A 72,089-nucleotide genomic window follows, 5' to 3' on the forward strand; every position below is an offset into this window, starting at 1 on the left:
ATGACGGATCTGCTGCGAGGTAGTTTAGGCTCCTTATAATTAGCAACGCTTATTCTTTGATTCTAAGCTTGCATTGCAGCCAGTTGCTTTCCTTTTGGGTAAGCAAAGTTCATTTTGACTCAATTATGTAATAATTTAACATTTCACGACTGTATTTCGCAGAATAAATTATGTGTTATGTAACTTTGCATTATCCAGGGGTGATTGTGAGTTTATCAAAAATACCTGAAAGTTTCAAAGCGAGAACGGGGTGGTAGGGGGGGGGGTAATCTTAAAATATTGTGTGTACATTTGATTAAATTTTTAATGGGTTACAAAGTTACTTTTGAGCTGGTGTTATACAAATTATCTTAACATTTGTCCATCTTAAGGGATAGGTGTCCACTTAAGGCTCTTGCAGGTATATTTGATGAGTACTACATAAATAAAAAAAAAAATGCGGAGATAGGGAGATAAAAGCATAACAAAAAAAAAAAAAAAACATAATTCCGGCATTTTCGGACATAAAAATACCGGAAATACGTCCGAAAATACCGGAAATTCGGTAAAATACCGGAACACAATCACCCCTGTTAAATTATCGTCCTCTTTTTTGGAACTAAAACAGTAATAAGTTCCCCCCAAATAATAGATTTTATTTTAACAAATTCAAATTTTTATGGGGGTCCGACTCTCAATTATTGAGGGGTCCGGACCCCTCGGACCCCCCCCCCCGGCCACGACGCCCATGGTAGATGATAGCACTCACCCATCTGCATTCCCTGACAATCACTGGAGTACTTGCAGTCAGTAGCATGGAGAGTGCTCAAGGAAAACGGTTTTTTGAGTCTGGAAGTACTTTTTCTTTCCGTTGTTATTTTTCTATTTCTGGCGAAGCCGTTGCAGATAACGAATTTATTTATATACCACGTGATAGCCTACATTTTTAGGTAAGTGCTAACATATTTAAAAGTTTTGTACAAAGATATAATACCAGTAATATGTGCCAAGAACTTAAGTGGCGTCATATGGGGCAAGTTGTTACAATTTTTATGGGGTTAGTTGTTAGAAGTAACAACTTGCCCCATGCAAGTTTTAATTTTATATTATGTTTTTTCTTTTTAAATGTGATACGGCGGGGGACGACAGGGGCAAAACACCTAAAGAAACATACCTGGATGTGGCTAAAAAAGTAACTGCAGGTAGTTCATTACGAAAGGCAGCCGATGAATTTCATGACACTAGAGAGATTCTGCAGTAAGATGAAAAAAAGCTAGTGGTGGTAAGTAGTATTTCTGATCTGTGTTATTGCATGACTTAATTCATATAAAGTAATGTAGTTGGATCACGATAGTAATAATAATTCTGATCTCTTTCATTCTATTATTAATTTGTTGTTAATATGTATGGTTGAATAAATAATAATAATAATTACAACAATGATAATAATAATAAATAATGTATTATTCGAATGTATAGGTCTTTCTCCAATACTGCAGAAGTGAAGACGGTTCGCAAGCGGAAACCGTAGGTCGACGCCACTTTAACATACACCAGTAAAAAATGTTTTGCAAGCCGAAGCTGGGAAACAAAAATCTGTGAAAAGGAAATAGTGTCTAACAGAGAAGAAATCAACAGACACAAAGGCAAAAAAAAAAAAAAGTGCAAGAAGGTTCGTCCAAACAGTGCATCCTTCGGATGAAGATGATGAAGACAGGTTCTGCATAGAGTGCTCTAAATCGTACTCAGAATCCAAAAAACCAACTAAACGCCTTCAATGTCGTAATTGTGACAAATGGGTACATGACCGATAGGCTAAGTTTGATAAATTATATTCTTGTGAAAATTGTAATTCGGACACTGATAATGATGATGATAGCTTATTAGAATAAGTCATTAATGACGTAAATATGTAAAGTAAAAAAGTTTTTAATAGATAGAGATAGCGATTCCCTATACTTTCTTCGGCAATTTAATACCTTCACTCCCTAAACCTACAGTCCCTCAGAAGAGCTTACCTTACTTAAAAGACAGACTCTGTAATTCTTTTGTAGGAAAAAGTTTACACTTGCACATAAAAAGTCTAACTACTACATTTGAAAAAAAAAAAAAAAAAACAGATGTAGTGAAGCAGCGAAAGTCGAAGCGGGAAGTAGCGAGGGACGACTGTATTCCTTTTTTTCTGATAGTTGTTCTTCATTTCTAAATCTGTTAAGCATCAGTAAAAATCTAAAAAATTCCAAGTCATTGAAAAATGAAATGCTAAGGGTGTTTCAAACATTAGGTCCTGGACTTCGATTTCAAAAAAAAAAAAATGTTTCTGATGAAGTTTTTAGAGGATTTAACAAATGCAAACATTTCTTTGGTGGATGTTTTGTAACACTGGCTATTTAACAAGATTTTCACATTCATAGTTCTTTTTTTTTCTCTTTCTTTTTAAAGAATGCAACTATGATAATTCTAACCAATGTCTGGGTAACTGTTCATTTAAAAGCAAAAAGCAACAAATTTTTCTTTTTTTCTTTTTTTTTTGAAAAATTTTCATATAATATCATGTGCAAATAATTATAAATGGAGTTTTGTATAAAAAAATTAGATTTAACTTTAATAGTTAATGTTTTAGTGGCAATTACTATAAAATTAAGCTTGTTTCTACACATCAAAAAATTTCTATATATCGAATTCCTCCCCCCCCCCCCCGCAAGTTGCTACTTCAATATATGGAGGTTCAACTGTTTTTATTTATTTTTTTAAATTATTATTATTATTTTATTCGAAAAGGTCTGTGCTATGCCAATGACATACACACACACAAACTAAATAAATAAATGAAATAAAATATAAACAGAACAAAATAAAATAAAATAAATAATTTAATTTAACAATAAATCAGTAAATACATTTGAATAAATAAAATAAAAAATTAACTCCCTCCCCCCCACAAAAAAATTTGATGTCGCAACTTGCGCTATAATCCCTCCTGTGGGCATCCCTGTGATCCATAATGGCTCCTTACATACAAATGCAGGAAAGTTAAAACCCAAATTTTAAAATTCAGGGGATAAAGTGCAAATGTACAGGTACAAAAGGATTGAGCATTGTTAACTTCAGTCTCCAACTATAAAAACAGTAAGTTATTCACAAAGAAACAGGACGTCAAAATTAATAAATCAATAACAAAAATGTTTAATAAACTGTTCCATGGTAAAAAAATATTTGGGACATTGAAACAGAAATACCCTTACAAATATATCACAGTAATCAGCATTTTTTGAGATCTCTAAGAGTTTTAGAACAGTTCTTTGTATTTTGAATTCAGTTTCCTGAAAATTTATGTTTATTTTTCAAGCAAAAGCAAGCTAAATAGGCAACAGGATCAGAGGGCCTGAAAAGAAAGGAAAGGAAATTTTCAATACACAAACTATTAACAACTTGACAATATTTTTTTGATTACTGTTTAATTTATATTCAGAGAACACTTATAAAAATGTATTACAATTTCAGAACTACAGATTGTTCAAAAAAAAAAAAAAAAGGCAATTCCATTTTAATAGATTTATCAGTTGTTGCATTAAAACGGGAGTGGGCAATGTCGTTCTTTTTAATGACATTAAAACATGTCTGACATGTCTTTTTAATGTTCATTCTTTTGATCCCTTCAGTTAACTCGTTCATTTGAATGACTTTCAGTTTAAAAAGTTGCAGGTGATCTTTTTGCACGACATACTCATGTACATTTGAAATGATTCATTACATCAGTAATTTTCTTTGAAGAAAAATGACTAAAATTATCTAAAAGTAAGGAAATATGCCTATGAAAAATCAGGGTGGTGACAGAAACTGTGAAAAAAAAGTTCCCTTACTTTTCCCTGATTTCCCTGACTAAGTTCACCAAATTTCCTTGATTTATGTTGCCAATGATAATAGTTTCTTTACCTTGCCCTACTTGAAAACCATTGCATATTAAATAAAATGCAGTGTTTTAAAATGTTTTAAGCTATTAATTAAAAAACGTATTTCAAAGAAATGCTCCTTTTTTTTATTAAAAATAGTATATTAAATTATCTACAGGGAAATGTTATAGGAAATCTAAAACAATTATACTTTACTTTCAGTAACTAGTTAACATAAGAATTCTACAAAAATATTACAAACACTCTTAAAGAAATATCTAATCATGATAAAACTAAAAAGTTTATATAGAAATAATTTTGAACAAAATTTTCAAGCGGTATAATTATTGCTGCAAGAATAATTTTAAAAAATACTTATGTACACAAAGTAACTCAATTTCGAATGATTTTCTCATTTGTTGGGGGAAAAAATCTTAGATTACTTTTGTAACAAACAATATTGAAATGCAAAAGAACAATCAATTAATTTCAAAATATATTTATATGTATATATAACTTGGTTTTAAAATAAAAGAATTTTATAGTCTGAAAAAAAAAACCCTACGAATAATATGAGGTGACAGCGAATAATACGATGGCAAAAAACAAAGTTCATTCTCATTCAACATTCAATTATAGCAATTAAATTAAAAACGTGATGAAGTAATAATTTTTAAGCTTTTATCTGTAGTAAGTTAAAAAACAAAGATTTTATCTTGAAATCGTGATTACAGTACGCTAATTACTTCAAGACAATGAGTAAAGGCAAGGGAGCTAAGGAATTAATGACGACTTCCTCTTTGCCTGTAGGGTTGTTTATGTTATGTAGCATGGAACTCGTGAAAGGTAAATTCAAGCTACATAAAATAAACAACTCTACAGACACAGAAGCAATCATGGGAAGTTCATCCTATATTTAATAAGTTAAAATTCAATACTTTGACGTTGAGAAAAAAAGATGCACAAATATGGTGCAGTGTATAATCGCACTTCATTAATTTTACTTTTTTCTCAACAGATAATTGGCAGAAGACTCGTAGGAAATTAGGGTACTTAATTTTGCAAAGAAAAAAAAATTTCTCCATTTAATCAAATTTTTTTTGAATTTTTGTTATTTTTTCAAAATTCCCTGATATTTTTCCCTGATTAATAAAGTTCCTTGACTTTTCCCTGATCTCCCTGATTTCCCCGATCTGTCGCCACCCCGAAAATGAATCAAAAAACTTTATTCAGGTTTGGATGTATAAAGCAATTATAGTTCAATTTGGAAGCTATTTCTCAGCTACCAAATACTAAGATATGTTTACCATTCCAAAAATCGCAGGTTCCATGTCAGCATGTCAAAAAATTAAGTTATTAAAATTTTCCAGATACAGCACTGTATATATAATTAAAGTATTACCAATAGACCATGTATAATGAAAAAAGTAACAACAAATATATCGGTAGCTCAGCCGGAGTATCGGATAACTTAATTTGAAAAAAGACGTGCCTAAAAATACTAGGGACCTTCAAAACTATTCCACACTACCGATGAGAACAGAAAGAAAAAACGCAACACTTGTTTAAATCCGGAAAAAAGTTAAATAATAATAATCAGTAAAAATTCGATTTTATCACAAATGTATCAATATAATTTTCGAAACTGCTCACCGTTCAAAAGAACGGTCGTTCACTTTTCAGGTAAACGAACGGATTTGTTCATTTTAAGGATTCGTTCTTTTTGACCCGTTCGTTCATGAATGACACATCCTAATTAAAATATCCTACAAAGACTTCAAATATTTTAGGTTAGAATGTTGTTTCATTGCATGAAATTTATAAAGGACTTAAATTTTACATCTATATAACACAGATGGAGTGGTGTAGTGGTTAGACACTGGGCTCTTGGCCGAAAGGCACAGGTTCAAACCTGGCTTCAGGCGGTGGATTTTCATGATGCAGAAAAATTGACAGCACCCATGCCATATGATTTGAGTGGCATGCCAAAGATCCCTTGAATACTCATTGGGCTTGGAGGACTCTAGGTAAAATTAAATTTCTAGTGCAGTTTTGCATCCAAAAGCCCAGGGGTCTCCATCTAGTAGGAAAACTGGGAGTCAAAATTCATTTGGTAAAAGCCTCCACCGATAGTAGTGACACATGAAAGAATGGATGTTATATTGGGGTATTGGGATGTTATATTGGGGGACTAGGTCTGAAAAAGGAACAAGGCCTCCTCTAGGTCAAAAAACTGGGGGAGGGGGGGAGGGTACACACTTGCGGCCCCTAAATTTTTTCAAACACATGTTCCAATATGCAGAGAGAAGATTTAGCTTCTGGTTTAGCCGGGATAGTCATATTACTAGACCTTAGTATTAGCAATATAAATTTAATCATACGGATAATATTGAATCAGAAACAGGAGGTCTCAGAGGGCCACCTCCTCACATTTTTTTCCGATATTGAAGAATTGAAGATATAAAAACGCAGTTTTAGACTATATTTTAAGTTGGGAGGAAGGGGAGAGGAGGTCCAGGATAGCCTCTTTCGATAATTTTTCCAAATTCAAGTTCCCAAAACACAATCCTACTTAATATTTGATTACATTAAGGAGAGTGAGGGGGTCTGGGAGCTCTCCCCGGGGAATTTTTCAAGATTTTTATTTGAAAAACACAGTTTTAGACGATCTATGATGATGCAATGGGAGGAACCGACTCAGGGTCATCCCCCGATAATATTTCAACACTGAAACTCCAAGCATGCAATTGTGAATTATTTCTGATTAACAGGTGATGAAGGGTTTGGCTGGCTCGCCCCTGGGAAATATTTGAAAATTGCAGACATTCTCTCGAAAAATTTTCGATCTGTAGAAAACGCAATTTTAGAAGAGTTTTAGTAATGTTAATGAGTGGAGAGATTCAGAGTCCTCCTCTGGCAAATTTTAAAATTGAAACTCAATTAACGCAATCGCAGGCAATTTTCAATACTGTTAGAGGACTAGGGGGGTTGGGAGATCTCCCCAGAAAAATTTTCTGAATTAATGTCTTAACATTGAAATTTTTGAGGATCTTTGGTAATATTAAGAGGAGGACAGGTTCGGGAGACCTCAGGGAGTTTTTTTTAATTAAAGTCCAAATGACGAAATTTATTCGACCTTGAATGATGATGGTTTATAATTTGAGAGGTCATTTCATGAGGATTGCGTTGGGAGCACTCTCATGGTTTATAGAAATTGCAGTCCTAAATACTCATGTGTAGGAAATCTGTAATGATGCTAGGGCAAAGTGTGGGGTTTGAGAACATTTTCTCGGAATTTTTTCAAAACCTAAGTCTTAAAAACTCATTTTCAGGCCAGTTTTGGAGACGTAAAAAGCACAGTTTGGAGTTACTCACTCTTCCTTCAATTCGGCTACGTCCCTATCTTCATTTTAACTTTTAATTATTTGTAAACATATTGTAAACATTTGTAAACATATATATAAACTTCCAATTGCAAAAATGTGCAAAATTAGATGCAGAGATAAGATAATGAAAGTTTGAAGCAAAAATAAAAATAAGTCAAAAAATACAAAATTTAACTTTTTATATGGGCCCCAGGTCCCCTAACTTATGTTTAGGGAAATCATCTCCATTGAAAAATAATTCCAACACAAAAAGTTTGAAATTAGTACGACTAATAATCACGAAGATATGAAACGCAGCGTTTTGTGACTTATACCACTTTCATTCGCCATCATGACACCTTTTGAAAGAAAATATAGCAATTAACAAATGCTTAAAATTATATGTGTGCATTGAGTGTGGTTTTTCAACTTCTTCAAAGTTTTGAAGTGTGTTTTTGTGTGTCACGGCATAACATTTGCATTTATTTTTAATAGCAATGAAAAATATTAATACCTTGTTTTTCTTACTCAGACAACCTGTCATTCTTCTGAAAGGGTGATAAATTCCAATCTTATCTTCTGTATGGTCCCTTAAAACTTGGAACTGGAATATGTAATTGAGTTTTGGTCGCACAGTTGTCAAGTTTTTTGTGTCAGGAATAGTTTTCAATGGAGATTATTTCTCTAAATATTAGTTAGGAGACCTAGGGCCTGTATAAGAAGTTAAATTTTGTATTTTTTGACTCATTTTTGTTTTTGCTTCAGACTTTCAATATCTTAACTCTGCATCTGATTTGGAACATTTTTGCACTTGGAAGTATACATCTAGGACTAACGGTTGAGAAAATAAAGGTCTTGCAGGTTAAAACGGAACACCCTGTATATGCAAATCACCACAGAAATTGCATATAAGTAATGTAATTTAACAAATTACAAAATCTGAAGAATAAATTAGAATTAATAAGTAATAACAATACATTAATGAGTCAGATATCAAGATTGCTACTGAGCAAAGAAATTTATTTAAATGTTGTTTATGGGAATTTTCTAGATTCAATTGCATCAAATAGATGCAGAGTCTATGTTCTTTATAAAGTTGATGCGATAAAACAAGAATCTAACTTATTTGAAGTCTTTGTAGTGTCTTTCGTGAAACAAACTATATGTCTGATACCGAATTTCCAGTTACTAACTCTTAACTAAATATTAAAACATTTGTGAGTTACATACGATACGATGAAATATTCACGCTTTAGTGTCAGCAAAGAAGTATTGCAAGCAAGGTTAAAGCAAAGGATGAATACCAAGTACAGAATTTCTTATACAGTAGAACCTCCATTAAGGGACATCTCCGAATAAGGGACGCCTCTATTTAAGGGACATTTTTTCTGGTCCCAGTCCTTTGAATAGGGACTTCCATGTATTTACCTCTAATTAAGGGACACTCTGTTTAAGGGACATTTTTTCTGGTCCCAGTCCCTTTGAATAGGGACTTCAATGTATTTACCTCTAATTAAGGGACACTCTGTTTAAGGGACATTTTTTTCTGGCCCCAGTCCCTTTGAATGGGGACTTCCATGTATTTACCTCTAATTAAGGGACACTCTGTTTTTAAGGGACAGTCACAAAAAAAAAAAATGCAAGAAATTATGTATAAGCACATAAGAAATAGTGAATTTACAGGAATTCAACTTTCACTTTTCCTCTAAAAATTAATTGAGGTAAGTTTGACATAAACATATGTGAAGGAAACAAGTAATGTATTGTAAAAAAAAAACTTGCTGAAATGAACATGCATAATTTGCCCTCTCAACAATTTATTCCACAAGTAGGTTCAGGGCCGACAAAGACTGCACAGCAACCAATTAGCATTGTATATGAAACTTTAAAAATTTGAACATTAATTGTAATCCACATAGTATTACATTGTAAATTACATAACATAAAGCAAATACATGTTATGAATAATTTCAAAATTATTTCTGTACGCTACAAAACTTTGCCATTACAAAATTTTTATTGAATTTTAATTAATAAAATATAAACTTAGAAATTTGAATAATTATGATTTTTTTAACATAATGAGACATTTTCAGTATTTAATCTTACGTGTTATTAGTTAATGCTTATTGTGATATTATACTACTTAGTACACAGCATGAATCAATCCATCCACGTTCGAATAAGGGACACCTCTATTTAAGAGACAAAATGTCTGGTCCCCTTAGTGTCCCTTATTGAGAGGTTCTACTGTAGATTCTTTAATCAATTTCTGTACACTTGCTGCTTTCTTCAGCAGCTGAATTTTGAGTGTCAAAATATTTGTTCCCGTAAGAGGACTAATCAGGCAAAAATTTAATTTTAAAATATTTGAGTGCAAATATAAAACAAAACAGATTAATAAATATGAATGAATAACTAGCACCAACTAATTGCAGAAATATATAAATTGCAATGACATTGCCAACAGCTTAACTGCTTTACTACTGTCTGACTTTCATGAGAAAAGCTCCCGCCATCAAGTCTGAGCCCGTCTATTGCCATAGAAACAGACTTCGTCCATTTTCTGTAAGGGTTATCAGAAAGGCATTTTGGCGGCATTTTGGCACCATTTTGCCACTCGTCTGCTCGCCATTGTGCAGTCGTACAGGCAGGGCCGATCCTAGCAGGTGTGCAGAGTGTGTGCCGCACAAGGGCGGCCAAAGCAAGGGGCGGCCGCAGGCCGCATCATATAGTTCCCATGATCAAGCAAAATTCCTCAGGAATTTCTCACAAGTTAACTTATTATAAGTAGAATAAATGTGTTGATTTTTAAATGTTCAATTGTCAAAGTATGTGTCGATTTCCCGGCAGCATAGCATAGTTTAAGAAAAATAGAATGTTAGGGAATATTGTGTTGGTTTATTGTCCATTAATATCTACTCTTAACACACATGCTTCATTTGGTTGCAAAGTTTGTGACAGAACTGGTAATCAGGCATGGATACAGGGGAGGGGAAAGGCCCCCTTCTGAAGCATGAAATGGTGCCGTCTAAAAGGAGCACCGAGGGCTTCCACTAATGTTTACCCCCCCCCCCCCAAGCTTTTACAGACCTAAACAGTGAAGACATATTTTATTTATTAAAAAAAAGCTATACTGATTAGATACTTTCGCAAGCATTTCAAACAACAAACTATGTAACAAACTCTGTGTTTAACAATCGTGGATGCGTGGGGAGAAAGTGGAAAATTGCGACTCCCTTGAGAGTAACATATATGAATGACGAACTAAAATATTGTACTTTTCCCCCTTTACGACAATTTTTCTGATTAAAATCTTGAATGAACTGCCCGGTTTCAGATCAGGTAGGAGGAAAGGGCCTTTGCCTCGGGAAGCAAATTTAAATGTAACTCCGAAACGAAGATCCAAAAGGATGCCACGACCTCCTTGACGAAACTATAGAAGGCTTAAAATTGCGTTTCTGGGACTTTACTTTCGGAAGATTTTGCTGGTTGAACCATCGATCTTAAGGACCCAATTAAGTCTCTGATTCACATCTTCCACCTTAACTTAATCAAACATAGCCTAAAAATTTCGTTTTTAGACGGTTCCGTGGAGCCATAGCTTCTTGCCTAAACTAGCCTGAAATTGACTTCAGTTTCAAAAACACAGTTCGTGAGGGCACACTGAACCCCCGCCCGCTGTTAATCCAATCGTTATCAAACAATGCTTAAAATACGATTTTGGGACTTATATTTCTAAAGAATTCAGGAGGAGAACTGCCAGGCTTATGTAATTTTTTACGGCGCATAGGGCATATCCATCAATCGTCGAGGTGAGGTGGACAAAAGTCTATAGTTATATTTTTCAGATATTAATGTTGAAATATATCCGAAAGATCCGTAGAAGCTACCCAGTTTTGTTAACGTCACCAAAGATAATATAAAATTGCGATTTTAGAAATATCCGCTTAAGTGCCCCAAAATCCTTCCTCCTCAAAAATAGCCTGTAATGGATTTCAGTTCCGAAAAATATTTTGGTTCGGAATATTTTCACGTTTCCCCTATTGTTTTCAAATCTAGTCAAAAACGAGTTTTTGAAAAAATAGTGCCTGGAAATTGTCGGAGGATAGCCGCCAGATCCCCGACCCTCACCAAAGACGGCCTAAATTTGCGTTTTAAACTTATATTTCGAAATCTTCCGATGGGAGACGATTGAATCTCCCTCCCTCTTGCAACGTCAACAAAGGTAACCCAAAATTGAGGGTTTAAAATTTCAATTTCGGAGATTTTTCGGGAAGAACGCCGATCCTTCCTAAGCTACGGTCTTAAAAAATAGCTTCAAATTGAATTCAATTTTGAAAGAATTTTAGGAAAGAACTGCAACATTACTTTCACCTAAAGTCTCGAAAAAGTTCCTAAAATTGCGATATTTGACGTCAATTTCGAAAATTTCTCCATGCACCTTGAATATACTTGACTCTTTTGTCCTTGCAACCAAACACAGTTCGTGAGGGCACACTGAACCCCCGCCCGCTCTTAGTCCCATCGTTATCAAACAATGCTTAAAATACGATTTTGGGACTTATATTTCTAAAGAATTCCGGAGGAGAACTGCTAGGTTTATGTATGGATTTATGTAATATGTAGGTGCTAGGGCATATCCATCAATCGTCGAGGTGAGGTGGACAAAAGTCTATAGTTATATTTTTAAGATATTAATGTTGAAAAACATCCGAAAGATCCGTAGAAGCTTCCCAGTTTTGTTAACGTCACCAAAGATAATATAAAATTGCGATTTTAGAAATATACGCTTAAGAGCTGCAAAATCCTTCCTTCCCAAAAATAGCCTATAATGGCTTTCAGTTCCGAAAAATATTTTGGTTCGGATATTTTCACGTTTCATATATTGTTTTCAAATCTAGCCACAAACGGGTTTTTGAAAAAATAGTGCCGAGAAATTATAGGAGGATAGCCGCCAGATCCCCTACGGTCAACAAAGACGGCCTAAATTTGCGTTTTAAACTTATATTTCGAAATCTTTCGATGGGAGACGATTGAATCTCCCTCCCCTTTGCAACGTCAACAAAGGTAACCCAAAATTGCGGGTTTAAAATTTCAGTTTCGGAGATTTTTCTGGAAGAACGCCGATCCTTCCTAAGCTACGGTCTTAAAAAACATCTTGAAATTGATTTCAATTTTGAAAGAATTATAGGAAAGAACTGCAACATTACTTTCACCTAAAGTCTCGAAAAGTTCCTAAAATTGCGATATTTGACGTCAATTACGAAAATTTCTCCATGCACTTTGAATATACTTGACTCTTTTGTCCTTGTAACCAAACACAACTAAAGTTTAACTAAAAATATTTTTCATACGCCAATTTCGATAGTTTTCTTGGAGCAATCCTCCTCCCCTGAACCCCTGACGCATCTCCCCACGCTTCCCCTTCTTCCGTCCCTTCTCTGATGTCATCGAAGAAAGACTATAAAATGCGTTTTTACGACTAGTAAACCTTGGTATCTATTACTTTCTTCAAAGATATAAATTGTACCTAAGGAGCTTATTATAAAAAAATTCTTCCTTTTTATAAGATCATTCTCCTCCCCCCCCCCCTTTTTTAAATTCGCACTAGGCATAGAAATTTAAAGAAAAATTTATATAGACGTTAAAGATTAGTCAAAATATGCAAATTACTCTTGAGGGGCGGCACATTAGGTCTTTGCACATGGGCGGCCGACACCCTAGGATCGGCCCTGCGTACAGGTTTTTCCAACATAAAGCTTCCCTTGGAAAAATGAGACGCTCCTCGTTACTATAGCAGTAGACAGGCACAGACATTTCAGCGGAGGCTTTTCTCATGATGGTGGGACAGTAGTAGGAGCTACAAGAACTGCCAAAGATCAACTTACAGTGTATGAACAGGACTGGGTCTACGCACCCCCATAGTGGTGGGGGGGGGGCATGTCCTTTAAAGCACAACGGACCAAGGTACTGGGGGAAAAAAACTAACACTAAGACTTATTAACGTTGCAAATATACCTTGCTGGTCTCTGGAGAGGGGCCCTACAGATTTTGCTGAAGGGGGGTCCAAAATTTATAGATCCGGACCTGTGTACGGACAAACAGGGATGTCACCTAGACATGATATGATGTGTTCAATATTGAAACAAAACTTTAGTTATGTACCTGCATTTTTTTTTTTTATAAATTTGATTCATAAATTGGACTTGACGTTCAAAAATACTAGTCCTTCAAAAAAGGATAGTGCTGATTGGTTCAAGTGTTTACAGAAAGGATAAGTGACTTAATAAGTGTGTGTTTTATATGTTTCTCATGTTACTTCATAAAAATTGTGATTTTACTTTCAATTTAAAGGAGGAAGTCTACTGTGGCCATCTGTACTAAATTTTAGAGGAGGTTATTTAAACTTGCAATCCACTTTGGAGGGGGGGCCGGTAGGACTCGACCGATGCATCCGCCTGGCCGATGCATCGGCGCCGATGGTTCAACAATTTAGCCATCGGCATCAGCGGCCGATGCTAACTTGGAGGAAACATCGGCCCATCAGCCTTAAAAACATCGAAAAGCCGATGGATTGGCCGATGTTTTCGAAATTGCTGTTTTACTTTTTAATGAAGAGTAAAGGGAGTTATTGTTTTCATATAAAATTGTTTACTTAAACTTCAGTATGAATTTCTATTTTAGTTACCCCTGAAAGAGGGTTTTTAATACTGTATTCAGGTACCAAACGAGTTAATTATTGCGTTGTTTTTTGCGGCTGGATGTACGTATGTCTCTCTCATAAATCATAACTAAAAAATGGTAAGCTGTAGAAGGTTAAAATTTCGCATGTGGGGTGTGCATACGTTCCAGTTGTGCACTTCCCTTTTTGTTTTCGATCGGATGTTCTAAAAAGCCTATTTACTCAATTTTTGGGGCTATTAATTACTTAATTCAATAAAAAACTAATATAGCGTCTCAGACTGACGATCAGTTGGTGATATATTGCCGAATTGGAGACCATGGAAACAAACATGAGATGGCGAAACTGGTTTTTGTGTCATTTTGTTAGATTCCCGTTGAACCGACGGTAATTTTTAGAACACTTGCATGCCATCCTCCCCCTCCCTGTATTTCTGAAATTAAACTCTAGTTTGCACTTCCGAGTTGTTTAAAACTAACACCATTCATAAAATTAGAGATTTTTTTTTTGAAACTTAATCTATTGTTTAGAAAGAATTTAGAGCATTAATGTAAGAAATTGATTAAAGACGTTTTGAATGCTGACATAATTCGGAAGCCAAAGGGACTTTTGAATTTTTTTCTTCAGAAGTGACTCAGAAACTCTTCCGAGGCGTTGGTGGTAGTGTTTCTTTACTAAACAAATGACGCCGAAGTTGGGAACGAAGTTGAATGTTGTGAGTTACTCCTAAATCAGCGGGTGACCAACCCCCCCCCCTCGTCGTTTCAAGCATTTCTTAAATATTTAGCGATTATTTATTTTGCTCAAGAAATGTCATTTTGCTTATTTCTCGATGTTGTTTTACCTTTATTTTGTAATGCGCCATCTTTTTTGCATCATTTATAAGGATCGATTTTTTACTATTGTAAGTAACTATTTTCATGCATTTTTATAAAATCAATGAACGAGTTATTTTCGTTTTCATCATATGTTTAATAATATGTTATAGAAAAGTTTCAAGGATTTTCTATTAAGCAATTTTTTCAAGTTCAGCAAATTATTGTTAAATTGAAAAATTTTATTTGAACTTCTTTGTAGTGCTTCATAAAAGATTTTAAACAATCAAATTGTTCAATATTATGTGTGCAGATCAAGTAGTATATGTATTCAGTTATTATTAACTTGGAGTAAATATTGAGTTTGCTTATTGTAGCTGCGTTTTAAGAGTCTCACTCTTTTGATGGCTATTTCTTTTTTCAGAAAAAATTATGTCACTGTTATAGCTTTTATGAAAAATGCAAATTTTTCTATTCATAAATTTTAAATAAGTATAAAAATATTCCTATTGTGATTTAATATTGTAATTTATCTGTTACCTTTTTTGTTTAATTTCATGACTAAAAAATATCTACGTGCAATCTTTCCACTTTAATTGCGTAATTTGTTGACGGTTTCATACTTTTGTTCTTATTTTTTTTTTAATGATTAAACAACATAATTTAAAGTTTTTCAACTATATATAGTGTACATAATCCATGCATTATTACAATATTGTTGAAATCTTAGTTATATGTTCAATTTAAAAAAAAAACAAACAAATCAGTTGATTATTAAACAGTGTCTTTGTTTTTCTTCCTTTTTTTTTCTTTCTTTTTTTTTGGCTGTAGTTCTTTTTCTATCATCATACAACAGTCAAAAAAGAGAAGCATAACTACATCCTACATAGGTTGTACGTAGTACGATCCAAAAGTTCGGGGGACAAGCTATATAAAACCTTCTACAGAATAGTTCACATTACCGAAGCACATCTGCCTTCAAAGGGTCACCTTGAGGGACTATGTACTTCTGCCAGTGTTCATATAACTTTTGGAAACACTCCTGGAAGCATTTTTCGCAACATACTATGATACAGCTTTACCTTCTCCTGACGGAAGAAAGCGGCGTCCATGCAAATGTTTTTTTTTTTTGCTGGGAACAGGTAAGAGTCACACGAAGCTGAGTCCGACGAAAGGTTATGTTATTTGTTTGTCATATCAGAGCATTTATCAATCAAACCGTGCATCCTCAATATGAAAGTCGTCTTCTTCCCCACGATGATGTTAAAGCAGCAGCGGAAGAGGCCTTACAGGAGGTTGCGAAAAATGGCTGCCAGAAGTGCTTCTAAAATGTATATGAACGTTGGCAAAAGTGCATAGTCGTTCAAGATGATTATTTTGTAGATTGATGTGCTCAGTAATGTGAACTATTCAGGGTAAAGTTTTATACTGCTTGTCCTCAAACTTTTAGATCATACTACGTACGTATATTCAGTAAATTACCGCCCATTAACCAGGGCTAAAGCAGAAATACATGAAATACACCGCCAGCTCAGTCATTTCCAGCCGAGGACTACAGTTTCGTGCTTATTAGCACTCATCAGCCCGGCATAGGAAAGTGACTGAGCTGGAGATGGAAAACCTCTTATGGAAGCCAAGAGGGCCAAACAAACTGGTAGCTAATACGTACGTATGAGTTTTCAACTTACTATTTCATAACGTTTCTGAATGATTCAAGTTTACGCGTATGAAGACATCACAAGAGAACTTGCTATAATTAACTGAGGAAGTGTTCAAAATGGATATTTTGGAAATGTATGCGTTCTTAGGTACATATGCGTGTACAGATGTTTCGAAAAATTTGTGAAGTTTAAATTGAGTGATCGTAAAATAGAAATTAGGTCGAAATTTGATTTTTTTTTTTGATTACAAGTCTTTATTTGTAGAAAGGAAGTAAAGTGAAATGAATAAATGATCCTTTAAATCTCTGACAATCTTATCAATATATTTTCGTTAGATTTTTTTTTATTGCCATCGGCCAACGACATCGGCAATTGGCCATCGGCCATCTTTTAACAATCTGTACACGCCAACAATGGGCCGATGCCGATTGTTGGCAAATCGGCCAACAATCGGCATCGGCCCATCGGCCAAAAAATGCCATCGGTCGAGCCCTAGGGGCCGGGTGCCCATTAAGAAGAGATAATATAGAGGGAGTGAAGACTTTCATTCATGAAGCAAAGACCCCAAGTCACCCGATAGATTTTAAAGCAAAGCATTGGAAAAAATCAGGTTCCTTTGGCTAGTTTCACTCAAAACATGTCAAGCATTCGTTGTTCTTGAGTCACGTGACTTGGCGTCCAATTGCAAAACCAATGATTGGACTTGCTCCCTCTATTTACTGATTCCTGCTCTAAGAGGGTGCACCCCCTCGCATTTCCTTTCATCCCCCCCACCTCTCCTTTTTGGTGCACCAGCCACCTATGTTTTATTGCATTTTGAAATAAGATAGCTATGTTGCCAGACCATGTATTGTAAAAAAAGGAACTGATGTGTGCTTCACATGACTTCCTTTTACGCCAATTTAATGATAATAGCGCCTTGGAGTAAGCAAGGAAACACTAAATATTTTCACCCCTAGTTTCTTGCAAACCAAAGCAAAAAAACGTTTTATGCAGATTTATTTCCCCATTATTGGCAATTTTAATGTGATTCAGTGGTTAACTCTTTAAATATCACCAACATTGGCCAAATTAAAACCAAACTTAAAAATTAAAAAAAAAAGAAATTGCCAAATTTTTTGCCAAGTTGCCGACAAATCTTGGCGGCCAAAAGCTTGGCAATATGTCGTCGTGTGTTTGACAAATTATAACACCACTTGAATTAGCATTGAAATTAACAATGATTCCCCCCCCCCAAAAAAAGGTGTAAAAGACCCCTTTAGGAACATCCAAATGCAACCAAAAGGGAAGGTGCACAACTAGACCCCACTAGGAGTCTATGTAACAAATTTCACCATTCTAGGACATATTATTTTTGAGTTCTGCGAGATACATACACACATACGCAAATACATATGGACGTCACGAGAAAACTCGTTGTAATTAACTCGGGGATCGTCAAAAAGGATATTTCGGGTGTTTGTATGTTCCTAGGCATATATCCACATGTGGTTGAGTCGAAAAGAAAATCTCAACATTCATTCGGGGATGAACAAAATGGAAATTAAGACCGATTTTTGAGTGAAAATTATTTCGCGAATACAATACTTCATTTTTTGTAAGGGGATGTAAAAATTGCAATTTTGTTACTGCCTTGGCTCTATAAAGACGGAATATCACCAGAAAACACATGGTCAGCAAAATCCATATAAAGTATTGATACATGAAGAAAAGTTTATGAGGTCACAAATGAATGTGCACTGTTTAACTTACTTCTGCTCATTTATAGCTTCTATTGCTGCAGTGACAATATCCCCAATGGTTTCACGACAGTAATCGCTCTGCAGCAGAGTATGCTCACTATAGCAATACTCATGCAAATCTTTAAGATCCGAGGCATATTTAAATACAGAATTTCTCTGGAAAATACAAAAGATTTTTTAGCACTTTCATAAAAGATTAATCATAATGGAGTAATTTCCATCAGTCAAAAGTACAGTAAACTCCCGATTATCGGTGGTCGGTTTATCTGTGGTTCGTATTATCCGCGGGTCTTTCCACTATTTTTTTAACGGTCATTAAATGCTTTTTAAACTTACGACTATGTTATTGTTTGTTTTTAGCAGGGGTGCCCACAGGGGGGTATTTTGGCGCCATCTAAATTTGGGGGGGGGGGGGGATTTTTTAAAATTGTTTCATTTATTTATTTAAATTTATTTATTGATTTATTTTTAATTTAAATTATTTATTTTATTTTATTTCAGTTGATTCTCTTTGTATTTAATTTCCTTTATTAATTTAGTTTGTGTGTGTGTCATTGGCGTAGTACAGAACTTTTCGAATAAAATACCAATAATAACAATAATTAAAAAAAATTAATTAATTAATAATAGTTTAAAAAATATATAAAAAATATTTTTAAAAAATATTTAAAAAAATTTAAAACAAATTTTAAAAAATAAAATAAAAAAAGAGAGCTGAAAATAAAAAATAAAAGGGGGAATTTTTGAGGGGGGATTTGCGCCATTGAACTTGGGGGGATGGGCACCCTTGGTTTTTAGCTTCTGAATATACATATTTTTTACATTAAATGTTAGTATACTGAATATAGCAATGTTTTTAGCTTTTATTTAAATGTATGTGTCAGTCTTATACATATTTTTAGTTATTGTATGCAGTAGTATTGTTTTTTACCTATTTTTCGGATTATCCGCGGTTTTCGCTTAACCGCGGTTACCGTGCCACCCTATTCCGCGGGTAATCAGGAGTTTACTGTATTACTTTTAGTCACTGAAGTTGATAGAATGAGCAAATAAATAAATAAATAACATGGGAGCAAGGAATTTTTATTTTCAAAACGTTTAATTTTTAAAATGTCCGATTTTTCAAACAAGGCATGGTCTTTATGAAGTCACAAGTGATGAACTCATACTCCACTGGCACACTGAATGCTGATGCTTGCTGTCTACCGCCTTTACAGCTTATGATAACTCAGAAGCAAATTAAATATTGCACTCTATACTTGCTGTCAACTTTATCATTGCCAGTACATGTGAGTAAAGAAGCAAATTAAATTGCGCTCTGTGCTAATGGCATCACTGAATGACATTTTATCACTTGTGATGTCATGTGCAGAAGCGCAAAAAATGAAATTGAATCTACGCACCATTAAGATATATTTTTTAAAACATTAAACTTTGTTGAAATATTTTTTAAATGGTCAGATCCTATGTTTTAAGCATGCTCTTTCAGAAAAAAGTACTTTTAAAATTTCGGAAACAACCTCATTATGTGCTTAGAGGCTGTTCCTAAATGATGTGAGATTTTGTTTCACCATTTTCACCCCCCTCCCTCTTTGTAACAACATGTCACACTTCACATTACCCTCTCCCCTCCCTTTGTTACATGTCACACTATTTTTCATAAATATATTCTATAGAAAAGGTGTGATGTCACACTCTTTCCCCTTTATACCATACTGTCACAGCCCCTTAGATTTTGAAATTGAAAGCATATTATGAAATTCTAATGAATGCTGCAACTCATTCGACTAGGGGGGGGGGGAGAGAAATTTAACTACTCCATTGTCAAAAAAGTATGATTAATACTTGGTTTTTCCAGTTGTTAAGGTGAAATGAAATGAAAAATTTTGAATTTTTTAAAAGTAAAAATTACATTTTCATAATTTAGTTGTGAAATAAAATAGTTTTCTTTTCTTTTTCTTCATCATAAGTTTAAAAATGCATTTTCGAAAGCATAATTTGATTTTGCTAAAGGGTCATTCTCCAAAAATGGGTTAATTTTAATTCAAGCCTCTTTTGAAGAAAATTATTTTATCTATTTGCATGTGTTTCTTTTGTAATTATTAATGTCTACCGTGCATAAAAGCTACCTACAAAATTTAAGGTTTTTTTTGCTGTGTTATTTCAATTTAAATTTTAAGTATATACAGGGGTCTGGCCAGAAGATATTTGGGTCCGTTAACGGACCCTTCACAAAAATCCGATCAACCAAAACGAACCTTTCACAAAATTCCGATCAAACAAAATGGACCTTTCACAAAATTCCGATCAAACAAAACGGACCTTTCACAAAATCCCGATCAAACAAAACGGACCCTTCACAAAATTCTGATAAACAAGATCGGATCTGTCACAAATTGTTTATTGAAAGAGCAAATCTGAAAGCAAAATATCGCATATTTCTGTGTATAAACCGATAATTTTTGGAACCTTTTTTTAAGTCAAATTAGAGGGATCAGCTTATACAAAATCGGCTAATTTTGAAAAAAAAAAAAAAACGGCACTCTTGGGATGCTCCTGCAAGCGATAAATAATTGCTACTGCCAAATAAATATAATGGTTGTTTGTTTTATCACAGCTAATTAGCAGCGGTGTTGTTGTAAACTTTTCTCAAAAGGCATTGGTAAGCACTTTTCTCCGCTCATGATTTAATAAACAATAATAATATATATCTGCGAAATGAACTTAGAACTGCAAAGGGATAGTAAGGGTGAGGAAAAAATATGATCGCTTCAGATAGGGTTACCAACTTCAAAATTATCACCACTTAGCGTCTGGCGTTGAACCTTTATAATGACTTGATTAGAAAATATTCTCATAATTTTGCCAGCTTGTCAATATTTGCGTTTTTACGATGCGGTGCGATGTTTAATTGTTATTTTGGAAGGAGAAAATTATATGGGTTTTGATTTTTCGATGCTAAAAAGGATGATAACTTTAAATAAACTCTTTTAATTAACTTTTTTTTTTTCTTTAGATGTCTACATTTTGAAAAATGCAATCTTTTAACATCCGATATGAGAATCATATTTTGTTCTTTTTTCAAGCTAACTTCGCTTTATTAGGATTCAAATAAATGAAAAGTCTCTTAATTTCTGTTAGAACTCTCATTTCAAGTTTTTAAAGCAAAATTCCATTTTCTGTTATGAGTCAAAAATTAAAATGCTGAATAGATGGTTTATTTTATTTTATTTTTTGGGTCAACTGTGTCCACAGACATTAATGATATGTTTATCATAGGACTCTAAAATGCAATTTTAAAATAATTTTAACAAAAATATTTCTTTTCCAAGCCCTTTTTACACTTTTGATGCCTTCACTTTGAGAATTGCGATCTCTTTGCATCCGCTATGGGAATCCGATTTTTCAAATTTTTGATGATTATTACGCTTTGTTAAGAGGTAAACAATTGAAATATCTTTTTATTTTTGTTAAAATAAAAAGTTTTATACGAAATTCTGTGCTTTTTAAGAGTGTCTTGGGTCAAAAAGTTGAATGCTGAACCCTATTCTGAATTTTATTTTATTTATTTATATTTTTGTTACAATTATTTTAAGTACTGTACAGAAATATATCTAGTATAATTTAACATAATGTAGAATGGTAGATAAATATTGATACTTGAAAGAGCGATGCCCCCCCCCCTCCCCGCCAAACATCAGAAAAAAAATCCAGAATGATTTTCTCGACGTAGAAGAGGAAAACACTCAACTTTAAGTTTAATTGATGCAGTTTATGCCGTCTCTAAATCCTAAAAATTCGTTTTAACAAAAAAAAAAAAAAAATTTTTTTTGTTAAAATGATTTTTTTTTTTTTTTGCGAAATTTTTTGATTTTTCACAAAATTAATTCATTTTTCACAAAATTATTTGATTTTTCACAAAAAACGGACCCTGTAAAAAATCCTGGACAGACCCCTGATATATGTGAAATCTCACCTCTGTGGCTTGTCCCCATCCATAAGTTTTATCATTTTTGTCTTGAAATGTGGAATAAAAAAAATGGTAAAAAATTTTAACTGTGAGTCTCTTTTTAGGAGTTACCTAAGATAAACTGATTTTTCATTGTTTATTTTTATTACTAGTTGTTGAAAACTTGCAACTACTAGTCTTTTCTACGAGCCTTTTATGAAACTAGCGCATCTATAACTTTCAATCCAAAATTTTAATTTATTTATTTTATAACTAAACTTAAAAAATCATTGAAATGAAGAAAAAAAAAGATTATTGCAGATTTTCGTTTCTTTTCCTCCCCCCCCCATTTAAAACTTAAAAAAAAGGAATGACTATAAAAGAGGAATTCTGAAATTGTTGAAATTCACATATTTTCACCTATCAGCGTAAAAATCCCACATATGAATTTCTAGTAGTTAAATTTTAACATTTTTGTGGAACACTATTCAGCAACAAGTTAAAATTGCAGAAAAACAAACAATTTATTTGCAACATCAGAATATTTACTCCCTCTTTTTTTTGCATTTCTAATCAGGGTTTGCCGATATATATCATGATATATATCACAATATATATCCGATATTCATTTTGAAAATATCGTGATACATATCACGATATACACTGGTGTGCAAAAATTAAGGACGAAGTCGAAAAATTAGCATATTAGCTGAACGAAGAGGCAGAGTGGACAGAAAGAACAATCAGGAGATTAAGTAAGGTGATGTACGGTAGCACATGTGCAGATATGCAGGCAGATGCAATAGGGGATTGTCTGAGTAGTATAAAGCATGTTGTCGGTGTAAGATCAGTATTTCTGGCAAAGAGATTGCACGCCGTATAGCTGTTAAAATCACACCGAGTTGCTGCCTCAGCGAGAAATGGCGAATAATCAATCTGTTAGATGACATCTGGATGCTTTTACCTGAGGTCGAATCATTGGAAAGTTGGAGGAAGGCCGCAGTGTGACAAGTGTGACTGCAGAGTTCGGAATTGCTCACAGCATCGTTTCACGACTTTGGAGACAATTTCAAACTACAGGAACAGCTATCCGGGGGTTCAATAGTGGTCGTCCATGAGGAACCATACCCGCAGATGACCGGTATATTGTCTTACAGGCCAGAAGAAACAGGCGGCAGACAGCGGGAGAAATCGCTAGATACACGACACAGGTGACTGGACGACCGATATCGCGTTTTACCGTGGCCAGAAGACTGCACGGTGATGGTCTGTTTGCACGACGCCCTATACGGTGTGTACCTCTAACGCCTGCCCATCGGAGAAGGCGTTCTCTGTGGTGCCAGGAACACCGGAATTGGAGAGACAATGAATGGGGACGAGTACTCTTTACAGATGAGAGCAGATTCAGTCAGAGTAGCGATTCTCATCGCATACTCATCTGGAGAGAGCGGGGAAGCAGCAATCATCCCTCGAACATCATTGAAAGGGACAGGTATGGAGGTCGCGGTGTTCTCGTTTGGGGAGGCATCATGCTTGGTAGTCGTACAGACCTTCACATCTTCGACGCAGGTTCAGTCAACGGGACCCGTTATTGTAACGAGATTCTTCTTCCATATGTGCGTCTTTTTAGAGGCGCTGTGGGTCCGCAGTTCCTTTTCATGGACGACAATGCACCATGTCATCGCACAGTAGCTGCCGAACAACTCTTAGAGAGTGAGGATATTGAACATATGGATTGGCCGGCACGATCTCCGGATCTCAATCCCATCGAGCATGTATGGGATTTTCTAGGCAGACGCTTGGTAGCTCGTACCTTACCATTAGTAACGATTCGGGAGCTTCGATTGGCGCTGCAAGACGAATGGGCAACAATGCCTCAACAACTCATTGACACCCTCATTCTCAGCATGGGCAGACGCTGTGAAACCCGCCTAGCAGTCGGGGGAGATCATATCCCCTACTAAAGACCGGATGTTTGTTGCTGGACACTCATCACAGGGATGTTTCGGCCTTCAGTCGCAATGCGCTCCATGCTACTTTTTCAATAAAGCTTCTTTTTATCCCTCTGATTTCTCTTTTAGTAAGTGTTGCTTACATTACACATGTCCTTACGTATTGGGGGTCTTACGGTATTAAATGTGTTGATTTGGAAAGCTTTTGTACAAAGTTATATTGAAAAAACTGTCTCGTCCTTAATTTTTGCACACCAGTGTATATTCGATATTTATTTTGAAAATATCATGCTATTTTGATATTTTCGATGTTTATTTTTTAAACTATGGTATTTTCAATATAAATATTATATTAATCATAGTAATATTGTTCATTTGTTGTTAAAAATAACCAAAAAGTTATGCACTATATTTTTATGATGTATTAATACATCATTAATATAACAAAGTATAATAAAATATTCGTTTTTTACCTGTACTTTATGCTCATAAAATTAATAGTAATGAAATAATTTCAATTCATATTAAAAGTGCCTAATTAAGTGTATTAAAGTTTGGTCAGAAAAAAAGAAAATGTCTTATGAATGTGCACCAACGAATGCATATTTTTTATTTCTGAATCATATAACTAAAAGTAGCTAACACGAGAAAAACAGCTAATGCTAAATTAACTCTATTAAATTTGATAAAAATGTAAAATGAAATATTAGATATAAATAATGAGAAATACATTAATTTTAAGTTTACATATTGTAAGAAATTAAAGAGTAATTTGAGGTTGCATTAACTATTTTGAAGACTTGACTTTGTGCTGATTGAAAATATCTGATATACAGTGGCTCCCAAAAGTCTTCGTACACCTACGACTTTCAACGAAATAGGCCCCAATCCATTGGTTAGAATTAATATTTTGGAATAGGTATTTAATTATAAGATCTATGATCAACTTTTAACAAAACTACATGAAAAGTTTTTAAAAAATATTGAAACTTGATTTTTTAAAAATCAAAAACCAAAAAGTGCCGGTAATTTTATCTCACAAAAGTCTTCATACACTTTATAAAATGTCTATATATTATTGAATAATCTAACTTTTGATTAAGTTATTAATTAGTAGAATATCATACGGTATTCATAGCACCTTTTAAACGTCTGGGAATAGATTTCATTCTTTTTCTTTCTTTTTTTTTGCGTAATTTCTGAGTAAGTGTTCAACCACACTTCGAGTCTCACTGTTTCTAGCTCTGTTTTCGTCTTAAAGCCCAATTTTCGTAATCTAGCCTCCAGATATCTCTAAATACGTTACATTAAGTTAAAATCTGGAGATTGAGGGGGTATTTACTAAACTTAAGGAAAAGTTTCGAGGCACTAGACGCAAACGTTGAAAACCGTGTGCTTCTTATCGTTATGTTGATAAAAAACAAAGTTGTTTCCAATAACCAAATTTTTGGCTAAGAGTTCAAAATTGGTTTTTAAAATATTTAAAGGAACAGCATGATTCATTATTTCATCAAAAAATTACAAACTACCAATTCCTGATGCTGATATGCACCCTCACGCTAGAACACCTCCACTGTCTTGATAAACTGATCCAAATAAGTTCTTAAGATTAAGTTCGTAATTTTTTCTTCCATTTACAGTTACACAACAATTTAACCAAAAATGTTAAATTAATGTTTATCTGTAAGTAAGACATGATTCTAAAACGATTTTAGCTGAATTATCATTGGTTTTGCGACGAAAAGCGTAAGCTTTCTGTTTTACGCACGACCAAGAAAATTTCTGCGTGAAGAGGTCCCATTTATTCCAGCTAATCGGAGAACTTGACGAACAATTTTAGGTGAAAATTAAATGTAAAATGTTTCATTTAACTCTGCAGAAACTTTTACAGCACTCAAGTGTGTATTTTTCATAATTTTTTTTAACTTTAAATCTCCGATCACGTTTCGTCAACTTTGCCGGTTGACCTTTTCTTACCTTGTTTTCGGTCCGTTTCCTTTCTTTAAATTATTTTATCAAGCACTTTACTATACAAACAAATAAATTAACTAATTTAGAGACATTTCAAACCAATTTACCACTACTGTGGGGAAAAAATTCAAATTTTGATTGTTGTTTGCTGTTTTTTATACGAATACCAGCCTTTTTACAGTAATAAGCACAATATTAAGGAATAAATAAACAAAAAATTAAAGCCAAATGACTTATAAGGGTCAACACAATGCAAAAATATTAATAAAATAACATATGATAATTTTAATCATGAATTTATTCGAAAATATTTGAGTGTACGATGACTTTTATGGCGTGTTATTTCTCTGTTTCTTCGTTTTCTGACTCATTTCGAAAAAAAGATCCGTCAATATTTTGAAAAAACCAATGGGTTGTATTTAGAATGACATAGGAATGATCTGAAAAAATATTGGACTTCATATTCGAATTCAGTTTTGAGTTATTTTGGTTTTACTAAAAAATTTCAAAGTGTACGAACACTTTTGGGAGCCACTGTATATCAAAATATCTGATATTTTTGATATTTTCGAAAATATCATGTTTGTATCAAACCCTGTTTCTAATACATATATAAATTATAAAATGTTGCAACTTTTTATAAAATCCTCAAAACTTTACAATTATGAAAAATCCCTTATTTATAGAGAACAGTAAATTGAGATCTTACAGCAATGACACCCATGTCTCTATCATTCCACTTGGTTTGAAGGAAATCAATCTATGGAAGAAAAGAAAAAAGAAACTTAAATTCAAAACAAAAAGATAATGTAAAACAATGTAAAATCTTGATTGAAAAAATAAGAGGATTTTTTTTTTTTTTTTTTTTTTTTTTACACTGAATCATTTGATTAATTAAAAAATTACTTGGACTTAAATTTTATATTTATATTCAGTTTAATAAATATAAACTTAATAAAACTTTTAGAACAACAAACAAATTCTACTATCTTATTATTATTATTACTTTATTATTGTTTTAAAAAATCTAAACTTCAAAAGAAAAATTTTACTGGCAAATATCAACTCTGTATTGATTTCAGTCAGTGATTCGTCATTTGTTTATTTTCTTTATAGATAGGTTAGGAATAAATGAAAAAAGATCAAATAAGCTTTGTGCTACAATATGATTAAATTGGAAAAACAATATAAATAAAACACAAATTAACACAAATATACAGCATATAGCTATTTCAAGGCTACAATGGAGCCATCAGTGCAAAAAACTCAGCGCACAGAAAAGTCTGGTTGTGTGCTGAGTTTTTTGTGCTTTATTTACGTTGTTTTTTCAACTTAATCAGATCAGGAATACATAGAGAAAAATAACCAAAAGGAAGCACAGCGGAGAAATTCAGGAATTTAATTTTGTATCTAATAGACCAGTTCTTGAAAAAATATCGAGCTTTAATATCAAATGAAACAGCATTATTGGAAAAGAAAAGAAAAACTTCCAAGTGTTTTGCATATTGTATTGATCTTAAAACGTAGGAGGTCAAAGGATACATGCAAGATGAATTTTATTGAGAAACAAATATTTTCTCTTTATATTTAATAAAAATTAATACAGTCCAAGGGAACTAATAGAAACAGATATTTGAAACATTAAATTTTGTTCTTGTGGGGTTGTAGAATAAAATTGCATTTTAATAAGAAATTCTAAAGAATGAATCTCAAGAAGTCATCAGAAGTTAGCTGTAATGAAATTTCATCATACAATAAAATCGACGCAAATAATGCTTCCTTCAAATAATAGCTTTCTTCTGGACATAAAATGCTTTGACTCATAAGTTAGATATAATACTACAATGAAAAATTTCTCTGCCATTTTAATAAATATTTCAAAAAAACAAAAAAAAATGAATCTCAAGAAGTCTTCAGGAGTTTACTGTAACGAAATTTCACTACACAATAAAATTTATGTAAATAATGCATCCTTCAAATAATAACTTTCTTTTGGACATAAAATGCTTTTACACATAGGTTAGGTATAATACAAAAAATATGTCAATGAAAAATTTCTCTGCCAGTATTGGATATTGCAGAGCCAAAATAGAAGAGTGATTCATTAACACAGCTCAATTAGCAAAAATAAATGAATAAATAAAATAAAATGAATGAATAAAATACTACTAATAATAATAAAGGGACAAAAAAAAATCAATTACTGAAAAATATCTTCCTGCATTGTAGCAAAATAGCAGGATGTTAAGAAAAAAACAAAAAACACTACCAAAAGGACTTTTCTTTTCAGTAAATATTAAAAGTAAAATTTGACACAAAAACTGGCTTGAAAAATGTTTCATACATCATTATAAAGACAAAAAAAAATCGTCAATGAAGGTAAATGCACCTTAGTGGATATACACCAGAAGCGGATAAGGTCTTTGAAAAGTAAAAACAAGACTTTTTCCCTGCTAGGTGCCCCCCTAAAAAAATAAGGGGGTAATTTTTAGCAGGTTTCCTATCTAGGGAAAAAGTCTTATCATTATTTTTCAAGGACATTATCCGCTTCTGGCATGGGCACCAATATAAGGGGAGTAATTGTAGGAGCTCAAGCACCCCTCCTCTTAAAAATAAGAACTTCCTTTTGATTTTAGTACTTTTTTCTTTACAAAAAATGTAAAAAACATTTCTTCTCCAGCCATTAATGAGTAAGTTATTAAAAGCGTCAAATTTCAATTTTTCTAATCTTTACGGAAATGGGTTTCCATGGGGAAAATATCCTGCCAAACCATGGGGAAAATATTTGAGCCTCCCCTCTCTTAAAATTGTGCATATGGGTGACCATGGCTTCTGGTGTAGTATCCACCACAGGTGTACTTACTTTACAAATTAATTAAGTCATAAAAAAATACGTAAGTGATTTTCAGTTTGCTACCTACATTTCAAAACAATGTGTTGCTCCAACTAGATTTGCAACATCAATCACAACACATCAAAGTTTGAAATCAAAACATTGATGGTATTGATATTGATACATCAACCAAAAATAAAAACTTGCAATACATTAGTAACCTCTAACAAAGGATTTTATGAGAAAAATGAATAAATTTGACAGTGCTTGTGTTTCGTAATTTATAACCAAGATACATAACTGTCAAAGCAAAGCCAATAGCAATACTGAATAGTCATATTTGGATTCAGAGGGTCATTTGTCACAAGAATCAGCATGGTGTTAGAAGTATTTAAAACATGCATTTTAATCCAATAGAAGACATGCATAATTCAAAGTATTCCGTTTCCTTAATCAATAAAAATTTGCTGAATGGTGTGATCCCAATTGAATTTGAAACGTTTTAGAGAATTTTTAGGATTAATTAATCATTGTAAATACCCTAAATTTACTTAGGATGTTGTGGCAGTTTGCGACATCAACCCTTTTCCTATGACAGATACAACTTTTGTAGCAGAAAAAATTCCATTCTGGCAACAACGATAACTGTATAAGTACAATATTCAAACTAAGTAAGATAGTCATGGTGTTATTGCTTTTTTTAATGATATAATGAACAATTAAGCAGTAGGTTACCGCCCTTACCCTCTGACAGTCCTGGGTCATGAGCAGGGCCGGATTTAGGAGAGGGCAGGCAGGTCTACTGCCCTGGGGCCTCCACAACAAAGGGGCCACCACAATAAAATTTTTACAAAATATCCTAACTTTCACGAGTCCAAAATATCGAATATATACGTATATATCAAAATATTTGGATATCTATCAAAGTATCGGATCTTTTCGAACCCTGATTAGGGGCCTCTACTCCTTCGTTGCCCCGGGGCCTCCATACTTCCAAATCCGGCCCTGGTCATGAGTAAGATGTGTGAAATTCTTCCACATAAAATTTTTTTTGGGGTAGCTTACCATGTAAATCAAGTGCACTACCTCCTATCAATGCCTAGCTACTGCCCTGTGCCTAAGACCATTTGATAACGAACATTTAGCATCAGAAAAATAAGTGTAAAATGCTTCTGAAAAGTGCTCGCTAGGGCATGATAAGAGGTTTAAAATCCTCAGAGAGTTAAGTCAAGATTAAGGCAGAGCTGCGTGCAATATACCGACAACCCGGTTATCACATCCAAAGACTGCAGTTTGGTCCCTGTTATGAACTCATCAGTCTGGAATAGCGATTAACCGAATTGAAGGCAGATGTCATCTCATTATAGCAGAGAGTACCAACAAGTACCAAAATTAATTTAATTCACCAGCGAGAGTCCGCAGATATTGTGCAGCTCAAATTGTAAACAGACGGCAAAGCTTAGATTTACAAGCTGAACTTAACCATTCCTGCGGACTCTCGCTAATGAGCTAAATTTATTTTTGAAACTCTCTGCTTTAATGAGATGACATCTGCCTATCATCAGTTAATCACTATTCCAGACTGATGAGTGCATAACAGAGACAAAACTGCAATCTCTAGATGCGATAACAGGGCTGTCGATGCATAGCATATATATCGACAGAAGGGCAGAAGAACTTCTAAGGAAGTTCTTCTGTCCTTATATAGTTTGGTAAGACCTCATTTGGAGTATGTTCAGTTTTGGTCTCCTTATCTTAAGAAAGATATTAATGTATTGGAAAGGGTTCAAAGGCGGGCTTCAAGGCTAATAAATGGACTTTCTCATTTAGACTATGATTCCAGGCTTAGAAGGCTAAAAATGTGCAAAGAGACCGAGGGGACATGATTCAGTTGTTTAAATTTATTAAAATTAAAGATGTTACGGGGTTGAAGTTTAGCACTGAAAACAGGACAAGGGGTCCTTGTTTTAAGCTATTTAAATCTCAGGCTAACATAGATATTAGGAAAAGTTATTACTTTAGCAGGGTAGTGGAACCTTTGAAACAGCTTACCGGAAGAGGTGGTAATGAGCAAGGGAGTAGATAGTTTTAAGAGGGCCATTGATCTTCACTGGGGATTGTAAATTGACTAGGACCAGTCCAGCTGGGCTCAGAGCCTGTTGCTGGTCATCACTTTTGTATTTGTATTTGTATTTATATAGTAAACAATGCCCGAAAATCCATACCATTAGTTTACATATTGTGCTGTAACATAAATATGTACTAACATGCTGTTTTATTTGTCAAGTGCCTGCCACATGGAAAAATTTCATTTCAATAAACAGTTCAAACTATGCCATGTTTTAATAAGTATTGAACACAAAATTGTAAATACCTTCTTTAAAGCTTTTCTTTCTAAAACATTAGTTTTGAGTTCTTCAATCCCATTTTGTTCTAGATATTCTGGAATTTCGTCAAATGCAGTTTTGAAGATTTCAGAAGCCCCTAATGATGCACTACTTCTTTGAGGAACAATATCCGCTAATATATTATTGTCCTCAGCAATTTCTTCCGCCACAACATATTCCTTCCTTTCCTCCTCCTGAAGTGACGACTTTGCATCAGTTTCTTTCATCCTTTGGAACTTTACTGATTTTCCCTTACTCTCTAGAATGCTTTTGTCAGACGGAGCGGGTTTCGGTTCCTTTCTGCTTACTGGTCCTTTTTCAGAACTGCCATTTTTCTTCTCCTCTTTCATACTGAAAAACTTTTGCTCATCATAATCTGAAGGGACTTGCAAAAAGACATTAAAGTCTGAAGAAAAATCTGTACTTTTCTGCTTTGAAATTTGACTTGTCGAACTCTGTTTTGATTCGTGTTGAGAATCGACTTCATTTTCTATTTCCTGCACACCATCGACCTCTCTAGATAAATTACATGAATTCCAAGAATCAATTACTTGTTCAACTAAAAAGTTTTTAATGCACGTTCTTTTTTTATCATTCAGCCACCAAAATCGTTCTTCTTGTTCCATTTTATTACTCTTTAATAGCTTCCTTCTCTTCCATTTTCGTTTATTCAGGTTAAGCTTTTTATCTGTCATTTCCTCCCTCTGTTTCAAATATTCCATCACCTTGTCCATTCCCATCTGCTTGGACTTTTCTAACAACTCCTTTCTTTTCAGCTGTATTTCTTTCAATTTCTTCTGCATTATTTTACGTTCCTGCACGTTTTGAGGTACTTCATATAATTTTACCGAATGAACAACTTGAAGAGGTTCAGAAATTTTTGTCTTAATTGGAATTTTTTTACTTTTAAAAACCTTTTCATACTGTTCTGATACCTTACTTCCCATCACTTCAGTATGACGCTGAAACAAAACATTGAATAACCCTTCTTCCTTGATCATTATTTTTTCTTCAGACACTTCCTTTCCATTAATTCTTTCCTTCTTTGGACCCGCTACATCAACAATTTTTTGCTCACCCTCAACAACATTCTGAACTGTTGAAATCATGACCTTGATAACCTCTGCAACACATTTCCTATTCCTCGCAATCAATTCATCCACAGCTACTTTATTGTAATGACGAATGACCCTTTGCCAATTAATGCTGAACGTCATGTTGATCAATTGGTCTGAAATGAGTTCGTTCAATTTAAACAATGCTGCATCATTCTCCTTCTCTTCAACAAAAGCTTTTTCTACTGCCTTACACATATCTTCCACTAATAGTGTACAAATATTTTCAGCATCATCCACAATACTTTCTGAAAATGCGCGGTAAGTGGCAATAATTTCCTCATTACTCGGACCACTTTCACTAGCGCCACTTTTTTCATCTGGTGCTTGTAATTCTTCCACTGCAGAATCATCTATTTTTTCATCCATGTCTGACAATTCTTCAACAGCTGATGTCACACTTTTTCTTGATGCAGAAACTTCATTTGCATCATATGGAGCAACATCACTTTCTACAACATCCATCTTTTTTTCCTCAACGTCACTCTCAACTTTTATTAGCAAGTCTTCAACACAAGCCACAATCTGAAATAAGCATTGCATGACATCTTTGCAACAACTGAACAGTTCCGATTTGGAAACTTCTTTCTTCAAAACTTCGTCTTTCTTCTTTCTCATTACTTTATTTTTCATAAATGACTTTTCCACATCTGCTATTATCCTGAAGACTGTTTTGTGGACAACTTTCTGCTTTTCATAAAAAAATAAAAGATTTAAGTCATTCATTGAAGCTATTATGTCTATAGTAAAAATCATGCTCAAAATTAATTTCTCAATAGCAGCATACTCCTGATAAATGGAAAATGTTTGCTTATCAGAAGGGAATTTTGATTTTGGATCCCCCGACCTCTCCATTTTTGCTGATTTTTCTATCCCTTTTCCAGTTTTCTTTCCTTTCTGTTGCACCTGCTTCCCATCAGTTGTGAATACCCTTTCAACTGACAGTAGCATGCAATTCAAAGCAGCTTGAATGTTTTCTACACCACCGCATTCAAAGTCCTGCAACATAATTTCCGAAATGTGATTGTCAATTTTTTGTATTTTGCAGTAAGCGCTGATCATTTTAGAACATTCCACAATTTCACTTTCAGTACAAACATCTACTACAGATATCATGTTTCGAATGGTGGTTTTTGTCACATTTTGATTCTCATTTAATTCTTCCTCAAAAGCACAAACTTCCTTATAAATTATAAATGCTTTGTAGGCATCTTCTTTTTGCTCCTTGGTTAATGCTTCATCCACAGTGTCAACAATTTCCTTACAAACTTCAGTAACGGAGTCAATTAATAAATACTCTTCAAGTAGCCTCAAAGGATTTAGCCCTTTCAGTACTGTATGAATCATCCTCTGGATCAGACATGCACAGTACATTTCAGTTTCATCTGGTATCCACTGATCTCCATGAAACAGACACCAAATTTTGAACCAAAACCTTGAGCAAGTGCTAAAAATCACACCTTGGCCTTCTGAATCTACTATCCACTCCAAGATCCAATTTACAGCCATTCTGAACAGCAGCATAGCTATATAAGGATCATATATTTCTACAGATGTATTCTCATAGACTTGAATTAGTCCATCCCTGTCATCTCTTTCCCACTCATAGATCTCACAGTTACTAGAAACTATATAAACAACATTTTCCAACACATTTTGGACTACACTTTTTATTTCTGCATCACCAGCCTTCTTTTTTTCTTCTTTTTGATATAAAATAAGTAACTCTTTTGCTTTACTTTGCATTTCAAATTTCTTTCTTAGAGCTTCTTCAGTATAATGAGCCTGAGTTTCAGGTTTCTGAAAACCATGTTCTCCAATTTTTCCACCAGCCTCAACTTCTGATACAACTACAGGTTTTTCACCTCTCTGGCTCAATAACTGTTTCTTATTCTTATCTTCCCTTCTCAAAGTCTGTCCCTTTTTGCCACTTCGATATTTACTTACATTAGTTCGAGTTCTGGTACCAGCAACTGTATCCAGAATGTTTCCGATCACTCTCTCCGCCGCCATTTCTGATTCGTTTGATATCTTCTTAGCACACCCTTTTTGATATGAAGAGAAAACTTTCAATGCTTTTTCCTGTTCCAAGAGAATAACGACATCTAATGTTTCCAGAAGATCAGAAACAATTGATTTAATATCTTGCATAAATGCCAACTTTTTCCATTTTTGCAAGTTTGGAATGTAATTGATAGCCATCTCCTTAAATTCAGGTTTCACAAACTTGGTTAAAACTGAGTAATGGCAGGTCATTAACTCATAGTTATTCTTATCTTCTTCAGGAAACTCATTTTCTACAATGTACATCATGTGTTGCACTGTTGATTCTACATAATACCTGTCTAGCATAAGCTCCTCCTGTAACTTGTAACAACTTGTCTTATTAACCATCATTATTGTTTCTAGAGATATTTTCTTTTTCTTACCTTCTTTAAGCATGTTAAATGTTTCACGGCTAACTTTCTCACTCATATACGAAACTGCTGCAACTTTTAAAAGCATCTCCTTATTAAACCACAAGGCACTAGATATTGCATTTTCAATAACTTTTTCAACTACATCAACATCAGTAGGTTGTAATTTCATGTAACTATAAAAGAGGAATTCTTCATCACCGGCGCTTTCCGTTTTTATCTCTTCTTCTATTTCTACTTTTTCTGTGACTTGAATCATGGCATTAATTACTTCCGTAACAATTTTCTTGACATTCTCAAGCAACTCGAATTCTTCCATTTCCAATTTCAAAAAATCAAGCAACATTACTTGTGAATTCTTAGCAGACTCATCCAGTTCCTTTCTTTCAGCAGCATGAATGATCATTTCAATGACTTTTTCCACATCTTTTGCAACCCTATAAGTATTAAACATGTAGTTTAACTCCATTTCTGATTCTAGTGATGCTATTTTATCGACAGTAAGAACTGCAGCAGAAGCCACGTTTGCCACAGTTCTTTCCTCATTAGACAAAACTGACTGATTCTCATCATCGCTGATCACTTCAGTGGTAAATGTGTCATTTTCAAGAATTTCTCCACTTGTTCCAATATTCTCTTCTAGAGCTTGACACGTTTTTTTATATACTGTCAAAAAATTCTCAGCAGTACTGTTTTGGTGCAACAGATCCAAACGAGTAACACAATGGAACATACTTCCCATCAGTTTTTCTACTTTGTCGTGCATGGGAATCAAAAGCACTCTTTCAAAGTCGTATTCGACGACATAGATCAAAGCTTCGAGAACTACATTAACTGAATGGTGTTCATCTATTTTTGATTTTGATTCATTGTAAAGAGAAATTCCTTTACCAAGAAATGCTTTTTCAACGTTCAACAGACATATGGTTAAACTTTTGATTGTGTCAAAAGACTGATAGGAAGACATCAGCGCATGCTGCTTACGAGTACATTCATCAACGGAGTATGTAAATCTCATAAACTTGAGTTCAAATTCCTTTGCTTTATTATAAGCAGAGAGATAAGCTTGCTTCTTTTTTGAAAGCCAAAAATTCGTACTAGATCCTTCATCTTCAAAGGCATATGGTGAACTGTCGGAAATATGAATAGCTAATAATAAATTATTTACCACATTTTCAATTGCAGTTTCACTTGGCATGGCAGATGGAACCTCCAAATTATCACAACCCTCTTTATTTTTACTTTTTACTTCTGATACCTTATTTAAGTTCGGAGCATTCTGAACTATATCAAAATGTCTCTCATATCTTTGTTCCTCTTGGGCTCCTAATTTTTTCTTATCAACTTCGTATTGGTTATTTTCGGTCATGTAGACATTCACGACTGCTTGAACCAAATTACTTACCACTGCTTTAGAAGCTGAAATTATTTCCTTCAACCTTGATTCATCGGCATTTACCAAAACCTCATTTACTTTTTCCATTTCTAAAACTGCTATTTCATAAGCAACACTTAAAGGTACAAAAATGTGATCAAAATATTTTTTCTCCCGGTAAAAGGACAACATACTTTTGGACAAGTGACTGGGTATTACACTACTAGTCTGAACACTCCCATCAAAATGAGTGCTTAAAACCATTTTAACTACATAAATCAAAGTATCATATACATTTACAACATCCAGAACATGCTCCAAACTCATTTCAATAACATCAGACTCTTGATTATTTTCAACAGTTATGGTCAAATAACGTATAACATTCTCTACTTCTTCAAACCCATTTTCTTCACCCCTTATAGAAACCTTATCAGCTTCTTCCGAGAAGAGGGAAAGTAAATTAGTATGAAAATCATCATGCAGTGTTTTGAGATGCTTCTGAAACATTTTCCGGGGATCTTTTCCAGAGAAAAATTTAGGATCTTTGCCTCGAAGTTTTTCGACATACATTTTAAACAACTTATTCTTTTCTTGAGGAGTTTTTGCGAGTAATTCTGTAGGATACTCCACTTCCTTATCAATTCTTTCAACAGTATGAATAAGTACTTTAGTCAGAATCTGAACATCATGTACAAAAGCATCAGTCTCTTTGAAATGCTGAAAGAATGCCTTGTTCTTTTCTTTGAGCTCCGACAAATAATCCTTCTCGACAGAGGCAAGCAAAAACTCAACTGTGTCTGAAACTCCAATCAAAACAGCCTGAGTATAGGTGATGACATTTTTAACCAAAGGTACGACTTCACCTCTTTGAACAGAGAGAATCACGAGATCAAGTACAGGTTTTACTTCATTCAACTGCTCTTGCAGGTGTCGTTCAATAGAAAGGGAATGATACTTTGCCAAAAAGAGGTCCACAGAAGAAAAAGAAATTACCGCTTCGATGGATCCAATCATGTCGGAAATAAGCTCTTCGAGCACTTGAACAGTTCTACTTTTCACCAGGCTGTTATAAATGTTAGCCAAATTTACCGATCCGGAATGAGGTCTCGAATTATCCCTAAAAAAGTTCTCTTCAAGTGCAGCCACAATGTATTTCATTACAATTTGTACATCAGACTCCTCTGCCATAATATGATATATAATAAGCAATTCTTCTGGCATGTGAATTTCATAACACATCATATTTCTTTGTACTTTTTTACTGCAATGCTCATTTTCAACTTCTTCACGATAAATCTGGAATACTCGTTCTGGCTTAGGGGTGACTACAATTTCAGACAATTCTTCAATGACCAAATAAATACTCTCAATTAACTTTTTAGCTTCTTCGGTAAATGCTATATCATAATATGCATTGAATAGTAGTTCACAGCTTTTATTCTGTTTCTCAAAAACATTTCTTTCTGCCTTACGAATGAGACTTTCAGGAACTGCTTTAGTACCCTGGGTTTTAGAAACTGAAATATTTTTTCCTTTGTCAACTGCCTGAAGCTTATTTTCATGGACAATATCAGAACAATCCTTTTCCCTGTTTTCCAATATTACACTATTTTCAACCATTTCAGAATAAAGTATGGAGATGATGTCAGAATATTCATCCCATTCAATCACACCTTCCACTACACAAACTATGTTTTGAAGAACCATTTCAACAGCACTCTGCCGCTTCTTTTTACTTTTTGAAACTCTCGAGACAACTTGATTTTCAGTTAAATTAAAATAAATAGCGAAAAGCATGTCAGAATAATCTTTAGCATTCCAGTCACTAATACCAGCAACTGTGTTACAAATAACAGCAACTAGTTTTCCAATCAAATCTTCATCCCTTTCCTCCTTGTTACTAAAAGCTTCATTGGTTTTCCAACCAGGTCTGGTTGATTTAGTAACTTCTTCAACAGCATGGATCATGATGGAGATCAAACTTCTAACATCACTTGTAATTTTTTCATCCTGAAACTTAACTTTAATAAAATTATTTTTTCTCTGTTCTTTGTCAGCAGTATTTAATTCCTGATAAAACTGTAGCAATTTATGGGTGCCAGCATAAGTACTGTCATGACTTTGGTTCTGCTCTTCCATCTTTAGAATTTCTTCCCCAACTAGATGCTCTTCCACCATACTGTCAATTCTGACAGTCCCTATTGCAACGGCTTCTTTCATGTGCTCAACAACCAGACTAATTATCTCGTTGTTATCCAGATAATGAAAATGATAAAAATACAAGGATCCTTTAATATGGCTCTCGAATTCATCAGAAAATGGCGACGAAGATATAAACCCATAATCATAATATTTCATGTCACTACAAGTACTAACTAGATCTTTGATCGCTACAGGTTTTACTAAATCCCAAAGAGCATTTTCTAAAACTTTGTAACTATCGTAAATAGATGCGACATTTGAAGCAGAGATGAGTTCAAAATAAATTTCCATCAACTGATTCAACGCGACTCCTTTCCAAGTTTCAAAGACAACATCTTGTAAAGTCACAGTTCTGATCATGCTCTCAATCAGTCCCTCAACATTATTATCTTCTGCATTAGATGTGATGTACTTTTTTCCTTGAAAGCTGATCACCGCCAAAATCATGCTCTCAACAGTCACCTGAACATCACACTCACGTTTGTGGTCAAGTAGTTGAGATTGTGACACTTCTTTTGGAGCCTCCTCTTGATAATAAGATAGCACTCTTTTTTCCCGTTCTGTAAACTCAAATGGAGTAATAAAATCAGCGTTCAGAACATATAGAGCTTGCTCTACGAAGATTTCCCTGTCAACAGCCTGCAACATATCTTGTAAAACCTTCTTAATTTGATCTAACTCTTTATCAATTTCAATTTCTCTAACAATATTTTGAAAAAATTCTTCAAATAAAATTGCATTCAACCTTTTGCTTTCAAGTATGTAACATTTTTCAACTGTAGATATCATGACATTAATCATTTTCTTAACAACAGGCTCTATCATCCTCAGAATTGGTGCTTGTTCCAGTCTTATCATTTTTTCTATTGCCAAAATCAGATTCTCAACAATGCTTCCAACTATTTTATCTTCTTCCACTTCGATAAGCATCCCTTGCATTGCATGTGCTTCTTGAATTTGGAAAATATTTTCATTGGCATCATGAAACCAGATCGCGAGTTCATCAGTATTTACATCCAAATTAGGCATAATGTTTTTTTCTAATAAATATATCTCATGTTCCTTGTCGTGTTCATTAATGTCTAGTGTTTTATAAGCTTCAAGCATCAGTTGATCAGAATTATCAACCAAAAATGCCACAATATCTATCACATGCTCAACTATGTTCACGACATTTTCATGAATTTTCATGCCAGCATATAATTCAAGAACAGAAATTTTCAATTGATAACAATGTAAAACATCATCAAAAGAGAAGATGAATGATGTCATATTGTTGACTAAAACCAACATTTCTTGATCTAGTTTTTCCTCTTTTTCATACTCCAGTCCATCAAATTCTACATTTATATTACTTTCGACATCAATTCCTTCACTTTCTTTTTTATCATTATTTTCTTCTATTGCATCCACTCCCACAGCAAGTGTTTTAATTTCATCTGCTTCATTTTCTTCTTTTCTAAATTTGACAGAATCATCCCTTTCATTACTACCACCTTCTCCAAATATACAAGATTCTACCCACACTTTAATTGCTTCATTAAGTAATTTAACTACATCTTGAGATATCAGTGAATCAACAGCAGTTATTACATTTTCAACTAATCCCACAATTTCACTTTTCTGCATAGGAAACAGTACTACATTACTTTCCACTATTACTTTCCTACAAAAATTCTCAGCAGCGAAAACTTGCTCATAAAGACCTTCAAATTGCTTCGTCGTTTCATGTCGGCTTCTCACAATTGTATCATTTATGACTCTTTGCAGAGTTTCTGGATAAAGAGCAACCATTCTATCTTTCTCAGCATCAGCTGCTCTTTGAACTCGCTGAATATTTCTCTGAATTTCATCCTCTAGAATATGCAACCTCTGAGTCAGTAGGGGATAAAAAAGTGGGAGAACTTTGTTTTCAAAAGCAAACTTGATGAAACATTTGTTTATCTCATTTCTGCGCTGTTCAGAGAATGGAAGTTCATTTTTCTTCAAGTAATGGACATCACGGAGAATATCTTCTACATCGTTGTCATTGATCACTGCTTCAAACGCTCTTATGTACGAATCAACTAAACATTTGTAAGACTCTTTTTCTGCATCAGGAACAAGGGAAAGAATTTTGGAAAGTGCTGTGGACATACTTGGTTTCTCAAAAGTTGCAGAGTGTTTCTTCAGAACATTACCATCTTTGCCATGACTTACAACATTCAGTGCTCTTTTCCCAAGACTGTCTCCTGGCACTGCTTTTACTTTCATATCAGACACAAATGCAATTGTAAATAGCACATTTCTAACAACAAATTTAATATCTTTTTCAACATCATGACTATCAGTTATATCTTTCACTTCTTCTTTTTCATCAAACTCTGCGAAATCATAATCACTATCAGAGTTTTCACTTTGGCTTTTTACTTCATCAATTTCTTCTTTGCCGTTGAAAATGTTTTTGTTTAGTACATTTTTTCTATTAGTTCGCACAGTAGAAACTGCATTTTGTGAACTACCAGTTTCTTCTTTCTCATCAGCTCCATGCTTTTCATCCAAGATATAGTTTCTGAATCCAATTGAATCCGTGTCAAAACCTAAGTTACCTTCCTGAACATATTCATCCCATAAATCATCAGGCAAATCATCTTCTTCCCACAATGAATTAGTGAGTTTACTTATGTCCCAAGGGTTGTGAGTGTCATCTTCCCATGGATGACTAGATTCATTTTGATTAAGGAAAACATCATTACTACTTTTCAAGTAAAGACTTAATTTTTCACTAGGTAAATCATCCCATTTCGTTCTTGTCAACATATAATATGAAAGCTCATTTCTAGTCTTTAACTTGGTTATTGGTATATTGTCAATACAAGAGTGTTCTCTTTTTCCCTGCTGATCCATGCTCATTTCTCTGCCAGATTTAGTCACTTGTGAAGAATAAGAAGAGCTTGGACCATCTCTCCTATCGTCAACCATTTGTCTGCTGCCAATAACTGTCTTCAACACACGCATAATACATGTACTTTTAGATTCAAAATCACTTTTAACTTTTGTGATAATTGTACCAGAATTTTCCGTCTTCACGAATGCGACTGTAAATAACATATTTCTGACCAACCTCTTAATTGCAAATACACCTCCCAAGCTTTCAATCAACTTCTTTTCAAATGAGTATGATACTTGAAGAATTTCCAGTAACTTCGCAGTTTGTCTTTCTTTTTTCTCTTTTTGCAATTTAACTTGCATTGGAACTACTTCAACGCACACGTCAATTATGTCATTTAAAACTTTTATGCAGTCTTGAATTATGTCTTCGACAGGTAAGAAAGGTCCTTTTGAGTGATCATAGCCTACTTCTTTTGCTATTCTCTTTTGATCTGCAATTATCTTGTGTTCTAGAACTATTTCATTTGATTCAAATATAATTTCATCGTCTTCTATTTTGGTTTGGATACTGTCATCAGTTACAAGTGCTTCAACTTCATCCTTAGCATTAGGCACATCTGTGAAACAAAAGTTGAGACAAATTGTTACGGATGCACCAAACACGATATTTTGCCAAATGCCTAATATTTGGGTGAAATTCTGACCGAATAGACTGAATATTTTTTGAAAATTTCTTAACTACTATTTGTATTTATATTTTATGTCATTTTAAAATAAAAAAAATGATTTTCTGTTTTGTGACTTTTGTGAAATTTAAATGCACTTCCATTTAACATTGTACATTTATTTGTATTAAGTATAACTTTTTATTTATGATAAATAAAAATCACAATAAATCATTCTAAAGGCAAAGGCAAATTAGTATAGCAAATGGCTAATTATCTTTTTAGATATTTGTGAAATTATAGTTTTTTTTTTTCAGCTGTATATTTTAAAAAAATTTATCAGTTAATTAACTTACCATACAGTAAACTCCAGATTATTCTCTGCCTTTCACACTTGCAAAAAAAATTTCTTTTTCACTGATGATTAATTGATAGATAAATATGCATATTTTAACTTAACAAATGCAAAATCTATTTTTAGATGAGCATTCCTTATCCGATTTCTCTCTTCCCTTTCCCTTCCAGTGACATCAAACCATACAATTTCACCGAAACTTGACTAGTTGAAACTTGATTTTTAGATCTATGCTATCTACTGCTTTACCCTAGTTACTGATTTTTAGATCTACACTACTTACGTGCGTAAACGAGTGATCGGGTCAGTTTTAAAAGAATTCCTCTTCCTTCCCTATGTGTTTTTGGAGTAATCTAATTTGATCTGTTGCACGATTTGTCTGTGCATGTATATAATCGGTTTGGAATAATGAGCGATCCTTTTTTAGCTTTAACATGCACTTTTTATACACAGTTATAATTTTAGCCATAGTTTAAATGTATGCTAGTGTTATTGATCTTCTTAACCTATTGCATACATTAGTACTGAATTTACAGATTATTCGCGGTTACTGCGCCACCTTATTCCACAGATAATCGGGAGTTTACTGTATTTGTGAACACTTAAACTATGAGGGTTTTTTTATTTATTTACTGTTTTATATTTAAATGATATAAAAAAATAAAGTAAATGTAATCTGTCATAAGATTTTTAAAAAATTTAAAAGCACCAAAATTTACATTTAACATCTAAGTGTTTCCTCCCCATTAAAATTACTTTTAATGTGATACTATTAGTAAGGAAACAATTTGCATTAATTTTGTACTATGGTACTATGCCAAAATTTTCATTTGTTGCATTAAAAATGTGTGCTTATTTAATAATTGTGAAACATTTAAAAAATTTACTATTTGGTAGCCGATTATTACCGACTGAACTGAAGATTCGGATTGAATATTCAGTGCATCCTTACAAATTATGCACTGATGAAAAATATTGATGTTTGAATGAGTAAAATACCGAGAAGTTGATTTCACAGCGTAACAAAAGTTCATTTGATATGGGATAAAACTCGTTAATACTTAAAAATTCATGTGAAACTTCTTGTTTGCAACCTAAATCACTACAGGAATTGGGACTAATGCAATGTTGTTGATTTTGAAATGACTTTAAAGTGTTTTCCTTTGAAAAATATTTAAAAAATTTTACAAACAATTTTTCTTTCAATACATGGATGAAATTTCAGTTACACTCATTCCTCAAGAAACTGATTAAATAGTACATTTGAATCGGATTCTGCAGTTTTCATCATTTCCCCAACATTTTAAATATTTTATTTGAAAATTATTTTATTTTTACTCATGTCCTTGCACAGTACACATACACTTTATCTTATATGTTATCAACTCCTCTATTTTTAAATTTCAAACTATTTATGTTGAAAGGTGGGGGGATATGTTACTTGTGCAGTAGATATTAATTTAAGAGATATAGATATCAGATATTAATTTAAATTAGATAAAAATAAGTCTCATTACAATACAAATGTAATGAATTATTTATGTGCATTTTATGCATGTATTTTTCTTTAAATTTTAACGCTTTCCTTTAATAAACGCTCAATGATTAGGAATGCTGTACAGAAAGCTTTGAACCTCTTAAATCTTTTGAATACACAGTGAAGCACTGTTTATATGTTTTTGAAGAGACCATATGAAAAAAGCATATACCTGTAAAAAATGTATAATTGGTATACGTTAATGTGTATTAGACTCTGGAGGGACCAATTTTAAAAACGTTTACAGGTATCCCTTGTATAACACGGTTAATTTGTTCCGTGTAGTATTGAAACTGTGTTATATGAGACTTTTTTTATAAATGGTTTTTTTCACTCATTTTTTAACCTAATTAATCATGTACATATCATAAATCATGTCAATGTGTACCGTGTTATATCGAAACCATGTTCCGTGTTATTTCAAAACCATGTTCCGTGTTATATCGAAACCGTGTTACACGAGACCTTGAAATAATGTAAATCAAGGAATGTGTACCATGTTATATCAAAACCAAGTCATAAGGTGCAAATTTTATAATAGCTGAAATTTCGGCCCAATAAACCCACAAACGAAAACTGGCAACCAAAACATACAAAGACCCACTGATTTAAAAATAAGAGTTGTTATAAACGATATAACTTAATTATTTTACATACCTCAAATTAAAACTGTTATGCACAACAAGAAAAAACTTTATCTGCTTTTCTTTCTGTACTAAGAACAAAACACATTCTATAAGAAAAAAAAAATCTGAGCTTTTCTGTAGAAATAAAGTTTGTCTGAGCGACAACAACAAAACAAAATTTTAAATAAAATAAATAGAATTATTCATTCTACTTATTTAATTCTATTTATTTTATTTAATATTTTGTTTCAACTACATTTTTTATTTATCGTTTGCCAAGTTTAGCTTACGTTTAATCCTAGTATTATTTTCTTACAATGTATTGAAAACAAAATAATATTCACTGTTGAGAAATATCAAGCTTGTACTTAAAATTAAAAAGTTAGTGTTATACGTTGAAACCAAACTTAAGAGTTCAAAGCAGACAATTTTTCATAAAAGTTTCATAAAAACAAAGTAAAAACTTATTACAGTTGTTATCATACATTTTTGAACAGCGTATTGAACAAAAACGAAATTCCTTCTTTTAAAATTCATGTTGGATCAAAACCGTCTAGCATTAAAAATCTGAGCTTTTCTGTAGCAATAAAGTTCGTGTGAGCAACAACAACAAAACAAAATTTAAAATAAAATAAATAGAATTATTCTATTTATTTAATTTTATATTTTTTTTCCACTACATTTTTTATTTATGGTTTGCCGAATTTAGCTTATGTTTAATCCTAGTGTTATTTTCTTACAATGTATTGAAAACAAAATAATATTCACTGCTGAGAAAAATCAAGCTTGTACTTAAAATTAAAAAGTTAGTGTTATACATTGAAACCAAATTTAAGAGTTCAAAGCAGACAATTTTTCATAAAAGTTTCATAAAAACAAAGTAAAAACTTATTACAGTTGTTATCATACATTTTTTAACAGTGTATTGAACAAAAACGAAATTCCTTCTTTTAAAATTCGTGTTGGATCAAAACCGTCTAGCATTTAAAATCAAGTTTTGCACTGTGTAATATCAAAACCGTGTTATAATAATCACAAATTTGGTACCGTGAAATATTGAAACCGTGTTGTAGAAAAACCGTGTTATACGAGGGACGCCTGTAATTGATAAAAACCTATAAAAGAGAAACGAATAAACGGTACTTCACTGTATCATATCCCCTTGATTTAGGTCAGAAGAAAAAAACTTTTTTTTAAATAAAAAATTTGGTACATACCTTCAGATGGAAAGTACATTTTCTCAAGTTCCAGCAAATAGTTTCGTGTTAGTTTTCCAGATGGGTGATTTTTCAGAAGATAGTTCGCGAAATATTGTATAGGATCTGCAGGTCTAGAAGAAAAAATATAAAGATTAAAAAAGCACCAAAACAGAAAGTAGAGACAATGCATGAAATATACAAATGTTAAAACTATTTTATTTACTATCAAAATCAAATAGTATTAAGTGCTTTAATGCGACAACCAGTAATGCAAAAATGACTACCTTAAAAAGTATTTTTTCTTTTTATTTTTCAAAAGTCAATTATATAACGGTAAAAAGAAAAAAAAAATGCTTCAAAATTAAAAAAAAATACATGTAAATTATAAAGTACATTCAGTATTTTTAAAGTAGATATTTTTTGACTGAAAAAGACTGGTATTTATAAATCAGCTTACGTACAGGCTTTGAATCAGCTTAACTGGTCATCAGTTTTCCATCAGTGTTTGCATTAAATTACTTAGTTGAAAAAATTAAAAGCTGAAAACTAAGGAGAACTAGCATGAGTAAGTTCAACCATCAAATTTTAGTATTGAAGGGGTTTTAAAAATATAAGGGATTTCTTAAACTAAGCCTGTATGGCAGTTAAAAAATCTAATATTGAGATGACTATTATTATTCTTTTGGAGTTAGAAAAAAATCTACAACTTTTAAGTTTAAAAAAAAGTTTAAAAATAAGTATCAATTAGTTTTCTGATATAAGTAGGGGTGGGCAATGTTGTTCCTTTTAAGCTGCCATTCATTAATTATGTAAGGGTCCCGAGGGGGAGGGGGATTGAAAAAATCTCTACATTCCCCTACTTTCCGGGGGGTCAAACCTATTCTTATGTAACATATTTTATATTAGAAATCGTGCGGTCAAGTGATTTGGCAGGGATCATATGTCATTTACGTAAGGGAGATAAAAAACTTATTACGATTTGTTTTACAAATAACAAATAGTGTAAAATGTTATAAAAGAATCGCACTATGTATTGCATGTTTTATATTTAATTAGTATTGCATCATATACAAAAAAAAAAAAAAGTCGAAAAAACATTTAGTTTAGATTCCAAGTTTTTAGTAAATATTTCTTTTCATAAAAAGGTTTACTTCATTAACAGTGAATTTAATAGTGATTCCAGTGATGTAAGATTAGTTATTTTATCATTTGGAAAAACTAAATCGAATCTTAGGTAAGAATAGGGGGGAGGGGCTTGGAAAATTTTACATACCCTTACATGGGGGAAGGGGTGGGCTCAAAAATTGGCAAAATCATTCTTACGTATTTAATGAATGGCCCCTAACACCCCATCCAAAAGAACCTTCATGTTTTTGACCTGTACATGAACTTTTTTTTTTTTTGAATGACTTCTTTTATTGTAAAAGTTGCAGGCGATACCATTGGTGATATACATATGAGATTTATTCACATACATTGACTAGTAACAACTAATAACAAAAAGATCATAGAAGACTGCGGATCATATGAAAGCAGATAATTTGCTCTAAGATAATCAGGAAGTTCTACTACGCGTGTGTGTGTGGTGTATTCATGTAATATATGATAACTTACTTTTGGTTTAATTAAACTCTTTTTGCATTCAACACTTAAGTAAATAAAGCAGAAATAAGTAAATACCTTGCTTCATATAGAGCATTACAGGCTTCTCTAAATAAGTACGCAAAATGACTTTCCAAATAAGTAATACAATTTTTATCACACTCTCTGATATTATACGGCCACGGAATTAGATCTTCTACTTTAAAAGAGTCAATGAAACATTTATCAGACTTTTGATCAGATTTATCCTACAAAATAAACAATAGTTAGAGCTAAATTTGCACAATGACATGAGCAAGGAAGACATAGAGTTTGTTGTGTAAATGTGTAGTTACTGAAAAAGAACATGGAAGAGCAATTCGTAAACTAAGTACCACAAAAAGAAAAACGAGCTGATGTGTGTATCACATGACTTCCTTTTACTCTAATTTAATGTCATTTCCCCATTATTGGCAATTTTAATGTGATTCAATAATTTACTCTCTAAATATCAACAACAGTGGCCAAATTGGCCAAATTAAAACCAGATTTAAAAAAAAAAAAAGCCAAATTTGTCGCCAAGTTGGCGACCAAAAAATTGGCGATATATCGCCAAGTGTCCGCCAAATTATAACACCACTTGAGTTTACATCGAAATTAACGATGTTTCCCCCCCAAAATGGGCAAAAGACCCCTTTAGAAACATCCGAATGCAACCAAAAGGGGAGTTGCACAACAGATCCCCCTAGGAGTCTACGTACCAAATTTCAACTTTCTAGGACATACCGTTCTTGTGTTATGCGACATACATATGCACATATACATATCGGACATACATACATATGTACATACAGAGGTCATGAAAAAACTCGTTGTAATTAACTCAGGAATCGTCAAAATAGATATTTTGCCTGTCTATACGTTCTTAGGCACTTATCCATGTGTGGTCGAGTCAAAAAAAACTCAACATTCATTCGGGGGTGAGCAAAATGGAAATTAAGGCTGATTTTTGGGTGAAATTTTTTTGCAAATACAATACTTCCTCTTTTGAAAAGGAAGTAAAAAAACATTGCCCAAATTCATGCTAAAAATACGCAAGTTTTAGAAAAATAAACCAAAAATTAAACTAAATAAAAATTTGACCATAAAAAAAGGCTTTTGGTAAATAAAGGGAAAAAAAATTTACCATTTGCAGATCTTTATACAAATTTTGAAGACAAGGAGATAGTACAAGTTCATCAAACTATGTAGGAGAAAAACACACAATAATCACAAACGAGTAATATATTACAAATAGAAACAATTTTCAATTTGTGAAATGAAATGAAGGTTAAAAATTAAAATGTTTATGCTTCTATTTTTACCATTTAAACTATTTTTGATCTGCCTTGTAACTTACAGAAACATTCTCGTGAAACATCAAGCTACATTTAACTACAAAAATGAAAAATACTTGCACTTGGACGTTTATACGTAAAATATGTGTATACAGTCAACTCACGATAACTCAAAACCTTATGACTTGAATATCCCTTTATTTCAAGGTTTTCAGTAGGTCCCAAACTCTTGAGAAGACTGCAGGAACAACCATAGGCGGCTCGTGCGGGGGGCAGGGGGGGCGACCGCCCCTCCACTTTTAAAAGTGGAGGGACCTTGCCCCCTCACTTTTCAAAGCTCAAAATTAACGATCGACGAAAAGTGACTTTTTTCATTTTTTTACTTTAGGAAAGCGAAAAACTACATTTGAATAATTTCAGATAAACCAGCTAAACGACCGATATACCATCCTTCTTAGCTTCCTATCCTCTACTTTTGCATTCACAGTTTTAAAATGCTTCTATAATTCCAAAAAAAATCACGTGAATTAACTTTAATTCGGCGGTTCTCAACTTGTGCAATGCTCTCCTCGAGGGGAGGGGGAAGGGACGTTATTGTGCCACTTGTTGAAAAGCATCAAATGTGTTCGGATTACAAAGTTCTTTTTTTTTTTCTTTTTGTATGACTTTTCTGTGTAGAAAATGGTGCGTACAACAGAGAGAGATTCCAAATGAACAGAGCAAAATAAGATAACGTAGTAAAACGAAGTTTTTCATTTTTAGTACAAAGTACTTGACAATTTCTCCAGCCCTTTCAGCTAATGCAATTCAGGTTAGAAAATTTATCAAACTGCACAGATACACGGATTAATCGGAAACCAGCGACATTTTTCTGATTATTTGTAATCGGCAGATTTTACCCATTAATTGGTTGAAATATCATTTTTTATTTTAAATTAATTATAGCAAGAAATTATGCTGAATGAGTTTAAAAAACAATTAATACATGTATTTTTCCTTAAATAAGATGATTTGTAGCAATAAATAAATTCATAAAAATAAAAATATACAGAATTTAAAACAAGTTTCTTAGTTTATTTTTTAAAAAATAGTTTACTGAAATATTTTGCATTAAAGAAAATGTGACTGTGATTAGTTCTCCCCCTCCCCGTCCCCCAAGCGATTGATGGAAAACTACAATATCTCTCTCCTTTTTTTTCAGTTATTACATTCAAAGTTTATACATACAATTACAACGTACATTTAACAATTTTCCAATTTAGTACCTTTTTATTCAACCAAAACTTTGTATTATTAAAAAATTTTTGACTTCATAAAATTTAGTAAATATGCTTTAAGTTTTTTCACAAAAATTAACGGTAAATACATTTTAATTTATTATATTGATCTGTACATATGTGCATGGAAGGTTGCACACGTCTCTTGTGTTAGTACTTTTCGTCCTATCTAACCTACGGTGTAGATCTTTTTAAGATTGCTTTATAATTTTTACAATAATTAAACATTCGTTGTTAAATGGCTACTAATAATAAAAGAAATCAATTCTAAATATAAAATACCTGCCAATCATGGACTACTAAACAAATATTTGAATTTTCTTGTCCAATTAACAGAATGAAATTTTATGAACAATGATAAGAAACATTGCGCACAGTTTGAGTAAAATTTCGAAATATTTGCAAAAAAATATGAAAATAATAAAGAATAAACTATCACTCACATGAATGAACTAATAATAACCAATTTTGAAAAGTTGAAATTTCAAAAATAAATAAATGAATATGTGGTGATTGAGTTACTGTACATTTTAATAAATCAACTGTTGTCTATTACCGATAAATCCACAAAAGGTCAGTTTGCATATATTGGTGCCTCCCCACTAAGGAACTTAGTCTAAAATATGACAAATAATACATTCTTTAATAAATTAGATTCCATTTTACCTATAATCTAAAATTTTAATTGATTTTTGACATTAATATTACACCTTTATTTCATACTTATTGTGTTTTGTGTCAAGATAGTCCATTGGAAAAAAAAACGGGCAGGTCCACCAAGCATCTTTGAAATTCTTATTTGGTCTGAAGTCCCTATCTTCATAAAAACAGGTAAAGTGTTCGGAAATTTTTTTTTAGTCTGGAGTTTGATGTGCCAATGGCGCCACACATTCACTCCTTTCTCATACGGTAATAGCGGTGCTAGCTTTTACGAGGGGGGACCCTTTTCGAATGCGCCGCGTAGTCCCTAGAGGAACTAAGCCCTATGCGATGGACAGTTCTCATTGTGTGTAGCGTTGCCTGAGATATTTGGAGTGTCCGGCCACGACACAAAGAGGAGACATCATTCAAGGTCACCATGTTTATCTTTCAATTTTCTGCGGTGTCACTGCAGGTGCCTCCATGTCTAGTCTATTATTTAAAGTGTTCGCTTGACGCGTGCCACACAAAGGTGTCCAGCTCCTGTCCGTTAACCGGTATGTACTTCTCGGTCGAGATGAGAAATCCCGAAACATTCAAAGGGCAATCATCTGTAAGGAGCACTTGAACGTTTCATTTTCGAATGCGAATTCGAAGCAGGTGCTGCCTTTTTTTTCCATTTAGAAACTTCATTTGTTTCGTCTCTGTTTTTGCAAAATGTTTCGAAAAGCAAAGCGACTTAAAAACCAACCTACTATTAGTGCATGTTTCCGCAAGATTCCTACTGTGGAAAATGCAGGTGAAAGTCAAACGAAAGACGCGGATTTCTTAAATTTCAATGCAACACTGTCTGATTCCATGCCAACGACGTCAATCAATACAAATACAGAAGACTCGATAGTTAATGAAGAGACGACATCTTGCGACAACAATGATATCAGAAAAAATGAAGGTAATGAAGGCCTGCATCAGCCTTTGGACATTCAATATCCAGTTAATAATGGGAGGAAATTCCAGAAAAACTGGTTCGACCAATTTCCATGGTTGGAATATTATGGAGAACTGAACAAGGCATTTTGTTTTCCATGTCGAATGTACCAAAATGAACTTCAAGGTTGTGCAGAAAAAACATTCACAGAAATAGGATTTCAAAACTGGAAAAAAGGTGTTGAGAAATTCAAAGTCCACGGAAACAGTGAAGCTCATAAGTCGTCTGCTGAGAGACTCAGAGCCTATAAAACTTCATTGAGACAAGGGAGCGTGTGTGTTCAACTAATCTCCCAAAGAGCAACCGAAATTGAGGAAAACAAAAAGTATCTCGAGTCCGTTTGTGAAACTTTGTTGTTTTGTGCCAGACAAGGCATTGCGTTAAGAGGACATGAGGAAAAGGAAGAAGCAAGCAACAGAACTTTTTTAGAACTGTTGAATCTCCGTTCAAAGGACAATACTCTAATTAAAAAATTCTTTAAAGGAAAAGAAAAATATTTTTCTTACAGTAGTAAGGAAATTCAAAATGAAATTTTAGAGCTCATGGGCAAGCAGGTCTGTGAATCCATAGCTAGCGAAGCAAATCGGTCGGGTTGTTATGCAATACTTGTTGATGAAACTGCCGACATAGCACATAATGAACAAGTTGCAATCGTAATCCGCTACGTCAAAGTTGAAGATTTCAGCGTGCATGAAAGATTTTTGGGCTTTTTCGAAACATGCAACACGGAAGGAGAAACTTTAGCCATTTAGATAAAAGATGTGTTGGAAAATTTTCGACTTCCTCTTTCAAAAATCCGAGCTCAATGCTACGATGGAGCAGCAAATATGAGGGGTAGCTACAAAGGAGTGGCAGCGAGGATTCTTCAAGAAAATGCTCTGGCATTCTATGTGCACTGTTATGCCCATATATTGAATTTGTGTATTGTTGACGCTTGCAGCAAACAAGTACAAATTAGAAATTCTATGGGTATCTTGAAAGAATTGCACAGTTTTTTTGCTGTTTCAACCAAAAGAACTTTTTTATATAAGGAAAATTTAAAAAACAAGGACTTTGTTGGAGGCAACAAGTCACTTAAATCATTAAGCGACACAAGATGGAGTTGTCGTGTAGAAGCTTGCAACACAGTGTTGCAAAATTTTGACGAAATTGTAGATACTCTACAGAAAATATCAGAAACGGATTCAAGAAATGGATCGCAAGCTGAAGCATTACTGAATAACATGGAAAATTTCCAATTCATTTTTTGCCTACTTGTGATCCAAAGAGTTTTGAAAGTTACAGATACGCTTTCAAAAGCTTTGCAATCAAAATCGCTATTTTTTTCAACTGTGAAGGATCTGGTAAATACAACAAAAGAATGTTTAAATGAATTGCGAAGTGAAGATTTTTTTGAAAAGTTGTGGATATATGCTAACGATATTTGTGAAGCAAAGTCTTTTACTGGACCAAAACTTCCGCGATCTAGAAAGGTGTCTTTGAAACTAGGCGGGGGTTCCTTCAACATGCCACAAGATGTCAAATCATTTTATAGAACGGAAATTGCTTTTCCAGTAATAGATGCTGCTTTAAACACAATAGCTGAAAAGTTCAAAGAAAATGAATTGGATAGATTTCAATCACTAAAAGATGTCGTATGCTCTGATCCATCAGAGATTATAAAAGATGAATCTATTAAAAAAGTCTCGGAAACATATGATCTTGACATGGAAAAATTATTAGGAGAGACCCAAATTTTTCAGAAAATGTACAAAAAATACATCGACTCTTTACAGATGCATCTTCGGAGGTAACGGAACTGAGAAAAAGATGCAATTTTCTTGTGGAAAAGGACCTCAGTGATATATTCCCATACCTAACACAATTAATGCTAATTCTCCTTGTGATACCAGTCTCAACTGCATCGTGTGAGAGAAGTTTTTCATGCCTGAGATCGTTAAATTCGTACCTGAGAAGCAGTATGTGTTAAGAGAGGCTTTCTGCACTTGCTGTTTTGAAGATTGAAAACACTATAGCTATTAATTTTACTAAAGTAATAGAGCAATTTTCGAAAAACAAAAATCGCAGGCTATCGTTTTACTATTTTGATACACAAATGTATATGGAGCATTCCACAGTATTTTTGACATTATGTAGAGTCCATAACGTGACCTTTTTTTGCCATAACTTTTTAATTTACCGTTCGATTTGCAAATTATTTTAATTTGAGCTGGTCTGTTGGTAGGAAAAGATCAAAATAAAATAATATGCTAATCAAACAGTAAATTAAAAAGTTATGGCAAAAAAGGTCACGTTACAGACTCTACATAAATGTCAAAAATACCTTGGAATGCCCCATATATATAATATTAGATAAATAAATGTATTGCTGACCTGCTCTCGGTGTTTTGGAGTGTGCCGTTATGGGATGACATTATTCATCGATTAAAAGAAAGAAGAACTGCCTTAGTAAGTATGATTTGCATTTATTATTTTAAAAAAATTGAAATGAAACTTCCAAATGTAAGAAAAGCGTCTACGTTAGTCAACCGTTCCAATTTTTGATACTGTGAACATAGGCGGATTTACGAGGGTGCCTAATATTTTTTGGTTGCGTTTTGAAAAAAAAATACATAAATCAATCAATAATCATATGTATTTCATTAGGAAATATAGTTTGGTCATTTATATTTTTCAGAGCTACAGCGCAGCTTTATTTTCATGAAAACAACCTTCTCTCCTAATAATTGTTTTAGACACCCTAACATATGAGGGAGGGGGGAGTAAAATCAGACCTCCCTCCCTCAAATTATTTTCTGGTGGCGCCACTGCTGGATCCCCTGTCGCTCTTGGGGTTTTCCTCTCCCTCGACTCGTGGTGTGGCACCCTCAGAATTTACAGCCTAAATCCGCCTATGACTGTGAACCGAATATTTATAAGAGAAGGTCATTTTATCTGTTATGTTGTTAAAATCTAATGTTACTGCTCAATTATGCGAAAAAGAAAAAAGAAAAGAAGCTTGAAGGGTGTTGTGCCCCGCCCACGCACTCACATCGCTTTTGCCCCCCCCCCACTTTTTTGAGGCACCAGCCGCCTATGGGAACAACCCATAACTTGAAAGTTTTTGGGACTTTGAGTTACTGAGAGTTGACATAGGAAGTTTTCTACATTGTCTTGATTTTACTAAGGCATGTCCTGGAGAGGTTTTTCTTACACCATAAACTAAATTTTTTTTTAATTACACATTTCAAATCTATGTTTATTTTAGAAATAAAATATACAAAATATTTTTGTAAAAGAGATTTTTTAGCGAGACATCTTTGAGCTTGAATAATGATAAGTGCATGCAAATTGCTGCAAAAAATTCAATTTGTTGCATGGTTGGCAGATATTTTGACAACTAACCCCATCTGTTAACCCACATCTAACCAAAAACTGTGTGGTAAAAGAAAAAAAAAACTATTTAGAAGAGTTCTCCAAAATTTTGCATAAGTTGATGCTTTTATGACCTTATGATATGCCCTTATAACTGCTTTTATAACCTCATAGCAGCAAATGGTAGATTAAATGACCGTTTCAGAGTTACGGTGATTGTGCTTCACCCAGATCAAAAAAGCACAAGTTTGCTTACTGATGAAAGGGAATTTCAATTCAATTAAAAAAGAACTTTCCAATTTTCTTTTAAAGTAGTAGATCTTTTAAAAGGGTTTCTCAGTATTTTCCATTTTTTTTCTTCTGAAAGTAAGCAGAGTCATGCAAGTGGAGAAATGAAATAAAAGAGGAACATTTCAAGATAAGACTTGTGAGAAATTTTATTGTTTCTGAAAGAAGACTCAAGTGTTCTTTCAATTTGAAAGGTGAAAGAGTGGTGAAAAAAGAAGGCACAGATATTTTATGGTTGCCTGAAAGGGGATCATGTTGTGATTAAGATATTGGGCGGCTCTAGGCCAAACACTTCTTTGGGGCACCCTGTGGTCAAACCTCACAGTTGGCCTTGGCAAGGCCACAGTCACCTTGGCTTAAACATTCCACACCATTTGGGGCTTTTAAAAAGCAGGAGCAAAAGGCCATAGCCTTATTGGCTTATTTGGTAATTAGGTTCTGGGCAGGCTGTAGGGTCCCAACTAGAAATGTCTGGGAAGAAATACTAAGTAATGTATATATGAGAAAAGAATAAAATAAAATTTCATAACATACAGGTTCAAAATAATGGAAACACCTATGAATAAAAGTGACATTTTTGAATGTGCTTTGTAAGTAATGAAGAACAAAATTAGGTATTTTTTTTTAAATATAAAAAGCAATGTAGAGGGTGTACAGGGTGACTTAATTGAAGTTCTGGAAGACTTGGATTTCTTTCAAGCACGTGAAATGTTGGACCGCTCAAAATTTAAAAGAGGTCAAATTGTTGGAGCATGTCTAACTGGAGCAAGCGCAACTGAAATATCTTAACTTTTTGTTGTTTTTAGAGGTACAGTATCTGAAGTCATGACAGTATATACACAACGCTGGTATGACAAGCTTGGCAAAGTAAAATAGTGGATGGAAAGAGAAGCTCAGTGAAAGAAACTGACGGGTATTGCAGCGGATTGTAATGCTTCAAAAGCGAATAACAGCAGCAAAGGTGACCAGAGAACTCAATCACCATCTGGATTCACCAGTGTGACTGATTGCAGTCAGAAGGCACCTTTATTTACCGAACATTTACAGCAGAGTAGTCATTCCCAACATACTTGTCACAGTGTGTTTTCATTATTTTGATAACTACTTTTATCTGACTAATATTTACATTAATATCTAGCAAAAATTAGATTGAATACATTACAATGTTAGCCTTGGTGTGGAGACATGGAATGTTGGAACCACATGGGTTTAAAGATGTACAATTTTTCTTCTTTAATGCTTCATTTTCAATTTTTGATAAAAAATCGTCATAAGAAAATTTTGGTTGTCCAGGATCTTCTTGATCAGGCTGAAATGAGAATGATTCACAAAAATAAACAAACATTTTACACCCAAAATATCAGGTTCAGAAAAACGTCACATAGAAAACCAAAAAGAGTTGAGGGTTAAAGGCAAAATCCGTGTTTGAATAGTGCTTAAGATGACATAAATTGTCATCTTAAGCACTATTCAAACGCAAGAAACGATTTCTTTTGAATTAGAAAGAATTTCAAATGCGCTTTGTGCAAAAATGTGATTAGAATGAAAAAACGTAAACAAAACACAAATTGTCGATTGTTATATTTACTTGACAATTTGCTTTTTTAAGGCACTTTTTGTTTCATTTAAATCACATTGTAATCTAATGGTTTGCTCTGGCTGAAAAATAGGTGTTGTGCCTAACATTATTGAAGCACTCCTTTATTTCAGATGATTTTTAAGCTACTATCTATTGCAAAAAAAATATTTTACAAACAGGAAAAGAAGAAATTGTAGTATACATCTTGATCAATATACTATTTGATTATTTCTCAAAAGGAGTTATTTATTAATTCATTTTTGTGAGCATGCCAGAAATTATTTAATTACTTTATCAAACTTCATAAATAAGGAATTATTTCAAAGGGGTTTTTTTTCACTGCTTTCAGTGAAAAATAAACGGACAGTTCACATTTGGACGGTTTTGTCAAAAAAGAAAAATTTATTTTATTTTTTATTGAGATTTCCTTAATGCACAGCATCCCTATTTTTTATTTTATTTTTTTTTAGTTAGAGCATTGTGCTAATAATAAGAAGGTTGAGAGTCCAAATCTTCATGGATAAAAAAAATGCTGTTTTAATGACTTAAATTTTCATCAGCCGAGCTTTGATCCAAATTTCCATGAATATATAATCGAAACTCTTTGAAAGGACTCTGAACTACAAATCTATTGTTGCAAAAATCAAGAAATAAAACTTTAATTTAACATTGTAAATCACAGTAAAACTTAAGAAAAAAAAAGAGGCATTGATTTTAATTCATTTTTACTTCATTACGCATTGTTGTAGTGCACATGGGCGCCTGTCAAGCCCCACAAAAACGTAAAAACATTGCTTTTCCAGCCATTGATGAATAAGTTATAAAAATGTCAAATTTTGATAAATCTAATCTGTACTGAAATCGGTTTTCATGGGAAAATACCCTGATAAACAACTGGGAAAATATTTGAGCCCTGCCCCCACCCCCCCTCTTAAAATTCTGCATATGGGCACCCATGGTAGGACATAGCATCCTAGTCCCTTTAACCAAGTAGGTAAGAGCGTTGTGCTAATAACATGAAAGTCATGGGGTCAATTCTACCATGGGTCAGAAAATATAGTTTTTGGACGACTAATTTTCCTCGACTGAATCCTGATCCAAATTTCACTTCAAAACTTAACAAGGGCATAACTAGGGGAAATGCAACCAAAACTTCAACCAGAAATATATTTTTTATGCTAAAAAATAAAAGTATTTTGCATCTTTTAAAATATAGTTCTTGCAACATATAAAAGAGTTTTTCATATCACAATATGAATAAAGGAAAAAACTAATGCAAATCAAGCACAAAGTCTCACGAAAATACAGCATACATGACTATTTCAAGGCTACAATGGAGCCTCATCATCACTGCAAAAAAATTCGATTCTCGCACGACTTTCTTGTTGTGAGCTGAGTTTTTTGCAGCGATGAAGAGGCTCTATTGTAGCCTTGAAATAGCTAAATGCCATATTTTCTTGAGATATTGTGCTTGATTTACGTTGGTTTTTCATTTTATTTATATTGTAGCACAATGTTTTTGAAACATTTTCATTTAACATCACAGTAGTTCAATATATTTTGATTTAAAATTTGCAAGAGAAAATATACATGACAGGTAGGCAACAATGTTAATCTTCTAACTGAATGGTTAACAATAAATTACTTTATTTTTACAAAACAAATTTTGCAACATTAGCAGAAAAAAAGTTTTGTTTAGGGGAAAGTACCTTGCCAAGGCATAAGGGAACACCAATTATTTTATTACCAAACTAGCAAAAATACCCGGCGTTGCCTGGGTCAGTAATAATTTTTAGAAAAAATCGTTACTTGCTTTTGTTTTCTGTTTTAAGTGAAAGAATTTAAAACACATCTTTTTGACGTGATTAAAAATCGAGTTTCTTCCTTACCCATAAAACTAAAATAGCAATAAGAATAAAGAACAAAGTAGTATTGATTTAGAAACGAAAGCACTATATTTAAGCATATACAAATTTAAAAAACATGAAATTAATCTTCTCATGTTTAAAAAGATTAATCTTTTGATACTTTTTTTTTTTTAACATGGAGTCTAAAACCTTCTGTGTATGGCTAATGAAGTACGAAGTGATTTAAAAAAAGTAGCTGCGCTCCTAATCCCCTTATACTTGCTTTAGTTATTTCGGGAAATTTCAATCATTGTGGCTCTTGGTGCGATTTTACCAAATTTGCGAAAGTCGGTTCGGGGTACCTTCGATGATGCTCCCCCATTCTTTCCTTACTTTCTAAAACGATATGATATTAATTTTCGTTACAGAGATATCGTCGCCAGATGCTGAGATATTTTTGGTCACCATAAAATGGCGCTAAACAGTTTCATCCGAAATGTTACCAAAATAAGTAATAAAATTTGGTGATTGTTTGAAATTGTGCAAAAAGGAAACTTAATGGAAGTTTTTGTGCCGTTTATGGATTTGCCTAATTTAGTTGCTGGATTATTTAACACAGTAAAAAAAGTCTTTTGAAAATTCTTTGATTGGCGATATTTTGTTTACATGGTGAAAACTGAGAAACATTATGACGTATTCTTCGGCTTCAAAAACAGCAACGTTGAAAAAACTGCCAAATGCATCAGCTACGGAAATCTTTCTGCAAAAATTTTGGCGATCTGCTGGTTGTTTGGATAATGAGTAAGTGTTCAATCAGCATAAATAATAATAAAAACCATTAATTACATTAAAGTTCCGTTTAAATGGAAAATCATCAGCCAAATCATGTATTATTTGCCAATCTTGTGCAAAAATCTTACTTCAAGATTTGACTTGAAAAAAGCCTTGAACAATCACGAAAAGCAAAGAAAGTCAACAATACAACAATTGTCGCTATCGACAGGGAGTTGAGATGATACACTAAATACTGTATTGAGTTGAGGAAAGCCTTCGAACATGGATCTAAAAAGCTCATAACTCGTTTTTTATTCTACTTAGAAATTTCGAACAGGTGCCATCTTCAGCAGAAAAATCAGAGCTTTCGATGGACATATAATGTAAATATGTGCAAGTATTTTTTCATCCCAATATTAGAGAATTTATACAAAAATTGTGTTTTATTGCCCCCCTAAGGGGATTTTGCCCCCCATAACGGGACGAAAACTACCCTATGTGTTATTCTGATGCATAAGCTATATTATTGTAAAGTTTCATCAAAATCCGTTCAGTAGTTTTTGCGTGAAAGAGTAACAAACATCCATACATCCATCCATACATCCATACATCCATCCATACAGACAAACTTTCGCATATATAATATTAGTAAGACTATACAAATGTGACGACCAGCAACAGACTCTTGTCAAAGCTAGGCTGTTCCTAGTCAGTTTATTAATCCCCAATGAAGATCAATAGCCTTCTTAAAGCTATCTACCACCTGACTCATTACAGTCTTTTCTAGCAAGCTGTTCCAAGGGCCCATAACTCTACTTAAGTACTAATTGTTCCTAATTTCCAGATTAGCTTGGAAAAGTCTACGACCAGGAACCTGGAAAAGCCACCTAGCCTTACAAAGAAGTGTTACAATTTATATGCCTTCGATTGGTGACAATAATGAGTTTTTAAACTAAGGCATCAAAACTATTATAGTATTTTACAGTAAGTTACTGTCCTAAGCCAGGGCCTAAGACAGAAATACATAAAATACACCGCCAGCTCAGTTATTCCATCTCAGGACTGCAGTTGCGTGCTTTTTAGCATGCATCAGCCATGCAGATATAGCGTATTCCGGGATGATGAGTGCTAAAAAGCATGAAACTGCATTCCTCAGATGGAATAACTGAGCTGGCGGTGTATTTTATGTATTTTTGCCTTAACCCTGGCTTAGGGCGGTAACTTACTGCAAAATACTATGCTTTGACATCAATCTTTGAGTTGAACCACACCATTGCTGCGGTCACTCATTTGTTATGCTAATTCTACCTTAGCTACCAGTTTGTTTGGCTCTCTTAAGAGGTTTTTTGTCTCCAGTTCAGTTACTTCCTATTCCAGGCTGATGAGAATTAAAAAGCACGAAACTGCAGTTGTTGGATGGAATAACTGAGCTGGAGGTGTATTTTATGTATTTAAACCATTAGTTTACTTTTTTGTTTTGGAATTAATTAAATAATCCACCATAATGTTGTAACATGTAAGCAAAAATAGTTCAGAGTTCTTGTAAAATGGAACTTACTTTAAAATATAACTTACAGGCCAAAGTGTTCTTTTCCCATACATGTCCGTTCCATAAACAGGAAAATGTCTCCATTTATCCAGAACAAAATGACTTTCTCCCAGTAATTTTGTCCTCATTTTGTAAACAGATTTTTGCATTTCTTCTTTCGTCTTCCCATAATCAAAATTTGCCCAATCTACGTTTACTGCTTCAATGTAATCCCATCTTCGTTCTATGTTAGTTTTCAGCAAATATGTAGGAACACTTGAAGGTATCACGGTCAGTAATTCCATATACTGTTGCAAAAATTCTTTATCATCTTCCTTTTTCTTCCAATCTACGAATTCTTTAAATTTAGTTTCTTCCTTCTGGTCACGTCCAGTTATTTTTGAAAATATTTGCCTGCTTTTCTCTTTCATATCCTCGATGATTTGACCAGATGGTTTTTCCATGGGCTTAACTGCAAAATCCAACTCGAAAAGGAAACTTTCTGGCACTGTAAATAATAATTCTACATAACGGTACATAAATTGTTTTTCCTCTTCTTTCTTCCAATCAATACGGTCTTTAAGACTGCAAACTCTTTTTTTATTTCGCCATTCATTGAATGCTTTCAATTCCTCGACATCACAATCGATAATCTTCGAAAATTTTTGCCTCGCTTTCTGTTTAAGATGCTCAGCAATATACTTCGGTTTTTGCAAAAACTGTAATTGAATCCGAAGATCTAATTTCCTCTTCATAGTCTCAAAATCAGTTGAAGTTGTCGGACTTTTTTCATCTCCTTCATCAATAGTTCCCACTGTTGATTCTTTGTTCGAACAGACATCCCATAATTTTTGATCAATTTCACCTTTTTTTGAAGAAGCCGAACCATTCCTTTTGTTCGAATTTGATTCATCATACTTGGGAGACATCGATAAGCATTTCATGCCCGAAAATTCCTTTTGATATTCAGGTTTTTGTAAATTGCTGGACAATTTAGAAGAGGGATGTATGCCCTCAGTTAATATGCTCGATAAACCATGGATATCCTTTGCTGCTTTCTTCCTCCATTCTTCTACAACTTCTTTCTCAACTTTTGAATCATACCTGAATCCATCCTCCAACTTTAAAATAAGGTCTTGCAATTCATCTTCCCATACTGCTGACCAGCCCCAGTCATTATCACCTGCTTTAAGTAGAAAATTACAATTAAAATGCAGTGAATATAAATAGTGTCACAAATATGAGGTCTGCTAGAAAAGTATCTGACCTACACTGCTTGACAATTGCTAAGGAACAAGTGAATTATGCAAATTTGTAACTCAGACAGCTGGCCAATGGAAATAAATTCAAGTTCAGATGGCGTGGTAGATAAAGACTCGTTATCTGTGTAAAAGACATAGCATACAAGCTCAAGATTCATAAGAAAATTCACGCTGTTAGGTGTTTAACAAAAAATAAAGCTGAATGTTTATAAAGTTTTCTCTCTCTGAAATTCTGTGGTTCTTGAAATATTTAAAAGTAAAATGTCAGCAAGACATCATTTGCCTACGATTGTGGACGAGCAGTTGGACGACTAAAAGCAGGTCAAAGTGTCACCACTGTAGCTGCTGTAATAGGTGTATCAAAAAGTGACATATCGCAATTAAAGAAAGCCGCTGAAGGTGAAAATGGTTTGCAAAAGTACGCCTGGGTTCGTGGTAAGAACACCAAACCTTCTTAGAATCACTATGTAGGCCTCATGGCAAAAAGGAACAGAAATTACACCCCTGGACAGATAGCTGCAAATCTTGCAACTGTTACCGGTGCGGATGTTTCTGCAAGAACCATCTCACGGCGATTAAATAATGTTGGTTTGCATGTACGAAGCCCTTACTTTGCATCCATCTTCAACCTCACCATTCTCGAGAGAGATTACGCTGGTGTAAGGAATATGTTGGTTGGGATCGTCATGATTGGTCTACAGCAATGTTTTCCGACGAATCTCGTTTTAGCGGGACAATTGATTCTGGTCACCAACAACTGCCGAGAGAGCGTGGAAAACGTTATGCACAAAAATGTGTCTGTGAACGTGATCATGGGGGTATGGTTCAGGCGTGAACAGTCATCACGCACCCAATGGCAGAACACCGCTTCACATTTTTGCGCAAGGAAGCGTTACTTTGCAAAGGTATTGCAGAGAAGTTATACTGGATCATGTTCATCTTTTTAGGGGGGCTGTAGGTCGAGACTTTCTCTTTATGCATGATAGTCACGGCTGCACAGGAGCATTGAAGTATCACAAACACACTGCAAAGTGAAAACATTCTCCGTATGCAGTGACCTGCTTACTCTCTCGACTTAAATCCAATTGAGTATGCCTGGGATAATCTTTGCAGGCGTGTTGCGCAAAGAACCATCCCTCCCAGATCAGTATGAGAATGCCCCCCCCCTCCCCCAGTTTAGCAGGCATTCAGAAGGGTGCCTTTCGGGTTGGTTTTTACATTATTATTTTAATGGGTAGTTTCTTGTCAATGCTACGAATCAATGGTTACTTACTATGAACCAAAACTCATGAAACAAGCGAATGAATTTAATTTTATTTATTCCTTAAGTGAGTAGAGACTATTTGAATGAGGAATAAAAATTTGAAATATATTTTCATGTAATTTAAATTGGCCAGGAAAAAAAAACTTGGAATTGACTAGTGTGGAGCAGTAACAATTGTTAATATTTGTTGCCTCTCATACCATACAACATGATCTTCAGGTTTTCATTTAAACACATCATTTATTTTAGTTGGTACTAAGCATTAATTTTATTTCCTTGTTCTGCCCAAATTCAGTAGCGTAGATGGGGGGTGGCATTTCAATTGGCTTTTTTAAAAAAATTTAAGAGTTTTTTTTTTTTTTGATCATAGAATTTGAAAAGTGCTTTAAAAAACTGAAAAAAAAAAAAAAAAAAAAAACTCGCAAGAAAAAGAGCTGGAGGGTGTGTATATATATGACAACATCTACTGAGAAGGAACATTGGGCATCATCATTAAAAACAATTCTAAAAAAGAAAATAAGAAAAAAAATTACAATGCTGCTTTCTATTTGTCGAATCAATTAATAAAAGTGTTGCAAAAAAAAATTTTTTTTTGGAGGTCACAATGACCTTCAGCGACTTCCCATGGAAGTGACCCAGGGAGGGGGGGGGGCACAATTCCTTCAGTTCGCCAGGAGCGCTAGACCCCATAGTTATGCTACTGCCCAAATTATGATTATTCCACAAAAAATATCATCGTATATAGTACATTTGCTATATTCCATATTGTGATATGTTGCTTTTTTCCCAAGAGAGTTTTTCTCACCACCACAAATATTGAAGTTGAAGAGAGTAGACTTTTTAGACTCTGAAGTATATATAACCATATCCAAAATTAGAATTGTCCCAAAATTGGAGTGTATTTGCCATTTTTTAAATATATAAATAAATAGGTGAAACTGAATTAGTATAGTTAAGTGAAGATAAATGTGCACAAATAATGCACCAGTACATAGCCAAGAAGTGTAACAAAAATTCAACTCAAAATGCAGCTCAGTCAACGTAGGTATTCAAAATTATTCCCATATGCAAAAATCATATTTTGCCGAAGTTTAAAAACTAATTCAACTTTGCCCATATCACTGCTAAAGCAGCAAAGTTTAACTCTCATAGCTTAAAATATAACTATTCATTTATAGCGCAACATCATCTACATTCTTATTAGTAAACCAAGTATACAAGCAGTTAAAACAAACTTGGTCAAAATGGCCCAGTTAGGGGGCTGTCCCTTGGCTGTAGTCAAACATAGGATCTGCTGTCTATCCCATGTATTCTCAAAAGCTTTTTTATTCAGTTTAGTAGTAAAAGATACAGCTCTCTACAACCAATATGAAGCTAAATAATAATAATAGTAACTTTAAAAGCAAAGCATTAAGGCAAAGTTGCTTGAAAAGCTTATTGTAACAGACATTACTGGCATGACAGACATGACTAACATGACAAAGTTTAATGTTCTATATTTCACTCAAATCTCAAATTTATTTTTCAATCTTTTAACGAATTGTTTCTTTTGGCATTTAGAAAGAGAAAATAAAGTAGTATTGATTTTATCAAGTAGGTTTTGCTTAAAACAAAAAAAAAAAATGTACATTTTCTGTGACAGACATGACATGAAGACAGATACCAAGTTTGGGGGGGGGGGGGGATAGCAAATTAATTAAATAGTTTTCAGTTAAAATTTAGGCATTTTTAAGAATAAAATGAACCAATTTTGCAAATAAATATGCTTGATAAAAAAATCTGTATTGTAATTATATGTGCATCAAGGTACATGAAACCAGAGATTAAAATAACAGATTTTTAGTTTCTAAGTAAGTCTTGAAGTAATTAGTTCTAAATAATTATTTATACAGTTATTTTGTCATATTTTGTTATTTTTTTAAAATTTGACTTATTTTCTATTAACTAGAACAAAAAACAGTTAATTTAGCTTAAATTTAAAAAATGATGTCTATGTCGCATTTTCATGGAATTTACCCATTACCAAATTTAGAAAATTAATGAAAAATAACAAATTTAAATAATTATGAAACTTATTACCCGACTGCGTGTGTGCGACACAAAGGAGGGTGTAATGTGTTTATCAGTCTATGTATGTATGTCCGTTTCTATGTGGCATTCTACAGGCTAAATGCCTTGGCCAATTTTGGTAATTCTTACGTCAATCGATTTGTCTTAATCTTGGGAGTGTCACTAAACACATGACAGTAATCAAAAGCAGTGGCGTAGTGAAAAAAAATCCTTGGGGGGGGGGGGTAATTTTTTTTAAAGTTTACAGTAAAGCCATGCCCTCAAGTTTATACACACACACACACACATATATACATACATACATACATACATATATAACATTAAGACATAAGCTTTTTACTGTCATAAAAGCTATTATGTTAAAAAAAATCTTTTAGCTCATAAACAGAACCCTTCAGGTTCGACTGAAAAATGACTTTTTGGGGCTCATGGGGGGGGGGGGGTTCTGACCCCCTATCCCCCCCCATGGCTACGCCACTGATCAAAAGTACCATTTCAAAAACCGGTTGCCATTTTGTCAGTTCCGGATTGGCGCACGTTGGGTGTTGCACACTGTGTCGCACACTACCTGCGTGTGACAAATGCAGGTAGTTTTTGCTGCCTGAACTTTTTTGTTTACTAAGTCTACTAATTGGGATCTCAATGGCAGAGTGGTCTAAGCGATTGCTTCTCCCACTTGAGGCGGTGAGTGAAGACACCATTGCTCCGGATGTACTTTCCCTTCTTTTTGATGTAAATTCTTTCATGTGTTCTTTATATGTATTCTGTACTGTAATAAAAAATATATGCGTAACAAAGGCATTTCTTACCTTCATTATCAGATTGTAGTCCTCATCAAAATAAACTCGTGCAATAAGCACCAAAAGAAAGAAAGTCTACTAATTCGATTTTCATCTCTAGCATGTTGCAATTATTTTTGCTTTGATTCAAGGGATTGAGTTTCGCGACGTGTACTTTCTCGAGACGCTTTCTTAGTTTTGCAAGAAAGATTTGACTGACGGGGGGGGGGGGGGGGGACGTTTCCGACTTCGTGTCATCAAGAGTTATACAGGTTATACAGGCAGTTTATATAGCTGTGCTGTGGTTGACTTAAGTTTGCGCATTTTTCCCGAAGGTCAAGCACATGTAGCTTTAAGCAGAGTTAGGTCCCTAGAGGGACTAATTATCAGTAGTTTAGACCACCGCAAGTTACTTAATAAACCTCACGATACAAACAAACCCTCTCAATGAAATGACAAGGTTGCGAAATGTACCGTCTTATAATCATAATAACTCAATGAAAGTTAACTAAAAAGTGTAAAATAAAAAATTATTAAATAAAACACAAAAAACCCAACTGCGTAAAAGCCAAAAAAACTAAAAAAGAAAATGTATAAGCCCAGTAGTTTAGAATGTATTAAGTACTACTGAATAAATACACCGTTGAAATAGTTTTATAACCGCACACAGATAAGACAATTCATAAATTCAAAAGCAGAATAGATGGATCAACAGTCGGGGTCAATCCTAAATTCCTTTCTGATTCAAGGAACCCCGTAAAATTTGAATGGGCCCCGACTGTTGATTCTTCTATTTTGCTTTTGAATTTATGAATTGTCTTATCTGTGTCCAGTTATAAAACTATTTCAACAGTGTAGTTATTCAGTAGTACTTAATACATTCTAAACTACTGGGCTTATACATTTTCCTTTTTAATTTTTTTGGTTTTTACGCAGTCAGGTTTTTTGATTTTATTTAATAATTTTTATTTTAGACTATTGAAACACTATGGGTGAGATTAGAAAATATTCAGTTTAGTGATATAAAATGCATTAATAAAAATTTTAACAAAACTTTCTTCTAATTATTGTTACGGACTCGACAATCATCATTTTCGCAACTTATAATTTTTTAACAAACGAACTTTTTAATAAAAATTATTATCTGTATTAGAGATAATCCTTTACTTTATTTGTCCCAAGCACCAGTTTTGGCTTGAAATTCAGTTCAAGTCACCATTGAAGAAAAATTCAATGTAGAGTCCCTAACGATAAAAGTTGTATTTTTAATGTTTTGAGTGTGATTACGTACATAATATGAAGTAAATAAGGAAAAAATGTGACATTCATGTCCTTTGTAATGTGCTCTCTCAATATATGTAAAATTTTTAACATTTTAACAATTTTTGTTACGGACACCTCTATGTCAAATACCGCGAAATGCCCGAGTAGCAATGTTTAAGAACTTGAGAAGCATTAATCCACGGAAGCAACACTAGTTTATACACTGCCACTTTTTTGAACAGGCTTCAAAACTAAACACTTCAAACAACAAAATGAGCAGATTTAACATCATGATTATTCATTTTGTATTAAATTCTGAATTTGCTTTACCGGTATTCATCTCTCTTGAAAATGACTTGAGAAATTCCTATTACTAATATTATTATTGCCATTGATAAAGAGAAATATTGTAAAAGTTTTAGGCAGAATATGTGGTCACGTTATTTCATTCGCGTGGAAATGCTATTTATTTGTTATTAAGATTTTTCCTTTTCATTTGGCGCGTTCGCGTAGAGAGAAGGTAGAGCCATTGGCCCAAACAGCTACTCCTCTTCATTACTCCTGAAAAATTACGTCTTTTCTCTGCGTATGTGAAGCTGATTCAGAAGCACCCCGAAAGGGGCTCTTTGTGACCTTCCAAAAATATCCTTATTCAGCAAATTTTGCTCCGATTAGGCCAATTTTCAGACAATATTGTAACATTGAAATTCTTTTTCAAATACAAATGTGACGACCAGCAACAGGCTCTGGGCCCAGCTAGGCTGGTCATAGTCAATTAATTAGTCCCCAATGAAGATCAATGGCCCTCCCTTTTCTTTTTTTTTCAATTTTCTGAAATGCTTTGAAGTGGTGCGTATGGTAAGTTCGGAAACTCGCCGCGGTCGCACCGGTGCCACCGCATGCATTTGGGAAACGCAATCAGCTGATTTTTTGGTGCCGCCGACCGCGAAATTCTAATATGCAGTCACACTTTTGCATAGGAAGAGAATACAGCGCTCTCATTGGCTGCGATGACCACGTGACCATCTTACCTTGGCGAACGAGAAATCTCGCCAAATTTCAGTTGTGACATGAAATGAAACCGAAACCATTTCATGCGAAAGTTGTCATGATTTTTTTCAAACGACAACAATGCACTGAAAGTGAAACTAAACGAAGAAACCAACTTTTGAAAAATATTTATACTAGATCTCGAACTATTTATTCGGGGGAAAAAAATCCGCATATGAATTAATTATAATGTATAAACACAACCCTATTTGGGGAAGAGGGTGTTTTTAAGGGTATTTTTTCGATTTTTTTTTCTGGGAGGGGAGAAACCGAAATTATTTTCAAATATAACATAAAAGTTTTCTTCTGATGAGTCCCCGAAAATATTTTTCCGAACTGCCGCGCAGGGGTGGGGGGGGCAGTACCGCTCTTGGGGTAGGCAGGGATGCCCACTTCGGGGGGGGGGGGAATCATGGTGCAGACAGCGCCATTGAAATTTTCAAGATGGGGTGTTTAAAAGGGGTATTTTTCTCATTTTTAACGGGGGTCATCACGATATTTAGAGGGGGAGAGGGAGGGACAACTCTGTATGCCCCACCCACCCCATCCATGTATTGTTTTACTTTCGATGTCTTTATTTATACTAAGTGAGTATAAAATTTTGCAACTACTTGCAGTTTTTCCGTTTTATGATTTGTAAATAATTTGTAGGTTAGACACTTAAAATGGGGGGGGGGGGCATTAAATCCTTTAAGGGGCCAAATACAGACGACAGCTGCACTTTGGGGATGTACATTTCAAGAAAAGTTGCCTCAGACCTCTTTAAGTCAGAAAACAAGTGTGACCTCTCCTCTTTCCTTTCAATAATGCCCCCCCCCCCGTAAAAACCAGGAGCAAGATCCGTGTTCTTAATTTTGTTGGAGATGGACTGGCATTGAGGGTGAATGAATTTTAAAGAGACATTGTAAAAGGTGTTAAATTCTGCTTCGGGGGAGGGGGAGAGGGCTCAAAATTTTTGTGATATTGGTCTTATACAGGCATGTGCATCCGGGGTGATTTTCATGCTCCAACTAATTTTGCAGAAATATCATTCTTTCAAACAAAATTTTCAACAGCTCAGAATTCACTTTGTTCTCTTAGGTGTTCTAGTATGAAAAATCCTTATTTAATAGGTGTCGACTGAACCCTGGGTAAGTATCCCCTCCCCCCCCCCCCCTTTTGACTTAAGATAATGTTCTTTTTCGTAGCTTGTGTTTGGCCGGGTAATTTTTTATCTTTTCAACAATGATTACTTCAAATTTACAAAACACATGTAAAAGTAAACTCTTCCACTTTTTTACTACTATTTTGTAGTTTCAGAACAAATATGTATCTAAACATGTGATTTCATGCAAACAAAAATAAAAAACAAATAAACATTGCTTTTTGTAAATCTTGAATATGTGTTTAATTCCTAAGAGAATATCGTCGCCTCAGAGCAACAGTAGGATATCTTAGTGTTATTCCTGGGATTAGATGTCTTAGTGTTGCTCTGAGGCAACAATATGTGATGTGAGCTTTTTGAAAGAAAGTGTACTAGTGATTATTATCATTTTATTTTAAATTTCAAAGTATTAAAATATGATAATCAATTTCTTACTCTCCATCATATATAAAGTTTAGTCAATTTCCAGTTTTAAATTTCATCCGTATTTTTTCCTACCATTTTATTAATTTAAAGAACTCAGAATGATGGTTAAAAGGGGTTATGAACCTTTTTACGCATTACAAATGTACTTAGATTTTAATTTCATTCAGTGCACTTATGAAATTACAGGAGCTCTTCAACCATTTAAGATTAGAGTAAACAAGGGGGAAAGAAGGTAACACATACAATATGTATGCATTATATTTTAGCCATATGGGTGAGTGAAATTTTTAGGCACATGCAAAGTTTCTAAAGGAATTTGAAACAGGAATAACCATGAAGAAAAAAGAAAAAAATCTAAAAATGTGATCTGTTAGAAAAAAGGAGTAATACATCACAGAAAGATTGTTGTCACACATTTGAAGATTTATGAATAATATACAGACTCAACAAAAACAAAAAAATAATTACTTTTTATGAATTAAATCATTTATATCATATTTTACTTATGTTATGGACTTCTAATATTTCAACACATAAATAAGAAACACATAAAAATTGAAAATTTATTTATTTTTAATGCTTTTTCCCAAGAGACCTATTAGCAGCAACACAAGTAGACAAATCATGAGGTGCAGCTATTTTTATCCGCTTCTTAGGCATGAATGTTGATTTTCCAGAGCTTTTATTGTAAGCGTGTTCATGAACATAAGAAGATTTGGGTGGGCGCCCTGATTGCAAAGCTGTACGTCCCCCACATGGGGCTTTCCTTCTCGCAATAGCAGTAGGTTGCACCCCAATATATTTAGAAGGTACAATCTTTCGTTTAGCTCGCAATGCAGGGCACTTCCCAAATGTAATCAAAGCAGATGTTAATGCTTGCTCAGTTTTAATGCTATTTAAATTATTTATAAACTTGCCTAATGCATTTTGTAATGCTGGATTATTATGTGCTTTTTCCAAAAGTTTACCAAAACTAGATTCCAAGTCTTGCTTTAACTTTTCATGGATTTCATGGCTTGCTTCCATTTGAATTTGATTGGGTTCACTTCCTTCGTCTTCAACATCGTCATTAATTTTTAAAGGCAGAATCTGATCATGTTTTGCTTCCAAGTCATTTGCATCATCATTTTTTGAAGGCAGAAGTTGATCATGTTTTGCTTCCAAGTCATTTGCATCATCATTTTTTGAAGGCATCTGTGAGCATTCGCCTCCCAAAGGACTAAACCAATTGTGTGGCACATTTTTTGCCCCCGTGCTAACAAAAAGTAACTTCTCTTTCTCCTCAGCACTCTTTGGAATGAGAAGTTCCAGATTTATTTTTAAATCTTTGTTGATTTTTATTTGGTGCTTGCAGACTGCACCACTACTTCCTTGGTAACAGTCGCAAACACCAATTAATGTATCAACAAAGTGGATATTTTTATTATTCTTGTTCATTACCTTGTAAGAGTCGCTGCTAATTTTTTCAACTACAAGAGCATTGAGGATTTCTTCGGACAATTTATTTTTTTTCTCTAAATATGGAGGGGGGATTCCGTTGGCTATGTTGCTTATTTTTCTGATGTAAAAGTTATTTAAGTCACTTACGAGAAAATCAAGCAACTGAGTTGGAGTGTAAGCTTTTTTTCTGTCTAGTATTCGCTCTTTGAGTACGCGTACGCCAGCCTCACAAATGTTATTAGTGTTCTGCCCTCTGGTGATTAAATTCTTACGTGAGAATAATGCCCATTCATTTCTTCTGTTGAATAAGGTTAGAAGATATTTCGACATTTTTGCATTATTTGCTATGCATGGAATTTTCATCACAGTGCTGAAAGTTTCTTCAAACTCTTCAGCACTCTGCAGATATAGCATTTTTTTCACATGGAAAAAAATCTCCTGCCTATTTTCTTTATTTACCCCATTATCTGAGCAACATAAATAACGCCAGCAGGCCTGGAGAATGTGAAATGTACATAAGAGTACAATTGCGTTTGGAAATATTTTCATGAAGCTGTTTCTTTCCGCTGAATCATCATCAGTCATAATTATTACCGGGCCTA

General features: G+C 33.7%; 1 protein-coding gene across 1 annotated transcript; it reads right to left on the reverse strand.

Annotated features, from left to right (window-relative positions):
• Nucleotides 1–3,041: 3,041 nt before the first annotated feature.
• On the reverse strand, nucleotides 3,042–32,311 carry LOC129229825 (uncharacterized). Its single transcript, XM_054864199.1, has 4 exons — nucleotides 31,220–32,311; nucleotides 26,722–26,772; nucleotides 18,151–18,296; nucleotides 3,042–3,364 (listed from the first exon to the last, which is right to left on the reverse strand). Exons 1-4 carry the CDS (start codon nucleotides 32,231–32,233, stop codon nucleotides 3,295–3,297), a joined length of 1,281 nt encoding a protein of 426 aa, XP_054720174.1. The 5' UTR covers nucleotides 32,234–32,311; the 3' UTR covers nucleotides 3,042–3,294.
• Nucleotides 32,312–72,089: the final 39,778 nt, after the last annotated feature.

The sequence above is a fragment of the Uloborus diversus genome, chromosome 9 (genome assembly GCF_026930045.1).
Source record: "Uloborus diversus isolate 005 chromosome 9, Udiv.v.3.1, whole genome shotgun sequence".
NCBI lineage: Eukaryota > Metazoa > Arthropoda > Arachnida > Araneae > Uloboridae > Uloborus > Uloborus diversus.

Coding starts and splice junctions, on each gene's coding strand:
- LOC129229825 (XM_054864199.1), bottom strand. CDS start 32,233: ATGATCAAGGAAGAAGGGTTATTCAATGTTTTGTTTCAGCGTCATACT. Junction 26,773..31,219: donor AAAGAAAAGCTTTAAAGAAG/GTATTTACAATT, acceptor TTTCTTCCATAG/ATTGATTTCCTTCAAACCAA. Junction 3,365..18,150: donor GAAGCTATAAATGAGCAGAA/GTAAGTTAAACA, acceptor CTTTCTTTTCAG/GCCCTCTGATCCTGTTGCCT.